Genomic DNA, 72,089 nt, shown 5'->3' on the forward strand with positions numbered 1-72,089 from the left:
TTGTAATCATGTTGATTTAATCATTCCATATTATGCATTAAAACAGATTTTACTCCATAAAGTATACAATTATTACTTGCCAATTAAAAATAACATTGTTTTAGTTAGGTGTGTTTTTTTTTTTTTGTCACTGTAACTAAAGTACCTAACAACAACTACTTACAGAAGTATTTATTTTGACTCATGGTTTCAGAGGTTTAGTCCATGATCAGCCAACTCCATAGCTCTCGGCACAATGTGAGGTACAGCGTCATGGTAGAAGGAACTTGGGACTTGACAGCAGGAAGGAGAGAGAGAGAGAGAGAGAGAGAGAGAGAGAGAGAGAGAGAAAGCTTCTCTCCCAGGGACAAAATATAAACCCCAAAGGCATGGTCCCAGTAACTTACTTCCTCCAGCCACACCTTAATCACTCCGCTGATTAGGTTACAACCCTCAAACAGTGATCATTTCTCATTTCACCTGTGAATGTCCATGTATTGTCTCACATATGCAATTTTGGAGTTCACCTCATATCTAACCATAACCAATATTAATTTTAAAAATCATAGTTTCATTTGATAAATGTTGTGTCTAGATGCTACCTCATAGAGCAACATATATTTCTTGTGTGAATAAATAATCTATTTTGTAACTTTAGACACAATTTTTGCCCTGCAATACCTCAATTTTATCCAGTGAAAACTGAGGGGAAAATTGTTTAATTCCTTTTCTCTTGTATTATTGTAGAAATATTGGAAAATTGCTACACAATGTTTTTAAAGACCAGGAAAGACACGGAAGAGTTCAGGTAGTCATTTATGTAGAGGGACATTTTTCTAAATGACAACAAGACTTTAAATACTTAAAAGAATTTAACAACTGTGCTATCACATTTGGCCAATAAATTTATAACAACTGTTGAATATTCAGGACAAGAAAAAGGTTGCATGAGAATTTCTTTTCATATTTACTCTCTTGGAATGAATGTTTGATAATTGGAGCATTTTGATTGAGGAGAATTAAAACAACATAAAAACATGCCAAAGCTAGACTCCCTAAGTTAGAGACTCCCTACTTTATAATAAAATAGGGAAACAGAAGAATGCTGTTGCCAAGAAATATGTATTTGGTATTTCAAATAATCAACTAGGAGGTTCTAAAACTGCCCATATAAATTGTCTTGCATTGTTTTGAGATTTTGATGTACTTATTTCTGTCTGTTGTTTCCTTCCTGTTCTCCTGCCCCTTCCTCTCTCTTTGAGAAAACCAGTTTCCTGCTAACTGTGGGCGTATTCCTGGAGAACAGACTCCTTTCTGTCTGAGGAGCTGCTCCTGGGAAGGCCCCTGTTTCTAATGAAGCATGTGATTTTCCTCATGTGGTCTTTGTGGTCACTGTCTCTTCATGGGAAGAAAATACTGGATTTGGGGCTGTGATATGGTTTTATGTCAGCTGCTAGGAGCAAGTGCAATCAATCCATTCCTACCAAGCATATTTATAAGTGAATCTGCCATAAAACATCATGTCTTTTTTAATCAAAATGGACAGTAATTTCTTTGAAGTATTCAATAAATGTAAAAAAATATAAAGAAAAAAGAAGAATTTGACTTGATTTTACAGAATTTGGATCCAAATGATACTGAAAATTTTAATGTAACTAATTTATGGGAAATTATTTTTAGTTTAATACACTGGATTTTTGTTATATTATAGTTCCCTTATTTAATGCAATGTTTACCTAAAATTATTTAAATAGTAATTAAAAACTTCAGTATGTGCCTAAAAACTTTCCATGAAACAATCATTTTCTTTAGCCAGGTGTGTAATCCTATAAAAGTGTGAAGGCCTGTAGTCCCAGGAGCTCAGGTGGCTGAAGCAGGAGGATCACAAATTCAAAGCCAGCCTCAGCAATTACCAAGGTACTAAATAATTTAATGAGATCCTCACTCAAAATTTAAAAATTTTTAAAAGGGTGTGACTCAATGGAAAAGCACCTCTGGGTTCAATTCCCCAGTACCAAAAATAAAATAATAAAATAAAATATTCTCTCCATTTTTTCTATCTTTTAATTTTTAAATATATAAAGCATTTAATACTCTATCTTCAACACTTACATGTATTTTGGTCTCACCTTGTAGTTTACTTGCACTGGTTCTTCTTCAGGGTAGTTCATTTCATCATGTGTTTTGATTTTATTGTTGTGAGTTCATGTTTCCTAGACATCAGTCTGTCAGTGTTAGGGAACAGACAGATGATGATGGTGGAAAGCTATCAGCCTGGAGAAGAGAACATAAACTACATCAGTACTTAGAACCAAGTAAAATTTTTGTTTGGCCAGGTGCCTCCCAACTAAAGACTCCTTACAAAACCTAGTTTATGGATCTAAGGTCACACCTTGAAAATATAGTTGGCATTCTTAAAAAGCTGGTCTCAATTTACTATTCAAAAATTCACTGGAGATATTTTTGATTTTTATTTTGTCCTTGATTCTCAATGGAGGCAAAGGCAAGAACAGAACCATCCCCACAAATACTCTGTAGGAGAAGTTATTTTTCTACATCGCTTTCAGGGATCTTGCCTTTTAGAGGTCCTAGTTTTAAGAAGAGGTCCCAGCCTTCTGGTTCAAGCCCAAATTATGAGTTAAAACATGGTCCACTTAATTTTATATTTTCTTAACAGTTATTATATGTATTTATGGCGTTAAATGTAATTCTTTGATATGTATACATTTGGGATGAATAAATCAAGTTAATTATCATATTACCTCATATACTTTATGTTTCATTTCTGTAGTATGAATCTTTGAAATTGACTCCCTTAGCAATTCTGAAATAAAAATGCTTCAAAACTTTGAGTGAGTGTCTCCTTGCTCAGGAGTTCTGTTAATCTCTGCATCATTTTATTCTGATATGTATTTATTATTTATCATCATTCAGTTACCATTTAATTCTTCCCACTCCCCATAGGGCATACCTTTTTGAAACACTTGGTGACTCTCCGTTGTGCGTTCAACCTTAGAACTGTGATCCTTCTTTATACCCCATGTACTTGTCTGTCTTTCACAGAGCTGAGGACAGGCTCTTTTATCATTTGGTCAACAAGCAGAGTGGGAGGATTCAGAGTGTTTCACCAACCAGTCATGGGGTTCTGTCCCTGATTTTCCCTGGAATCTTCCTGATCCTGGTATGTAGTACCCCTCCAGATTTTAGACTCTCAGGATCACACCTACTGAATTTCTTAGTTGTAGTTTTGGAGATGTAGTTTCATTTCCTGTCACTATATCTTCAGCCTTTCTGCATATGGCATGTGTTCATTTACTCAGTCAACAAATTTTTAAAAATTACAGAGCATTTGCTATCTTCTAATAAGTCAATATTATAATAAAATGGTATGAAGTGACCACAGTGGCACTCTCTTCTCACTTTTCTGTTGGAAAAGATGTCACCCAGAGCACGTCTCTTCCGGGAGCTCAGGTCCGTGACGCACTGAATGGGGCAAGAATCATCATCTCCAATCCCTGTGAATGGCGTGAACTTTGAATGGTGCACCTCCAATCCCTGAAGTGGCATGAGCTCTGGGCCAAAGCCCTGTTTCTCCTCATCCCACGTTGAGCCCATAAATATCAATACCCTGTTTGTGCTCTCTCTCTCTCTCTCACTCCCTCTCCCCTTCTCCCCATTCTCTCTCTCTCTCTCTCTCTCTCTCTCTCTCTCTCTCTCTCTCTCTCTCTCTCTCTCCACACACACACACACCTCTCTCTTGACATCCTTCTCCTCTGCAACTGTCTGATATGGTCCCACTAATAAAATCTCGGACAGGTAAACGGTTGTTTCGGCTTGTTGAGTTTACTGAGTTTTTCCCACCATTCCTAAATTGGTGCTGAAACCCGGGAGAGGGATCCCCATTGCTCAAGGAGGAACCCTGTTCCCAAACTCCAAGCCCAACTATTCCTGTCACAGTCCACTTCTCTGATCACCTGCCTGACATCTACCACCAACCTACGGATTGCTGAGTACCCCCATCCCATGAATGCCTGAACCCTAACTCACAAGAATGAGGGAATTTGTCATTGAGTGTCCGGAAATCCATCTGGGTGTTTTAGGGGGGGAATATACCCCACCCAGACCCATCAGGGTCACAGTGGACCCCGGGTGCTCTGCTAGGATACCCTGGGAATCAACCACCTGGGACATAGGATTAATTCTCCCTTTCTAACTCCTTCATCTCCCCCCACTCTTGGCTTTCGTGGACGGGTTAGCACAGTTGCTACAGTCCATCTCACCTGAGTTCTGACTCCGTTCCCCCAAGAACTCCGTTCCCCCTGAACTCCGTTCCAACAGTCTCTTTCTGACTTTTTCGTTCCACTTGAAAAACTCTCCTGATGTCAGGTTGCCTGCAGCCCCAGCCCTATTTGGGTCTCACAGATCTCACTCCCCTGTGACAACCAGGCAGTGCCCTTTGTCTATTTCCTTGCAGTGGTCGGCCATTTTTGGGATGCCCACTTGTCCCTCCATCCACTTTGGAGCTTCCAGGAAGCTCTTTACAGCCCAGCTTTTCTCTCTCTCTCCTTCTCTCTTACTCTTTCTCTGACTCCCATCTCACCCTTCCAGCATGGGAAATTTCTCATCTCTGTCTATTTCCTTGCAGTGCCTCTTACATAATTTGAATACTCTGAGCCTGGGCCCTGATATTAAACCAAAAAGGCTCATAAAATTCTGTACCCAGGATTGGCCTTCATACCCCCTAGACAACGAAAATGTTTAACCCACTTGTTGGTCTCTGGATCCCAATTTACTCTAGGATCATTTTAATTACTGTGAGCTATCAAAGAAGTGGAACAAGATTCCCTATGTGGAGGCTTTTTCCTTGCTTCGATCTCATCCAAATCTCTGCACCCAATGCAAGCCTCAACAGCTACTCCTTGCTCTCAAACCTCCTTCCTCCTCTTCTTCTTTACTCTCTGCCTCCACACCTTCTCCTCCTTCTTCCTCTTCTCTGCTCTCCGCCTCCACCTTTGACCCAGCTGAAGAACTGCTTCCATACCACTCTCCCCCACCCTCATCCCCACTTTCCCCACTTTCACCCCCTCCCACTTCCCCATCTTCTACATCGGTGGCTTCTTCTGCAGACACTCCCTCTCCTCTTCCTCCCGACACTTCCACACAAACTCCTCCCACTTCCATTTCTTCTTCCCGGTCCCTCCACCTCAGTTTAGTCCACCCGCCACCCATTCAGCTATCCATTCATGCACTAATACAGCACCTAACCCACAAGTCACCACATCTCATCACCCGACTCAAACTTCACATGCTATGGCCCCCCTTTGAGAAGTCACCCGGCTGGATGGGATTTTAAGGGTTTATGTTCCTTTTTCTATGCTTGACCTTTCTCAAGTAGAAAAAAAATTGGGATCTTACACTGCAAACTCTGTCTCTTATATTAAAGAGTTTCAATACTTAACTCAAGCCTATAGCCTCACCTTTCATGATCTCTATATGATTCTGTCCAATACTCTCCTCCCTGAGGAAAGGAGAGGGAGGAGGGCCTATGCAGACTAGGTTTATCAGACTGATGCCTACCATCCCCTAGGAGCCCAGGTGGTTCCAGACCAAGTCCCCCATTGGGATTATAATGACCCTCAAGACCTGGCACGCAGGGACCACCTTATTACCTGTCTCATAGCTGGCCTAAAGGTGGCAGCACAAAAGTCTATTAACTTTGATAAACTCCAGGAAGTCATCCACGAGAAGAATGAAAACCCCTCAGCCTTCCTAGACCGACTAAGAAAGGCTCTCCTTCAGTACACTAATTTGGACCCTGAATCCTTGGATGGGAGGAAACTTCTTATGACCCATTTTTTCTCACAAAGCTATCCCGACATCCAGGAAAAGCTAAAAAAAATTAGAGAGGGAACCCTTGACTCCTCAGACCAAGGTGTTGGCCATGGCCTTCAAGGTCTACCATAGCAGAGATGAAAGAGCAAAATGCCAAAAATTCCAGATGTTGGCTCAGGTGTCACAGGGCTCCTTCCAACCTATGGAAAGGGGGAGACAACAACTCCCACAATGAGGACCCCCTGGGCCCTGTTTTAAGTGTGGTAATGAAGGACATTGGGCTAAGGCTTGCCCTAACCCCAAGGCACCAGCCAGACCATGCCCCAGATCCTGGCCACTGGGGATCAGACTGCCCCAATTCTCGGAGGGGAGCTGAGGTCAGTCACCCCACCAGTGACTTGCTTGGACTAGCAGCAGAGGATTGACAGGGTTCTGGGTCTTCTGTCCCAACCTATTCAATCACCAAGCAGGAACCCAGGGTGGTTATCTGAGTGGATGGGCGTCCCATAAACTTTTTGGTAGACACTGGGGCCACATTCTTGGTTCTGAGAGAGTTTTGGGGAACTACCTATCCCTCCAAATCTCCTATTTTTGGGGTAGGGAGGGGGTCAAACCATCATCCCATGCAGAACTCCTCCCCTCACTTGCTCTTTATCTGAGTTCTCATTTTCACACCATTTTTTCGTTATGCCTCAGTGTCCAGTCCTCTTGCTGGGAACAGATAGATTATATATCTTGAAGGCTGGGAACGGATAGATTATGTATCTTGAAGGCCTCCATAACCTTACCCTTAGTGTCCTCCCCTACTCATATCTTCATCATGGCTTTACTCCCCAATGAAGAAGAGACTTTACCTCTTTGTGTCTGATGTGGAGACCCCAACAACCACCAGAACACACATTTTCCCCTCCCCTGTAAAATAGTAGATCCAATTGTATGGGACACTGAAACCCTGTCCTCTGCAAATTGCTCTCGCATGGAAGTGCATCTTAAAGACCCTAACCACTTCCCAAACCAGGCCCAATACCCACTGTCGATGGCCAGTCTTAAGGGCCTAAAGCCAATCATTCAGAGCTTACTAAGAAAAGGATTCCTCCATCCCACACACTCTCCATTCAATACCCCAATTTTATCAGTAAAAGAAACCCTAATGGAACATACCATTTGGTGAAGGACTTAAGGTTAATAAATTCTTCAAACAGGCCCATATGTCCCCTGGTTCCAAACCCTTAAACTATCCTTTCCTTTATTCCTACAAACTCCACCTGTTCCCACAATAAAAAAATTAAAAAAAAAAAAAGTCAAAAAAAAAAACAAAACTCCACCTGTTTTTCAGTTATTGATCTTAAAGATGCCTTCTTTTTGATTCCACTATCTGTCTCTTCCCAAGACTTAACCTGGACTGATCCAGAAACTAGACATTCCACATAGTTAACCTGGACTTTCCTGCCCCATGGATTTTGAGACAGCCCACATATTTTTGGACAAGTATTCGCTGGAGATCTTGAGGGTTTTTTTGCTCTATGCCCTGACTCAACCCTCCTACAATATGTTGATGACCTCCTCCTCTGTAGTCCCTCATTAGAAACCTCAAAGTCTGACACATCCACCCTCCTGAATTTCCTTGCTCAACAAGGATACAGGGTTTCTCTGCAAAAAGTGCAGCTCTCTCTCTCTCTCTCTCTCTCTCTCTCTCTCTCTCTCTCAGGTTGTTTACTTAGGGTTCCACATTTCCCAAGGGAAGAAAGCTATCACAACAAATAGAAAAGGCCTATTGAAAGCCTTCCAGTACCAAAAGCTAAGGAGGAGATTCTCTCATTCCTGGGTCTGGCAGGCTATTTTAGGGCATGGGTACCAAATTACTCATTACTTGTCAGACCACTATATGATCCAGCAAAAGGAAACAAGCAGCGGAGGATTGACAGGGCTCTGGGTCTTCTGTCCCAACCTATTCAATCACCAAGCAGGAACCCAGGGTGGTTATCTGAGTGGATGGGAATCCCATAAACTTTTTGGTAGACACCGGGGCCACATTCTTGGTTCTGAGAGAGTTTTGGGGAACATAAACATAATTTGAAAACCCTGAGCCTGGCCCCTGATGTTAAACCAAAAAGGCTCATAAAATTCTGTACCCAGGATTGGCTTACATACCCCCTAGACAATGAAAATGTTTAACCCACGTGTTGGTCTCTGGATCCCAATTTAGCACCACATTTCAGAACCCTCCAGAAGGTCCTCTTAAAAGCACTGGCTGTATACCTGCCAGATATTAATAGACCTTTTACTCTCTATGTCCATTAAAACAAAGGGCAAGGCTTGGGGGTGCTGGGACAAATGTATGGGCCCACCTTTGCTCTGGTGGCATACCTCTCAAAACAATTAGATCCAACTGTCTGGGGGATGAGCTCCTGGTCTCTGCACCCTAGCGGCCTCCTATGTTTTATTAAAAAGAATCACAAAAGCTTACCTTTGGAGCTCAAATCATTGTCACTTCTCCTTATCACCTCAAGGACTTGCTAATGTACAAAGGACTGCAAACCTTCCCTCCCTGTCAAATTCTCTCTCTCTCTCTCTGGTCTCTTTCCTCTATAACTCCCCCGTGTCCTTCCAAACCTGTGCCTCTCTCAACCCAGCAACTCTGTTACCCACTCAGGCTCAAGGTCAAACACAATCCCCAATACATAAATGCAGGGAAATTCTAGAAAACTTCCTCCCATGCCCAACTAATATCACTGGGGGAACCTCTAGACCAATCTGATTATGCCTGGTTCACTGATGGTAGCTCCTTTATGCATGAGGGGATCAGAAAAGCTGGATATGCTATAGTGTCCCTATAATGAGTAATAGAAGCCAATCCCGTGCCTGTAAATACCACCAACCAACAGGCTGAGCTGGTGGCTGCAATGTGAGCCTGCGAATTGGCAGTGGGAAAAAAATCTTACCCTTTATACTGGTTCCAAATATGTTTTCCACATTCTTTTATCTCATGCAGCAATTTGGAAGGAGAGAGGTCTCCTGAACTCAAAGGACATCTCTATATCCATCTCCACATACATCAACCAGCTACTACAAGCCTCCCAGCTTCCTAAAAAACTTGGAGTTGTCCATTGCATATCACACCAAAATGACTCCTCCCCCATCACACAGGGAAATTCAAAAGCAGATCAGGCCTTTTCAGACCCCAGCAGATCTCTCATTGCCACATGTTCTCCAACAATACCCAATAATAGAGACCCACCAAAATATGCCCTCTTTACTCATCTCCACTCCATTTTCCACACCAGTCCACAGACTCTCAAAGCCTTTCTCCACACTTTCTTTACTCTGACTCCCCAGAATAAAGAAGAGCTACAGCAAATCACAGCCTCATGCCAGGTATGCAAAAGAGTGAATCCCAATACATCTTTAAAACCCAGAAAATTCCCTTCTCATCAGGCTAGGGGCCATATTCCTGGAGCAGATTGGCAAATCAACTTTACCAACACGCCCAGAGTAAAAAACTTCAAATACACACTAGTTTTAATAGACACATTCTCGGGTTGGGTAGAGGCCTTCCCCACCTCAAATAAGCAGGCTACCACGGTGGCTAACATCCTCCTAACTGAAGTAAACCTCAGTTTTGGATGCCTGCTTCAATCCAATCCCCAAATGGGCCTGAATTTGTCTGTCAAGTAACCCAGAATGTGGCAAAGACATTGTCCATCCCATGGCACTTTCATTGTCCCTATCACCCCCAAGCCTCAAGTAAGGTTGAGCAAGCCAACCAAACAATGAAAGTCATCATAATGAAGCTATCTTTAGAGACTCACTTAGATTGGGTTAAACTCCTCCCTCTTGCCATACTATGCCTGAGGGCTTTACCAAAAAAGCCATCCCTTGCCTCCCCCTTTGAGATAATGTATGGTTGTCCTCTTCTCCCCCCTGGGAATTTCACCAAAGCCTTGGCCCCTCCCCGAACAATATGCTCTTCCCCTCCTCTTCCTTATATACTCTGAGCTATGGAAGCAACAAGGTTTGCTGTTTCTGGATCCAGAGAACTCAGCTGCCTCCTTTCTGCTCAAACCAGGAGAATGGGTCTACTTTTCTTACCTAGGGGAAAGATCCCCCCTAACCCCAAAATGGGAAGGGCCATTACAGGTAGTCCTGTGTACACCCAATGCTGCAAAACTCCAAAAGGAAGGAAAGAAACTAACCCCTGATTCATATTTCCAGGTTAAAACCGGCAGCAAGCCCTCCAGAGGACAATCTCACCACAGCTCCCATCCTTGCAGGACCCCCACAATCACCCAGATTTACCTGTGAGATATCCCCAGATAACCCTCTCAAGCTCTTTTTTTCACAGCCATGCACCACGCTCCCTTCCATTCCAGAGGAAAAGAATATACATAAGAATGGTTCTCCTGATAGGATCTAGGAACCCATGGCAACACAGTACACCCACATCCTTTTTAGACCTATGTCTATTGGCTTTATACCTGCTAACTCTCTTTCAAAGTGTAGTGCAGGGAAGGTTAAACCCTGTACTATCCTGTCCCACAAACTGTAGCCAAACTCCTCCTAAGAAGAATTTTAAATTCTTCAATGAAACCCCTCAAAAGACTGTTATCACGATGATCCCCAGGCCTCTGAACACAATAACAATAGATACTGGATGGCCATTGGGAAAAACCCAGGCCTGGTTCCTCCCACACCATGCCCAAGTGGCTGGACATTCAATAGAAAGAATTGCTGGAAGAGAACAATTGATATACCCAATTGGCTGCCTGATTTGTTTAAGGCAAAAATAGTCAAAGAACCTCTTCTCTCTCATAAACTTGTCAATATCTCTCTCAATCTGTTAAAGGCTACTAATAATACAAACTATGTACAGCAATGTTGGCTGTGTTTGCAGGCTAGAATTGAATCCCCAAAACTAATAGCAAACCCAATAAATAGTTTTCAGGCTGCACTCTAAGAGGCCTCTTCAATCCAAGACGCCACAACCAAACTCTCAGGTGTCCCTCTCTACCAGGCTGCTTCCTTAAGTTTTCAGTCATCAGGAAACATACCAGTAGGAGACTTATCTGAGAAGCAATGTCAACAAAAAACCTCTCTACCAAAAGGTAGTAAGGCCCACTGCCCACCAGTCTCCGAGGCATCACTCTTATGTGGGATGACTGTATACCTGTCTGCACCCTAAATGGGCAGGCACATGTACTCTTGTTTTCTTATTTCCCTATGTAGACATAGTTCCAGGAGATACAGAAATGCCAATCCCCCTCATGACACACATAAAACCCAAATGGGTGATCCAATTAATACCTCTCATTGGTACTTTAGGAATTACAGCAGGTTTGGCAATGGGTACAGTGGGTTTGGTTACCTCTCTCACATACTATGATCAATTGTCCAAATTATTCATAGATGACCTCCAACAGGTGACTGAGTTCATACTTACCCTCCAAAATCAATTAGATCTCCTGGCGGCAGTAGTCCTACAAAACCACTGAGGCTTAGATATACTTACAGTGGAGAAAGGAGGCCTCTGCCTGTTATTACAGGAAGAATGTTGTTTTTATGTTAATCAGTCAGGGATAGTGAAAGATAAGATTAAACAACTACAGGAACAACTAGAAAGAAGAAAGCTGCAATTGGCACAACAATTCTATTGGGACCTCTTCACAAACCCCATCATCCACTGGATTCTCCTGATACTGGGACCTCCAGTTGGGGTCTTTTTATTCTGTGCCTTCCTTCCTTGAATTTTAAAATTTCTTCAAGGACAAATTAACAAAATCTCTAACCAAATTTTCAATTAGCTCCTCCTCAGGGATTACCAGCTACTTGCCAATGAGCCAGATGACACTCACCTCCACACATCCCAAGAAACCTCGACCAAGTGCTGAAAGATGAAGATATCAAATGACAACTCCATCAAAGGTTCATCTCTACCCCACCATTCCAAAGAAATAAGCCCTTGGTTTTCAGCTTTATATGTTCTAATCTGCCTTCTCCTGGGCATAGGCCTTTTTCTACCAGCCCTATACACTGGACAACATGCCTGAAATTAATGCTGTTTCTTTTCATAGCTGCAGGGCACGTTCGTGGATTTCTCCCCTGAGGAAATCCATGCCTTTAGTGCATGGATATGGGGCCTCCTGGCCCTCCTTCTCCAACCAACTGATCTACCTCCCTCTCTCTAAATGATGCCCTTATTGCTTCTCAGCCTTTTGGCTAAGATCAAGTGTAGTATCTAAATGACGCCCCTACTCAGCAGGAAGTAGCCAGATCGAACTCGGTGCCCCCAAACCAAAATTAAAAAGGGAAGAATGTTGGTAAAGATGGCACTGGAGTGCTTCTCTTCCAGGAGTTCAGGTCCATGATGCATTGAATGGCGTGTGAACCATCACCTCCAATTTCTGTGAATGGCACGAACTTTGAATGGTGCACCTCCAATCCCTGAAGTGGCACGAGCTCTCAGCCAATGCCATGCTCCTCTTCATCTCGCATTGAGCCCATGAATATCAACACCCTGTTTGCACTCTCTCTTTCCCCTTCCTCTCTCTCTCTCTCTCTCTCTCTCTCTCTCGACTCCCTTCTCTTCTGTGACTGGCCATTAGAGTCCCACTAATAAAATCTCAGACAAGTAAATGGTTGTTTCAGCTTGTTGAGTTTATGGAGCTCTTTCTGCCATTTCTATAGTTTCATGCTGTTTGCTCACTTTCTGTCTCAATATTCTCATACTAATTTTAGGTTTTATTAGAACTTGAATTTTCTCAAAGACTAGACAAACCAGCAGCTTAGGTTTGGGCTCACATAAGTCAACAAGCTTGATTTGTATATGTCAGATGTGACAAGAGAAAAACTACTGTAAAACAATGCTATCTTAGTGGTGACTAATGCCTCATTTTCAGAAACAGGCCAGTGATTACATTTGTAAATATTTATTAACAATATCAGAACAATTTCTAAGTTTTCAATATAAATTTTATAAGATCCTGTACTCACAAGTATTCCCCGCCACAACTGTGCAGCAGGTCTGTGTAGAGGAAAGAGCCAGCATCCTGAGCAAGGTTCCAGCCACAGGGTCCAGCTCCACACTTTCTGGGGCACCCCAACCCCACACCCAGTTTCCTGATTGGTGCAGAGGTCTCCCTGCTCACACCGCCTCTCCTCTCCGATGAGGTGTGGAGGTGAAACCTGCAGATGCACCTACTCATCTGCCACTCTGCTCTCCTAGCCCCAAACACCTGAGGAGCCCCGCGGCTGTGGCTGCTCTAGGCCAGCACTCCCCATGTGCCATCGGAGCCCCTGGTAGTAATCCAGGGAAGTACAGGCAGGGACAGTGAATCCTTTTTTTAAAATTTTTATTGATTTTTTTTTGAATAAATGATAGCAGAATGCATTACAATTCTTATTACACATGTAGAGCACAATTTTTCATATCTCTGGTTGTATATAAAGTATGTTCACACAAATTCGTGTCTTCATGCATGTACTTTGGAATGAATGTCCATCACATTCCACCATCCTTCCTAACCTCCTGTTTCCTCCCTTCCCTTCTCATACCTCTGTCCTATCTAGAGTTCCTCTTTTCTTCCCATGCTCAGGGTCAGTGAATCTTAAACCTGGCTGGGCTGGTGATGCAAGGGAGGGAGTCTACAGACCCACTTTCCTGGCTAGTTTGTCCTGTGTTTCCCACTTTCAAGAAAAGAACCATTCCAGGGCTGGGCTGGTGCTCAGTGGTAGAGCACTTGCCTAATGCATGGGGTTCCATCCCCAGCACCACATTAAAAAATATACATACACTAAATAAAGGTAGTGTGTTCATCAACAACTAGGAAATATATATTAAAAAGAAGAACCATTCCATACACTTCAGTTTAAAGAGGCCAAGTATGATGAGTGAAGCTTGCTCATTAGCATTGTGTCCCACATAGTATATTGAGCATGGATGGTAGTAATATTTTTAGTTGAAAAGAAGTTAGGACAGAAATAAGTAATGAGGTTTGAAGAACATAATTACATATGACAAAAACTTGTACAGAAAAGTATTTTTGTCTTCTCAGTTTTTTTAATGATCCAGACTTGGAGAGGGGGGTAACCAGCCCACTTCAGTTGTAATGTCAGAATTTTATTATGTACACTCCTACTTGAAGACTTGAGAGTGATGGTCAGCAGATGTATTAAAAATCATAAACTGTCATCTGGAGATGAGGAATCAAAGAACAAACACCATCATAGTAGTGACCTTACTAAGTTAGGGGACTGAACACTTTCAAGTGATAAATGAAAGTTTTTTTGAGACTGTGGTATTGATTTCCACCAAAGTATTACTCCCCAAAGAGGCATTTTGAAAAACAAATATGTGATTTGAAGGGAAAGAAACTTGAAAAGAATGGTTTGTGATTAAAAAAAAAAATCCAGAATCTAGTACCCAAATGGCCCACGGGAAGAAGAATCAAGAATTTCAAGATCCATGATGCTTGAAATAAATTGCCAGTTTACTGACCTCCTCTAATTCCTGAAGAGGCTGTGAGAAGAAGCAAATGAAAGGGTAATGAACCGTACAACCTTGGGATCAATACTCTCCAAAAACTTGGTACAAAATTAAGACTAATGAACTCAAGCCTATGGGAAAATATTCTTTTCTTGCTGCATTCTACAGTGTTAAAGATTTTAACTTTTGTGTGTGTGTGTGTGTGTGTGTGTGTGTGTGTGTGCTCGTGATGGAACTTAGGAATGTTTTACCACCAAGCTACATTACAAGTCCTTTTTAAATTTTGAGATAGCATGTTGCTAAGTTGCTGAGGTTCTCACTGATTTGCTAAGGCTGGCCTGGGACTTCTAATCCTCCTGCCTTAGCCTCCTGAGTCACTGGGATTACAGATGTGTACTTTTGTGCCTAGCTAAGATCTTTAATCCTTAGAAAGTTCACACTTGCCTGAGATCAAAGCAGAAATTTTTGCAATCAAAATAATACCAACAGTAATAACAGGACTAGAGAATTTTCATAGCTTGCTAAAGTCACTGTGTTAATGCTAAAAGTGTTCAACATTTTGGCCAAAATATGCAAGTTTTGGTTCTTTTTATCTGTTTTCACTCATTCTCAGGGCTTCAGGGAATCAGGAAAGCTCCCCACCCAGCAATCAGCAGCAATAGAGACTCCAGCAAGCTCCCTGGTTGGTTTTGCTGTATAAGGACAATGCAAGAGGATGCCATTTAGAAAGCAGGAAATTATTATTAATAATATTACTCATATTATTACTATATTCATGTTATTAATATTATTTCATTCTAAGGGAATATTATTCACACTTGGGAAGGGAATTATGGTACCACCACATGGATGAACTTTAAAAATATAGTAAGTAACATAGCCAATCACATACACACAAATTATCAAATGATTTCACATTTGAGATTTACTGAAACCAAAGTCTAATCAAGTCCCTTATGAAAAATTACACACTATATATAACCTACATATACACTCCAGTATGCTTTAAATCATAGTATGCTTTAAATTATTTATAATACCTAATACAATGCAATGCTATGTAAATAGTAATAATATTGTACTGTTTAGAAAATAATACCAAGAAAAAATCTTCATGTTCAGCACACATTTACTTTCAATTTTTTAAAAAATCTGAGCTTTGTTGGATCCACAGATATGCAGCCTGGAAGAAGGGATATCCATGCTAACTTGTACATTTTTCTGTACAAAAACTTGTACAGAAAAGTATTTTTATCTTCTCAGTTGCTAACTGTTCTCCATATCTGATAAAATGATTATTTCTATCAACATAACTGTATTATAAAGCCAGAAATAAATAATATATTACTCAATTGATTTAAAAATGAGGTAATAATGCTACTTTTTTTTGAAGACTGTAAGATATTTTTACTCAATATTAATACAAAATCCTGAACGTAATAGTTGCACACAGAATGATTCTGGGAGGAAGAAGGCAAACATTGATACTTCCTCCAATAAATCCTTTTTTATTTTTTATTATGTTCACAATGAAATCACTAAATCAACTCTTGTAGAAATAGATAGTGTTAACATTTCTTGTTTGTGGCCCACTATAAGAAAGTGACAAGACAATTCCTTGGAAGGATGCAAACATCAATCCTAAAATGGCAATCCCTGGGAAGATGGCAAACATCAATCCTTTCCCAGTAAATGTTGAACCATGACACTAAGAAAAGACTACTGACTCCAATTTTAAATTAAATTAAAGCAAGCTTATATTTGTGTACACTGGAGCTGGCCAGGACTGTCTCTCCTGAAAACCCTGGGGTAGAGATCAATCCCCCAAGAAAAAGTTTTTATAGCACAAAAAGTTACAAAAGTGAGGTATCTTGGGAACTTACAGCTAACAAGATTTTGACAAGCATAATACAAAGGCAGATAGCAGGTTAATGATCTAAATGGCTTAACATTTCAAGGTAGGGAATAAATTCAGCTCCCAACATCAGAATTTATGAGGTGCCACTAAGTTTTTAGAAAGGGTTGTTATCTGATTAGGGTAAGCCAGGCATTGGTGAGTTCACGGCACAGGTGGGAATTCCAAGCAAGTTTAAAACATCAAAATATGGCCAGGCCAAATAGAAATCCTAGTTCTCTTACAGAAAACAGAAATAAAACTTTTGATAAGATGGTGTTAAACCATGATGCAAAGAAATGACAACTGACTCCAATTTAAATCAAATAAAAGCAAGCTTGTAATTCTGGCCGGCTGGGGCTGTCTCTCCTGAAACCTGCAGGAATAGAAGACAGCACTTCAGCTCTCTAGGAGCACAGTTTTATAGTGCAAAAATTTGCAAAAGGGGGGGGTGTCTTCAGAATTTATAGATAACAGGATTTTGACAAGCATAATACAAAACAGGTAGTAGGTTAATGGTCTAAATGGTTCAGCACTTAGGGAGTAAATTTAGATCCCAATATCAGAATTTATGAGGCATCACTAAGGATTCAGAAATGGTTGTTATCTGGTCAGGTAAAACCAGGCATGGGGGAGTTCAAGGCATGGGCAGCATTCCAAGCAAGTTTAGAAATTGCAGTAATTTATAGTAAAACAGATATTAACTTTTCATGCCTGTGTGGCAAGATGGCTCCCAATCTTAAGACAGTTAGGCTGGGTTTATTAATGGCTCCCAGTCTTAAGATGGAATTAGGCTGTGTTCATCATAAATTCTTTCCTAGTGACAATGAAGCCATAAATTAATCCTATCTCAGTGATAATATGATGATCCCCAAAGTAAAAGATAAGCACTGAATGAAAACTGAGCTTTGGACCCTCCATCCTTTTCCAGTAAAATCAAGTTTCAAATTTATACATCTTTTTTCCTGAATGCCCAAACTGACATGTTCTGTTAAAATCTCCAATGATTAAGTCAACTGCCAGTGTGTTCTATAAACACCCAAACCTTTCCAGTAACTGGTGGCCATTTTCTACCCTAAAAAATTAGCCCCTCCAATTCCTGACTGATTGACTTCACAGCTGAATAAATAGCATTGATGATCCAAGAGGTATGCTCCCATCTGCATCATTTGTGCATACAATGAATTATTGTCTCAAATTAATTCAGGTTGTTTTGTTAGAAGAACTATTTCTGGCCAGGTGCAGTGGCAAATGCCTGTAATCCCAGCAGCTTGGAAAACTGAGACAGGAGGTTTGAGAGTTCAAAGCCAGCCTCAGCAATGGTGAGGTGCTAAGCAATTCAGTAAGGCCCTATATCTAAATAAAAATAGGGCTGGGGATTTGGCTCAGTGGTTGAGTGCCCCTGGGTTCAATCCCCAGTATCCCCCACCTCAAAAGTAGTATTTCTGCAAAACGCTAAAAGAAAACAGTTATAAAGTTCTATAAGGACAATACAAAATAAAATTCACAAAACCAAAAACAATTTACATAATAGCTTTGAACCAAGAAGCATAATTTTTATAACATCACTAATACATCTTGGGTATCTATTTCACATCCACAAAGATTCATATATTTATTAACTCAATTACATACAAATTTTACTTTTAAATCATATAAACATTGTATAAAAAATTAAAACAAACCTCTTACAAACCTAAATACCTTTTACAATTTACCTAAGATTTACTTAAGCTTTTAATTCTATCCAGTTTACTTCGAGACCATAGTGATCTTTTTTGGGGGGGGCGAGAGGGAGACCAGGGATTGAAGTCAGGAGCACTCAACCACTGAGCCACTGGGCCACATCTCCTGCCCAATTTTGTATTTTATAAGAGATAGGGTCTCACTGAGATGCTTAGTGCCTCACCATTTCTGAGGTTGACTTTGAAATCTCTATCCTCTTGTCTCAGCCTCCAGAGCTTCTGGGGTTACAGGCGTGCACCACCATGCTGGCTCGAGATCACAATAATCTTTAGACCAAAAAACTCTTTTGAATACAACTTTGAATATGCTTAATTCTAGCTTCCTCAGAACCATTTCTTACATGGACAAAGATGAGAGGCAGAGCCTTAAGTCAGGTTTGGCTGGCCCCTTGACAAATCTTAAAAATGTGTTTTATTTCTTAATCTGATCCTTGCCCCATTTTTTCATATTATTCTACAAATTTCTCATGTACCATTTTCTGAGTCTATCTAAGTATCAGTTAACATAATGAAACATTACATCTGAAACATAATCAGAGAGGATAAGAGAGCTCTTAACTTTCTTTTTGTGGAAAAATTGGCAGAATGTTTTCATGTTCCACATTGTTAACCTTTGAAAAAATCTGGCTTTTCTTACTGCCTTTCAAAAATACAAATTCACATCCCAGTGTACACAGTAAGACAAAATTTTGTATATTACCTATTGACAACAGGTTACTTTATTGAGCTATAAAACATCAAGTGACATGAATAAACACCAACCAAATTTGTTATTTCTATAAAATAAGTTTTATTTTAAAAACTTAAGTTTTACTTAAAAAACTTTTTTACAAACCTAAAATTACCTAAACTTATCATTATCAAAATACCATCAACTTTAAGTGAATTCCCCACTGTCAATTGAACCCAGAAGCTCCTTTTAGGCCTTTTTCTGATATTAGGCATATTGCTATTCAATGTATTCAATGGAGGAGGCCATTTCCTTTCTTTTCTGTAGGCTTTCTTGAAGATCCTTTTGCAGAAGCTGCCAACAAAGCAGGTTTTTTTTTTCCTTTTCTTTTTGCAGTTATTTACCCTGCCAGGCTCTCCATGCATTTAGTTTTATGGGATATAGTTATAGCAAAAATTGCTTTGCCCCAGTGATGTATATCCCCTGGCCAAATAGTGTCCTTTCAGACCTTAAAAGGGGAGACTATTTCTATCCCTTGATCATAAGCTGACATTGCTGGAACTTACTGCCACATTCTTTCTGACCAGATGCCTCCACTTCCTACCCCCACCATGGGCAAAAGGGACTAGAAGGCAGGGCAGAGACCAGATTCTCTTTGCCCATTTTTTCTACAGTCCAGGCAGCTTTTCTGGGATTTCTTTCCCCCAGCTTAGGACTGGCATTCTTAAACCACTGTGAAATGATCTGCGGCTGCTGGGATCAGGATTTCTTCTGGTGTCCTGCTGTACTGCATATCAAAGGCAGTAATTTTGGGCACCTTCAACTTAGTTTCTGACTGTTTAGACTCCTTACCGTGCAACTGCATAAATGCCTGTATGTACAGAATCTCTTCTATATACTTTACACTTGACAGATCAACTTCAAGTGCAAGATTGTATAATAATTCAGAAAAAATATTCAAAGGCCAGATTATGTTACAGTAAACATCTTTCTCTTAGATAGGCTTAAACCTATAAGTGGCCCATTCAGCCAAGATTTGTCTTCTGGAGACTTCTGATAAGATCAATGCAACATGGCCCATGTCTTAAAGGGTCAGTAACAGAGACAAAAAATGAAGTCAGACAAGAGAGGATCACTGAAAACAGGGTTGGCAGAATAGAACCTTTAAAACAGACAGACCTGCACATACAAATTTCTTCCACTTACTTTACCTTTGACAGACCAACTTCAACTTCAAGATTGTGTAATACTCCAGAGAGCTATTCAAAAAGCCAGATAATTACAGTAGAATATTATCTTAGACAGGCTTATATCTATAGGTGACATTTTTTTCAACTCCCTTTAGTTTTGACAAACCAATTCCAGTTGCAAGATTGCACTAAAAAGAAACAGAGAGAGAAAAGAAGACAGCAGTGCCAAAATGATGGCTGACAGAATGGAACCTTTAAATTGACCAGCCAAGATCTTTCCCAAGAGACTATAGGATAGGATCAATGCAGTGTTGGCCATGTCTTAAAAGGGGTAGCAACAGGTACAAACAAAACAAAAACACAGACAGACAACCAGGGAGGGGAGAATTCCCAACGTCAATGCTGTCTAACAGATGATAACCTACAACAGAAATATCCCTAAGTTTTTTTTCTTAACAAGGCAAATTTTGTTTTTTCAAGTTATAAAAATATGAGCATGTCAAAAATAGTCAAGTCCATATAAGAGCAGTTCCAGCCATTTAAAAGTTATACAGATTTTGGGAGAAAGTAATTTACAACCATTCAATTCAGTTATTGCAAATTATATGCAGCTTTTATTTGTGACTGTTCTCCACAAGGAAAAGTATTTGGGCATATTGTTGCTGGTAGAGCTGTGGCTTAAAAAATTCAAAAAAAGGATAAGCTCACTTTGAGTAGAAAATAATGTGTAATTTTTTATCAGTACTAAAATAAGGTGTGGTTTAAATGTCAGTTCAACCCCTTTTACATATTTAATTCTATTTTGAGAGTATATCAGAAATATAGTGTGTAGCTTTGGGCAAGATTTAAATTTAAGTGATAAGAAACATTAACTTTGGTTGCAATGTTGAGACAAAGCAGGGGTATTTAGTGTTGACATTATAAATTGCAAATATTTTAAAACATTAACCAATAATGAGAGCTAAGTTTCTTTCTTTCCCTCTTATGTAGTCAAGACAAAATTAATCAATTTGTTCTTTTGAAGTTTATAATGAAGATCCATTTTTCTCTATTTTTATCTCAAAAATGGTGATGAGAAAGTCATGTAACAGAAACATTTTTTTAAAATAAATGTGCCCAATGCCATATGGAAGAACGAATTACAAGCTAAATAAAATTAAATTTAAATAATATATAATACAGTTGACAGTACAAAATATGGAGGAAGGAAATCACTCATTTTGGGGGTGGTTAATACATAGGAATATTTCAACTTAAAGTTCACTGGAAAACTTAAGGGTGACATAAAGAGATAACAATGGCTTTGTTTCCAACTTTCCTCAGACCCTGTTACAAGGTTAGACTTATAACTGACATTCAACCCATAATTTCTTGAATAAACAGAGATATATAATGGTGAGAAATATAAGGAGAAGTGTCAAGACCTTAAAAAATTATTCTTAGAACAAAAATGAGAATCATTACATTTGGCAAGAATAAATATTAACAGTAATTTAAATCTTAAAAATAGGTTATATTTTTAGGAGCTAGTAAACAAGTACAAAAAAATTACCATTTGGTCACCCCCTTTACTTTTGGCTTCACCTTGGATATTTCTACATTTTTCATTTCTCATTCTCCCATTGAAGCTATTAGTTCTTCTACCATTCACTACAAAAATTTCTAGACCTGGAGCTGCCAAGATATATGTTTTTAAGAAATTTTAATCCACCAAATACACCCCAAATTCAGGTGTCGATTGAAAACATTTTTTAATCTATCTAGTTATCAATTCACTTATAAAGTAACAACTCAAAATAAGAAAATATAATATGAAAAATCTATTAACTATTCTGCATGCAATTCTAACATGTCATAGTAGTTATGAACTGAAAAACTAAACTATATATTGCAATTACATTATCAGTGTTAACTGAAAATAGGCTTGTGCTTTACTAAAAAATTAACCTATTAACAACAACAACAACAAAATCTCACTTACTCCCAGAGATATATTTGTGCTGATACTCCACAGATACTACTACAAAAGGATTCCATTTTTGTGATTGGCTGGGTTCACAGTGAGTATGTTAGTACCAAGATCATATGTTACTATTACTTTAATAATGGCATTAGTGAATGTATATAAGGCATGTAAAAAACTAATATTAAAGCTCTTAAGGGCAATAAACTGGCAGCTGCCAGAAAAGGTGTTGTGAGGAATAAAAAAAATTGAAGAAACTTAATTTCAGCACAAACTGGTTTACAGTGTTTTTTCTAATTAAATGAACTAATTTACACAGACCTCTGCTTCAGGAACTAACAGAACAAATAATAGACCTTTTGCCTATTTAATGACTAGCCCAATCTTGAAAATGAAAGCAATCATTAGCAATCTCCCACACAGTGCTATTAGGAGTAGATTGAGCAATCATCAGAAATTTCTGATTGAAGTAATGTTGTTTGTTTCCATCAAACTTCATGGTTCCACTGATCACAACAAGAACTCTAGGCTGGGACTGGATAGCTTGCTTCTTCTTCTTTTGTCCATTGTCTCAAAGTAAATATTGACAAATTCCTCAGTAGCTCTACATGTCTGATCTACATAAGTTTTAAAATCTACTGACATGGTTCTAGGGGAGCCAGAATAAGTATGTTCCAAGAGTGGTGGTGTCACTACACTCTCATGTGTTTCTGCCTCACAATGCTGAAGAATAAGCAAATATTTAGAAAATGAGCAAAACCCACTAAACACAGAGAATTTTCAACCCATCCAATTTTCTCCCTGAAGTACCTTGGTCCATTGTAAAAGCACTCTGACCATCCTGAGGTTCTGACGCTGCACCCATGGTGCCAAAGAGAAACCAGATATTTGTGGGGACAATGTGAAACCAGATGATCCCATGAAGAGAAAACAGACATGTAGGATCAAGGGTCTTGGCATGCATAACAGGGGACTTACCAGTTGACTAAGGGTGTCACAAACTTATGGAGTTCAGTTTCATTTTTCTCAAAGTGGACCATGATGGAGCAATCTGCATCATTCAGGGAAGGAAGGTTGAAGTTCCCCAAAGCAGAAGGAGCTTCAGCAGCTGCTGGGATAATCTCTCAGTCCCTCCCTTTACTCACAGAAATAGCTCCTCTGTTTGACCTGACTTGCCTGTCTCCTTATTCTCCTATAATTGGCTCTCAACAAGTTCTCTAGCCACCCTGCATCCTCAGCATGGAAATAAGGTTCCTTAGAGAGCCAGATCTGACCAAGAAATGTAGAGCAGAGACTGTTCTCAGGCCTCACCAAGAATATAAAATTTGTTACTGAAAACTCAGTTCTTGTCCCTGATGCCAATCCAATAATGGGGACATGGTTTTGAGAAAAAGCAAAAAAGTTTATTTCTTTGCTATCAAAGGAGAAGCACAGGGGACTCCCGTCCAAGAGGCTGTAATTCTTGTATTTCTTTTTCTGGTAAGTGTTTGTTCAGTTTCTTTGTCCATTTATTAATTGAGTTATTTATGGTTTTTGGCATGAAGTTTTTCAAGTCTTTTATATATCCTGGAAATAAGTATTTTATCTAAGATGCAGGTGGCAAAAGACTTTCTCCCATTCTGTAGGCTCTCTCTTCATGTTCTTGATTATTTCTTTTGCTGTAAAGAAACATTTTAATTTGATGCCATCCCACAATAATGCTACTTTTAAGAAGTGAAGAACATTGAGATTTTTTTTATAAATGGTGATATTTGTGTTTCAGAATTCCAGATAATCTCAAAGCCATATTTTATTTCTCAAAACAATGAAGCACATGATATCATGAAAGACTCAACAAATTAAATGCACCCACTAACAAAATCTTCCAATCTTCAGCTCAACATTTGTAACCAGAAGTGCCACTGAGTTTCCTAAGGAAGTAATTGTTCAACTCTCTTATAGACGACTCTTCTTTCTGGAGAATAAGGATTTATAGAATTAATCTATAATTCTGTAATTAATGTGGGAACTTTAGTTGAAAGTAAGCACTCAGCTAGAAGGCAGGGTCTTAATACAGGGTAAACAACAGAGCTTGAAGCCGTGGACTGACCCCAATTTGTGGCTGGATTATAGGTCAGGAGAGCAAAGTCATCCTACACAGTTGAAGTGAGGCAGCTGCCAAAGACAAAGTTCCTACAGCAACACAAGTTTTCAGACCCTAGTCTGCAAGTAACAGATACAGAAAACATAATTTCACTTTCAATTTATTTGTAAGATGTGCTCATTTAATTTTCAGATTATAAAGAATCAAACAGGGCTAGGCTATGGCTCAGTGGCAGAGCACTTGCCTTGCACATGTGAGAGACTTGGTTCAATCCTCAGTACCACATAAAAATAAATAAACAAATAAAGATACTTTGTCCATATATAACTAAAAAAAAGATTTTTTTAAAAAGGATTCAAACAAAAAAAGACATGGTGCTCTTATGATTGCTTTCAGCTTCTAGAACCCTCCAAACTTGATTGACAGTGTAGGGATGATTTCAGAATATTCTTACTAATGCCATGGATAAAATCAATGCTAGGAATCAAAACACACGTCCAGGCACTTCCTAACAATATGTGATAAATAACCCTGCATACAATTCCCATGTCAGAACTCAAAGAAGTTGGATAGCATTTGAGAACAAAGGAGAAATAAAGACAAAATTTGCTGATTGATATGGAAGAGAGAACCAAATCAATTCTGGGGAAAACTGGAGGTTCCTATAGGCCTGTGGAAGGATATGTTCTGTGGAGTCCATCAAACCAGGGAACAACACAGTGGAGCTCAGTTTGACATCAAAGCTTTCTAAATCCCAGTGTCCACATTTTAATATGAATAAGCTCTTCTGTGTTTTATGAAAATAATTCATGAAAAGTGACCAGGGCCAGTAGCATAATAATATCAATCAATCAACAAGTACATGAAAAAATGCTCACCATCTCTAGCAGTCACAGAAATGCAAATCAAAACCACCCTAAGATACCATCTCACTCCAGTAAGATTGGCAGCCATTATGAAGTCAAACAACAACAAGTGCTGGCAAGGATGTGGGGAAAAGGGTACACTTGTACATTGCTGGTGGAACTGCAAATTGGTGCGGCCAATTTGGAAAGCAGTATGGAGATTCCTTGGAAAGCTGGGAATGGAACCACCATTTGACCCAGCTATTCCCCTTCTCGGACTATTCCCTAAAGACCTTAAAAGAGCGTACTATAGGGATACTGCTACATCGATGTTCATAGCAGCACAATTCACAATAGCTAGACTGTGGAACCAACCTAAATGCCCTTCAATAGATGAATGGATAAAAAAAATGTGGCATTTATACACAATGGAGTATTACTCTGCACTAAAAAATGACAAAATCATGGAATTTGCAGGGAAATGGATGGCATTAGAGCAGATTATGCTAAGTGAAGCTAGCCAATCCCTAAAAAACAAATGCCAAATGTCTTCTTTGATATAAGGAGAGCAACTAAGAACAGAGCAGGGAGGAAGAGCATGAGAAGAAGATTAACATTAAACAGGGACAAGAGGTGGGAGGGAAAGGGAGAGAGAAGGGAAATTGCATGGAAATGGAAGGAGACCCTCATTGTTATACAAAATTACATATAAGAGGAAGTGAGGGGAAAGGAAAAAAAAACAAGAGTGAGAAATGAATTACAGTAGATGGGGTAGAGAGAGAAGATGGGAGGGGAGGGGAGGGGAGGGGGAGAGTAGAGGATAGGAAAGGCAACAGAACACAACAGTATGTAAAAAACAGCAAATGTAAAACAGTGGATGTGTAACCGATGTGATTCTGCAATTTGTATACGGGGTAAAAATGGGAGTTCATAACCCACTTGAATCAAGTGTATGAAATATGATATGTCAAGATCTATGTAATGTTTTGAACAACTAATAATAAAAATTTAAAAATAAATAAAAAAGAATTAAATTTGTGTTTCATATTATGTCTAATAAAAAAGTACAAAAATTTCATAAGAATTCACTTGGAAATAAAATGCATTTGGGGTCACCAGGTTCTTTCTCAAGGGTTTAACCTGTCCCACCAGCATGTTTAAAATATGGTTTATATTATGTTTTCATGAGTGGGTGGGTAGAAATGTTAGTGTTTTCACTCTTATAGTTTCTGTCATTTCTTCTTTTAAGATTAAAGTCATATTTCTCCAGAGTAGTTTTGTGGGAATAAACAATCAAACAAAAGTGTGAAGCATTCCTATAAAACCTTATTAAATATTAAAGCACAAGAAACAAGATTCCCTTTAGGATTAAGGGATGGACATCTCTCAGAAGAAAATAAAATAGCCAAGCTAGCTTTAATTCTTATGAGGTTAACAGCCATAGTAGAAAATTTGGTGTTGAAAAGTGAACCAATCTTCAAGGATTTGGGGAGTAAGATAACATGCAAGGAAAAGAGATACTGGAAAGGCACATTATTTTGAGATTTTGTGGTTATTTAAAAGTGCCAGATAAGGCAGTCAAATCAGAGTCTGCTCTGGTTTGAAAATGATATTAGAGCCAGTATCAGATAAGGGCAAAGTTCAGGTGAGGAAGAGCAAATTCATGCATAAAATAGTAAAGTAACCACAGCTATATTTACTTCAGCATAGTGAAATACACATCTCTAAGTGGAGATTTAAGATGACAATCAGACATGTATTAATGAGCAAGATGAAATCCCACCTCTATATGTGAAGACATCAAGAAATGGAGTTCCAGGCTGGGGATGTGGCTCAAGCAGTAGCGCGCTCGCCTGGCATGCGTGCGGCCCGGGTTCGATCCTCGGCACCACATACAAACAAAGATGTTGTGTCCGCCGAAAACTAACAAATAAATATGAAAAAATTCTTAAAAAAAAAAAAAAAAAAAAAGAAATGGAGTTCCTACCTAATCCATAGATGCCATAAAAGCTGTGCATGTTTGTCCTTTGTTTGGGTCACTCTGAGGTTTTTGCCCACTAAATGTTGTCTCCCTTCTGGATCAAGCAAAAATTCCTAAATACAATCTTGCCTATGTCTAAATTCTTTTTAAGTTTGTTATTTATTTCTACCACTCCAGGTCCAAGAACCCAAGTTCAGTTAGGAAAAAAAAGATGAATTAAACATCACCTACCTTATAAACAAATTCCTTAAAAGCTATTTGATTTGGAATAAGGAAACTGTCAGAAAGTATTACAAGCTCTTGATTGGTGGTCTTTTAATAAAGTACATTTAAATTAATGTAATTTTTATCAGGAAAGAAAACTACCACTTTGATTTTTGCAATGTCTAGAGGCAGTTTCCTGGGAGGACCATTATACCATTATAGAGATTTAATAGGAACCCCAAGGCATTAAAAGGGCTTCTTCAAGAATGCATCTGGATGGTTTTTGGTTAAAGTCATGACTTTAACAATTATGGTTTGGTCAACATAGACCAAAATCAACAAAAATCAATAGCTTTTTTATGCACCAATAATGAACCCACTAAGAAAGAATTCAGGAAAACACATCCATTCACAATAGCTTAAAAACAAACAAACAAACAAAAAACCTAGGGATAAATATAATCAAAGAAGTAAAAGACTTATACAAAGAAAATTACAGAAATATGAAGAAAAGAAATTAAAGAAGATACTGCAAGATGAGAATATTTTCTATCTTCATGGATAGGCAGAGTTAATATTGTTAAAATAACCATATTACCAAAATTGATCTACAAATTTAATGAAATCCCCATCAACATACCAATGGCATTTCTCACAGAACCAGAAAAAAAATTAAAATTTATACATTAAAAAAAGTCTTAGAATAATTAAGCAATACTGTTCAGAAAGAGCACTGTGGAGAGGTAAACCAAATTGTAAATTATAATACAGAGTTATAGTGTCAAAAACAGTATGGTACTACCATAAAAACAGACATGTAAATCAATGGAACAAAACATAAAACAGAGCAAAAACCATCTGATTCATGAAAATTTGCCAAAAACATACAGTTGAGAAAAGACAGACTCTATAGTAAAAGGTGCTGGGAAAACTAGGAAGCAAAATGTGGAAGAATGAAATTAGATTGCTATTTCTTGCCCTATAAAGAAGTCAGCTCAGTGGCATAAATTCCTAGGAATTAGACCAGAAACTTTGCAGTTCCTAAAGGAAAACATACGGGCAACACTCTAACATTTAGATGCAGGAAACGACTTCCTCAATAGGACTCTTAAAACTCAGGAAATAATACCAAAAATTGATAAATGGAATGGCATAAAATGTAAAAGCTTATTTATAACAAAGGAAACAAAAGCATGAAGAGAGAGCCTACAGAATGGGAGAAATTATTTTCATCTACTCTTCCAACAGAGGATTAATATCTAAATTATATAAAGAACTCAAAAAACTCAACACACACACACACACACACAATAAATGGGCAAATAAACTGAACAGACACTTGTTGAAAAAGTACAAAAAGGCAAAAATTATAGAAGGGAATGTCATCATTTTTAGCCATTAGGGAAATGCAAATCAAAACTACATTGAGATTCAATATAACTCCAATTAGAATGGCAATCATCTAGAACACATATAACAATTAATTATGGTGAGAATTGAGGGGGGAGGAGTTTTTCAACACTGCTAGTGGGAATGTAAATTACTGCAACCTTTGTGGAAATCAGTACGGAGCTTCCTCAGAAAACTAAAAATAGAACTACCATAGCATCCAGGTACACCATCGCTCAGAATTTATCCAATAGAATTAAAGTGAGAAACAATTTCTCGCGGCTCGGCGCGCCCCGGCCCAACGCGCCGCGGCGGAGGCGAGCGGGAGGCGGGACGGGGCGGGGAGAGCGGCGGGGCCGGCGGGAGGACGCGCGGCGCGCCAGGCGGACGCCGCAGGTCCCTTGCCGCGCCGCGACCCCCGCGGCCGCGGCCGCCCCCCGCCGCCCGGGGCTCGCCGCGCCGCGCCGCGCCCGCGCGTCCTTAGCGGGGCCACCAAGCGATGCCCGCTGGGCGCCCCCGAAAGTTTGTCGGCTCCGCTGAAGGGCAGCGGCGCCCCCGCGCCCCCGTGCTTCGCTCCGGCCAGGAACCTTCACGTAAATGGGTCCAGTCATGCCTGCCAGTAAGAAGCCAGAAAGCTCAGGAATTAGTGTGTCCAGCGGACTGAGTCAGTGTTACCGGGGCAGTGGTTTCTCCAAGGCCCTTCAGGAAGACGATGCCCTCGACTTTTCTCTGCCTGACATCAGATTAGAAGAGGGGACCATGGGAGATGAAGAGCTGACCAACCTGAACTGGCTGCATGAGAGCAAGAACTTGCTGAAGAGCTTTGGGGAGTCGGTCCTCAGGAGTGTCAGCCCTGTCCAGGACCTGGACGACGACACCCCTCCATCCCCAGCCCACTCTGACATGCCCTATGATGCCAGGCAGAACCCCAACTGCAAGCCCCCCTACTCCTTTAGCTGCCTCATATTCATGGCCATGGAGGACTCTCCAACCAAGCGCCTGCCAGTGAAGGGTATCTACAACTGGATCTTGGAACATTTTCCGTGTTTTGCGAATGCACCTACTGGGTGGAAAAACTCAGTGAGACATAATTTGTCATTGAATAAGTGTTTTATGAAAGTGGACAAAGAGAGGAGTCAGAGTTTTGGGAAAGGGTCGTTATGGTGCATAGACCCAGAGTACAGACAAAATCTAATTCGGGCTTTGAAAAAGACACCTTACCACCCACCTCCCACCTCTCCTCAGGCATATCAAAGCCCATCAGGTCCACCCATCTGGCCGGGCAGTACCTTCTTCAAGAGAAACGGAGCCCTTCTGCAAGTTTCTCCAGGAGTGATACAAAATGGAGCGCGGGTTCTGAGCCGAGGGCTGTTTCCTGGCGTCCGGCCATTGCCAATCACTCCCGTTGGAATGACGGCAGCCATGAGGAACGGCATCACCAGTTGCCGGGTGCGGACTGAGAGTGAGCCATCCTGCGGCTCCCCTGTGGTCAGCGGAGACCCCAAGGAGGATCACAACTATAGCAGTGCCAAGTCCTCCAACGCCCGGAGCACCTCGTCCACCAGCGACTCCGTCTCCTCCTCCTCCTCCTCCTCCTCCTCGGCCGACGACCACTACGAGTTTGCCACCAAGGGGAGCCAGGAGGGCAGCGAGGGCAGCTTCCAGAGCCACGAGAGCCACAGCGAAACAGAGGAGGACGACAGGAAGCCCAGCCAGAAGGAGGCCAAGGATGCCCTGGGGGACAGCACAAGAAGCGCCAGCACTTAGCCAAGGCCAGGAAGGTCCCCAGCGACACGCTGCCCCTCAAAAAGAGACACACGGAAAAGCCCCCTGAGAGCGACGACGAGGAGATGAAAGAGGCAGCCGGGTCGCCCCTGCACTTGGCAGGGACTCGGTCCTGTTTGAATAACATCACCAATCGGACGGCAAAGGGGCAGAAGGAGCAGAAGGAAACCACAAAAAATTGAAAACAAGTCATTGATTTGTTTTGAACTTATGGCCATTTGGTTTCAGCATGTCAGGAGATTTCTAATGATTTGTGGCAATATCAGCAATTTTTTTTCTTTTGGTTTGATTTTCTTTCTTTTTTTTTTTTTTTTTTTAATTTGCCCCCCTCTCCTTTGTTTTGGACCCTTAAGAATTTTATTTTTAAAGGAGATTGAAGCCATAGAACTCATATTGACACTCAGCTGTTTTACAAAAGCTTTTCATTATCCGACGACAAAACCGAGAAAAAGCCAAAATTACCATTGCTTCCTGCAGCTTGTCAGAAACATGTGGCTTGAACCCACAGGGATGTCAACGTTAAGGCCACATTTGGAGTACACATTTGGCACCTAGAAGGCACGTGTGCAAAGTAATCGTCATTCAGGCCCAACCCTTAGGTTTAAAAAGAATGTCCTTCCATTTGGGTTCACTGAATGGAGAGACACATACAGTAATGGGAGAAAAGGAAGAACCCCGCGTCCCCTTAGACACAGACCCAGGCCTGTGCACCCAGCTTCCCATTGGGCAAGGAATGCCCGGGGCATTGCCAAACAGCAAGCACGGGCTCTGCCACCAGTCCTCTGTGCTCCGATCCTTGAGGCCTGGTGATGTCTTACAAGCTGAGCACCGAACTGTTGAGACACGTCAGGTGTCAGTGACCAAGAAGTGGGGTAAACTGTAGTCACATTGGTGATTACTCTGTTCTGTAGCTAAGAATATGTTCCAAAAGCCATAAGCCTGAAGGTTGGTCCTGCACGTGCATACACACACACACACACACACACACACCCCACACATATGAATGGGACTAAGAGAAAACTCATGAAAAAAAAAAAAAAAAAAAAACCAGGCCATATCTTCTAAACTGCCCAAGTGAAAAGCAATCAAGTCTGAAAATTGACATTAGCTGTTAAGGAAGGAAATAATGGTACAGATTCTTTTTCTGTCTATCAAAACCATTTGATTCAAGTGAAATTAAAAAAAAAAAAAAGCTACCAAACCTGCCAGTAGTAGTGTGGTATATAAAGGCACATTGATGGACACACTTCAAAAGTAAAACATGGCAAATAATAATAATAATAAGAAGAAGAAGTAACTCCTATACTGCCCTCAAAAAGGAGCCTGCAATTAATGTCAGTCAATATTCATCTTTGCAAAAAAATCTGATTTCCACATTCAGCCAGTGTAGCCAGCAGAAATTTCTGATCCACAATGCATGGATTCTTTTAAAGAAAAAAAGAAAAAAAATCATAAAAAACAAAACTTTTTTTTTTAATTCAAAAATAATAAAAGTTCTTGTAAGGTAAATAATGTATTTAGCATGAAGCATGAAGCATGAATTATTTTCATATAAATATAGAAAACAGAGAAAAGGCTATGCCTCTAATTTTTAAGCCCTTAGGCTTAGAGGTTCTTTGTTTTCCTCCCTTTTTTTTTCTTTATTTCTCTTCCTTTTTTCTTTTTCTTTCTTTTTTTCTGGGTTTTTGTTTTGTTTTGGTTTGGTTTTTTGAAGCAGGTGTTTAAGGTTTAATCATCTTCAGGGACAAGTTCTGACTGTTGGGGAACTTACTCTGCAATATAAAAATCTCTTCATGCTCTGGTAGGGCTTGGATGGTTGACTCTGCACTGCCTTGTCTGCACTCAGCCCGACCCCTCTGATTCTCTACTGGAGAGCATGTGCTTTCTCTTTGCCTGTACATGTTTAACATGACGCAATAATTCGAGGGCAAACTTCGTAGTGAGTGTGTATGATAGAATCAAGAGAATTATGGGATGCTTACTTGAGAAAACCATGACCTTGAGTTGGTTCTAGGAAAAAGGCAGTGAATATATGCAAATTCACCAGAAGGGGAAACATGCTAATGGGCCTTATTGGGTGAGGGTACGAGATAGAGTACACGTGAGGGAGGAAGTGACAGGAGGGTGAGAAAGGCCAGCCCCAGGTGTTTCATTGGGACAATGCCATTTCAAAGTAAGAGAGAGGGGGCCGGCCATCTCTACCACCTCAGCACACTAACAACCTGGAATTGGACCACCTAGATTGTGAGAGCTGAATTTTGACAACCAGACGATGTCACGCAGACCAGAAACTTATCTTTGCCTAAAATATATATATATATTATATATATATATAATATATATATTATATATATATATATATATATTATATATAATATATATATATATTTGTTTTTGTTTTTGAGATCCAAAGAAAAAAATCGGAAGAATATCATCTTCCATCCAAATGGAGGGAAGTGTTTAAAACAAAAGCACCTACTATCATGGCTCAGGATCTGGTGGTCGGGGACAGGGAGGGGACTAAGGGGATCTTGAATTTTTACACCAGGACACTTGTGAGCCAAAGTCAAGCCCATGGGCCATCACAGGCTACCGTCAGGAACTCCATCAGCCAGAATGCTCCCATCCCTGCCTTTCTCTGGGCTGCTGATGAGAGAACCTGGAAGACATGTCCATGTTGTGGCCCAGGCTCCTTCCCCTGCACTAAGCCTGAGTGCGTGCCCGTGATGTTCAGGATTAGGTGGGGACGCAGATCTATCTTTGCAGTGCTCCGTCCCCTCATTCTCCCCAAACATCAAACACCCTAAAAGCCATGCACAGCTATGGAACCTGAGCCACACTTCAATTTGTGTTGTCACCTGATTAAGCCCCAAAGGCCACCACCTCGATCCCCCAAACCCAAGACAATACAATTCAGACTTCTCTCTGGAAAGGCAGAGGTAAACATCAGCACTGTTTCTGGCAGGGGACTTCTTCCAAGGAAATCCCCACAGTGGGCTGTCTCCCCTCATTTCATTTTTCTAAGGGGGCAGATGCCTCTCTTAGAACATAATAAAATGCAATGTGTGTGATTTACTTTTCTGATCTCTTTTGAGAAATAGATAAATACAAGTGTGTTCTTAACTCCAGAACCACTCTTTTTGCATAAATACCTCATCGGGCAGCTAAGTGTTATTTTCCTGAGTCTCTCTCGGCACCTTCATTGGATCTTCTGGAAGACTTGTTGGGGAAACTTTAGCGAGGGTACTTTTTTCTATTTTTCTTCTGTTTTTGGAGGCATACACATTATGCATAACCAAAACAATGGCTCAATTGTGTTTAATTTTGTATTTTGATTGTTGAGGAAAAAAAATATCAATGTGTATGTGGCTGTTTGTAGTGAATTCACGAGGTTGTCCGTGTCCTTAACAAGCCAAGGGGCAGGAGGCACGCTCTCTTACCCCCTCCTCCAAGAGCAGTAGAGAATTTAAGCACAAGCCTATTTGTGAAAGAATATTTTGCTTAAATGTTATTCACTTTAGTCTTGGAATTCCTTCCCAAATGTCAGATGTTCTTTTAGCTTCCAAACTAGCATATGTATCCATTAGTCTGACCCATGGCCTGAGCACTATCCTGGGGTGTGGTGGTGCTCTTTCATTTCTCTTGCCGGGAGAAGTGGCGGTTTGTGTGTCATTCCAGTATCTCACATACTCACGGGGCGGGGGGAGGGGGAGATGGGGAACTATAGCAATATTTCAAGATGCTTTGGAGAACAACCTTGAACCCATCAGCACCGTGACATCTGCAAGTGCTTGCTATTGGCCCTCGGACACATTTAAGAGAAAGAGATCGTAGCTCTTTTTTCTTAAATGATATGCACATAGACAGTTATTCTTATCCTACTGTAATTGTCTTCTCTATCTAGTACTATGTGGAAAGGGTTTGCATCATAGGTTTTTTCCCCAGCCTTACAATATACCACAAGCTCCTACTTCCCCCACCCCAGTCAGTATAGTTCTTTGGCAAGGCTGTCTATCTGAAACTCAAAATGAACCAAACCCGCCCTTAGATGGTGGTTTGAGAAAACTATAGCCAAGACAACTGTCATGGGTTTCAGTCTCGTATCTCAGTGTTTGAGAAGGACTGTGTCAGAGGCCTTTCCCAGGAATGGATTTTTCTCCCAAGAGGCAGTCCGCATGTCTAGTGCTTGCTGGACACAGTGGTCACGACCACGAGGCATTCTGGAAGAGACCATTATGTTGAATGGTGCCCCTCCCTGGGGGACAGCGTCAGGCAGTGGACTCCAGTGAAAAACGTGTGCAGATGGCTGTTGGGCCCATCTCAGAGTCCAGCACACCAGGTCTGCCCAGCGACAATTGCAGGTGATCAGCCTCAATGCCTCCACTCTCCAGGGGCCTCTGGTGCAAGGGCTCTGACAGGAACCGGAGATCTGTGCAAGCGATGGACATGGGAGGGTTTTCCACTTGGGATCGGGTTCAGTTTGATGTGATTTCTCTTTCCCTTTCAACTGTATTCAGGTTGGGACTGGTTTCTTTCTGGTGGATCACAGCTGCCCAGATGTTGCAATTTATTTTTATGTTTCTATGGAGAAGTCTTTTTCTTTTCATCTTCAGAATTTTTGAAATTTTTTTTGCCACCAAAAGAAAACATCAGAACTCTGTGTCCCCTCTCGATTGTGACTTACCAGTGTTGACAGTTAAGTCTTTAGTGTTGTAGCTCCCGGCCCACCAATACTATATCAGACACTTATGCCCATGGTGCAGCACTGTGATCTAATTTAAATAATACTTTTTTTATTATTTATACTACTATATATAATATACATCAACACTTTTGCTATATAACCTAAGTGATAAACCCCTTTTAGTTACCTGCCAAACTCTGGACTTTGGTTTATATTGCAGTTAACACAGTTACAAAGTTGTAATGGCATCTCTCTCTCTCTCTTTCTCTCTCTCTCTCTTCCTCTGTGTAACGGAATATGTAAATCAAAAGTGTGTACATTGTGTGGTGTTCCTGTTTCCTGGAATCTCATGAGGATTTACACACGGCTTTCAGTGTTCTGTATAGACCTGCCTCCCTTTGTGAACTCCTCTGTGACCTCTGGTCTTGGCGGCTAACTCCATGTATCTTCTCTCCTGCTGGTTACTCTTGAATTAAGCACAGACTCCTCCTCAGCTCGGTTGCTTTATCATGAATAATGTATGTGACCTTGGCATTCTTCCACAGTTCAGCAAACAAGTGACCAAAAAAAATTAAGGAAGGAAAACACCATTTTTAAAATGATCCATCTTTTAACGGCCGAAAAACCGATGTGTCTATGGTGTTGCATCTCTGTTGTGCTTCTGAAATCAGACCGGTGTGAAAGATCCTTTCTGACTTCCTCTGAGATGCTCACAAGTACCCTTCCTGTTGTTTTGTTAGTGTTGAAGTTTAAGACTATTTATTTGGAATATATACAGCAGTGTTTTTCCACTGTATTTCATTTGCAAAAGCGGAGAATTGCCTTCTCTACCTTTTTGCAAATTGTTGATATTCCATATTGGATTCTCACAGACTTAGATATGGTGAATCTGTCAAACTTAGAAATTGTATTTTATCCTTCCTTTCATGACTGTGGCCTGAGTTCCCCACGCCCCCTTTTTTAGAAGAAACGTAACACACTTTCAGTTCTTGGAAACGTCACTGTTTCTTGATGTGTATGTTGAGGCCATTCAAGCTCACAGCTGATTCAGTAACCAGTTCCATCGCGTCATTCACGCTCACTACTTAACACTGCCATGGTGAAAACGTGGAGGGAAAAAGTGTCCATGTGTGTCTGGGAAGCATATGCCCTTGTACATTTTTTTTTATACTCTGATTCTGTAACATTTATGAGTTTTGTTTTTGTTTTACAGGAAAAAAAAGTGATAAAGCAATCAGAAGACCAAGAGGTTTACGATTGACACTTAGGGTCACCTGACCTTAGCTGGCCAACGGACCTACATGGCCAAATTAATTTACAAAAGTAATAATTTTTCAGAAGCCAACTTTTTTTCTGTATTTTCTGTCTGAAAACTGCCAATATCATGAATAGAAAGGGAGAACTGTAAAGGAGAAAGTAATTGATGTTCAGTTGTGTTTGTGTCAACCTAAAGAAGCAGTGTGGAGACAGGCGCAGTCAGCCGAACTCTAGGGACATGGTGGTGTTGCTTTGGAGGCGTATCATACTCGCATTTTGCATTCTTCATATGTAATCATATTGCCAAAGACAATCTATTTCATCATTTATTGTAAATAACACTTTTCCCCAGACCTACCATAAAGTTTCTGTGATGTATTGTCTTCCAGTTGCAATAAAAATTACTGAGTTGCATCAATTGATAAAAAAAAATAGAATTAAAGTGAGCACACTGCCGCAGTCCGGCTGCAGCAAACTAACCGGGGGGTGACGAACAACTCGTGTACGTTGATACAGCAGGAGTGGAAGCCGTTTATTGCAGGACAGGAGCGGTATTTATACATTCCACACAGCTTATCTAATTAGCATAAACTAGATACATCAGTCAACCAATAAGAAATCTCCACACATAATGGCTCGCTGGGGTTACTTCACAAACCACTCCCTCTGGCATTTTGCCAGGCGCCATCCAGACTTGTTTACAGACTCTTAACAGCACACTTGAAATATATATGCATACCCATATTCATTTCAGCACAATTCAAAACAGTGACGTTATGGAATCAGTCTAGGAACCCATAAACAGGTGAATAGATAAAGAAAATGGGGCATATGTATATACAATGAAATTTTACTCAGTCAAGACTAAGAATAAAATTATGTAATTTGCAGGAATCTGATGGAACTGATGATCATGTTAAGTGCAATAGACCATACTCAGAAGCCAAGTGTTGAATGTGTTCTGTCTATAAGAATTTAGGAAGTAGAAGCAGAATATAGGAAGTAGAATATAGGAAGAAAAGAAGATGACATGAAGTAGTAGGGTGACTATCAGGGAAAGGCAAGGAGACAAAGGGAGGTAAGAAGGAGGGTAAGAGCGTAGATACAGTCAAAGCATGTTGAATGCATGTATGGAAATTTCACATTGAAACCAATTATTTTTTGCAATTTACATGTGTTAATAATTGTGTATTGAAATAGTTTAAATACTTAAGGTCTGTCTGGAAAGAACTTGTTGATTTGCCAGTGCCTGAGCAATTGCCCTGAAAGGACAGCTGCTTTCCCAGAGGAGCAAACTCTTTCCTTGTTAAATTCGTTGCAGAGTCTTCATTGGTTTCCAATTTGCCTTCAGGACGAGTATTCCCTAGAATAAAAAGTTATTCTTTTTGACAGAAGACACACATGTCCCAATTTTATTATTTATTATTTATTTTATATTTCTTGTCCTTGTTCTTCATTGACAGCATGTTCTAGGTAAACAGGTTTTATTTACAGTTCCCCTTTTTCTAAAAAAAGTTTATTAAGTTGAGTGTTGACTAACTTGAGAATTAAAAACTCCTGGGGGCTCAGTCTGATGACGGCCCTAAGATTTTATGGCTTTTACTTCTTGAAGGCCTGCCAGCTTCTTGAAGTGAAGCTCTAAAATCTTGAGTTTTTGCCAAAGGGAGGGGAAAAGTAACATTTTAAAGTAAGCCAAGAGCATTCTACACACACACAAAAAGATCATCCTACAAGGGAAAAGACTTCACCAAAGCCTTATCCAACTTGGTGAAAGGAAAATTTTCCACCTTTAGCCTTCCATATCCATCTTGTCTCACCTAAGAAGGGCATTAAAACTAAGAAACACCTGACTGATACAGCCCAGAGGCCCAGGACTACTAAACTACAGACCCAGAAGATTCCAGATGCATCTCTTCTTCCAACACTACCTGAATAAGACTACTCTATAATAATGGTGGATTACACCTGGAAGAACTTCAAGACTAGGATTTCATGTATGAGGTCATTCCAGTGAAACCCAAAACAACAGAGGAGATAGACAAGACAGCAGAGGAGATTTTATCCTTTCAGAGGTATAGCTAATGCAAACAGCAAGCATAACCTAACTGCTAATAAAACCTCACACCAACATCTTATTTAGTCATCCTCTTTTATCCACAGTAGATACTCCCAAGATCAACAGTGGATAGCAGAAACCACAAGAAGTACCAAACCCTAATATATATATGCTATTTTTTCTCTACATATATGTTCATTGTGAACTTTAGCTTATACATTAAGCACAGTAAAAGATTAATAACAATAAGTAACAATAAATTAGAACAACTAAAACTATACTGCAATAAAAATTATGCTAGTCTCTTTCAAAATATCTTAGAGTACTATACTCATACTTCTTATGATGATTATGACGTGAGATGATGCCAAACCTATGTGATGAGATGCTATTGGTGAATTATGTAGGCACTGTAATACAGCATTAGGCTACCTGACAGTACATTAGAAGGAGCATCTTAAGTTTTGAGTGATTATCAAACCTTCATGGTGTTGGGTGTGTAGTGTATATGGTGTGTATATGCTGGCCCCATGGATGATTCACATCCTAAGTAGGGCAGAGCAAGATGGTATGAAATTTCATTACACTACTTAGAACAGTACACAATTCAAAATTTATGAATTGTTTATTTCTAGAATTGTACAGTTAGTATTTTCAGACCATACTTGACCACTGGTAAATAAAACTACAGAAAGTAAAATCATGGATAAAGGGAAAACACTCTTCCTTAGTTTCAGAATCCATAATGTCTGACGTCCAAAGAAAAATGACAAGAAATGCTAAAAGACAAGAAAAAACACAATTTGGAGAGTTAAAGCCGCATGAAAATAAGAATCAGATAAGGTGGAGTTGTGGGAATTACAAGACAAGGAATTTAAAATAATTACTATAGCAAAGATCTACTAGAAATAGTGACAAAAATGCAACAATAGAGGGGTAATGCAAGCAGAAACATGAATATCCTAATAAAGACTGAGAAATGATGGAAATAAAAATACTACAGGAAAATAAGAATGTATTTGATTAGTTTATCAGTAAATTGGACATAGTCCAGGACAAGAAAAATAATCTTGAAAAGAGGTGAATAGAAGCATCTCAATCTAAATTGCAAAGAGGAAAAAAACTTAAAAAAACAAGAATTTTCAAGATCTTTGTGACAATGTCAAAATGTATAACATGCTCAAAGGGAATTCTAGAAGTTAAAGAAAAAATGAAAAGGAACAGAGAGGGGTTGGGATTGTGGCTTAGTGGTGGAGCACTTGTCTCACATGCGTGAGGCCCTGGGTTCGATTCTCACCACCATATAAAAATAAATAAACAAAAATCAAGGTATTGTGTCCAACTACTTTGAAAAAATAAATATTTTTTAAAAAGGAACAGAGAAAATTTAAAACAATATTGACTGACGAGTTTTCTGGCATTAATGACAGACACCAAACCACAAATTATGAAAACCAGAAAAATCAAAAAAAATCTACACAGTAGGCAACTGCAGAAAACTAAAGACAATTTAAAAAAATGTTAAAATCCAGAGAAGGGGAACAAAACTTTATAATGAACCCAGGATGAGACTTGTATTAAACTTCTTGTCCAACCAAGAAGGTGGAGTGACAATTTACAATACCCAAACTGTGGAACCAACCTAGATGCCCTTCAACACATGAATGAATAAAGAACACATGATAAAGATACACAATGGAATATTATTCAGCCTTAAAGAAGAATGAAATTATGGCATTTGCAGGTTAGCTGATTGGGCTAGAGAATATCACACTAAGCAAAATAAGACAATCCCCCAATATCAAAGACCAAATGTTTTCTCTGATATGTGGATTACATTCACAATAAGGAGATGGAGGCTAGGGAAGAATAGGGGCACTTTGCATTAGACAGAGGGAAGTGAAGGGAGGGAAGAGGGTATGGGTATAGGAATGATAGTATAATAAAGCAGACATTATTACTCTATGTGCATATATGATTATACATCCAGTGTGATTCTACATTGGGTACAACAAAAAGAGTGAGAAGTTGTACTCCATTGATGTATGATGTGACAAAATGCATTCTGCTGTCATGTGTAACTAATTAGAACAAAATTTAAAAGGCCATAAAAAAGAACAAAAAAGGGAAAATAAAAGAAAGGTAAAGTGAAATATCTAAAATGTAAAAAATATCAATCAATATAATTATGAATATATTAAAAATAACCTTTAAAAATGAAGGACAAATATTCATTGAAACACAATTTAATAAAATTTGTTAGAAATAGTTTTACATTCTGTTAGAGTCTGTAAACAAGTCAGGATGGTGCCTGGTATTTTGCTAGGGGGAGTGGTTTGTGAGGTGGTGCCAGCGAGCCATTAAGTGTGGAGATTTCTTATTGGTTGACTGCTGTATCTAGTTTATGTTAATTAAGATAAGCTGTGTGGAATGTATAAATACCTCTGTTGTCCTACAATAAACAGCTCCCACTCCTGCTGTATCAATGTACACAAGTTGTTCGTCACTCCCCCCCCCCCCCGCCCCGGTTATTTTGCTGCAGCCGGACTGCGGCAACATTCAAATTAATATTATCAAAACAACCATACTTCCGAAAGCACTATACAGATTTAATGCAACTCCAATCAAAATTCCAATGGCATTCCTCATAGAAATTGAAAAAGCAATCATGAAATTCATCTGGAAAAATGAGAGACCCAGAATAGCTAAAGCAATCCTTAGCAATAAGAGTAAAGCGGGTGGCATCACTATACCAGACCTTAAACTACAGAAAAATAGTAACAAAAACAGCATAGTATTGGCACCAAAACAGACTGGTAGACCAATTGTACAGAATAGAGGACACAGAGACTAACCCACAAAATTACAATTATCATATATTGTATATAGGTGCCAAGAACATATATTGCAGAAAAGATAGCCTCTTCAACAAATGGTACTGGGAAAACTGGAAATCCATATGCAACAAAATGAAATTAAACCCCTATCTCTCACCATGCATAAAACTCAACTCAAAATGGATCAAGGACTTAGGAATACAACCAGAGACCCTGCGTCTAATAGAAGAAAAAATATGCCCTAATCTCCATCATGTGGGATTAGGCCCCAACTTCCTTAATAAGACTCCTGTGGCACAAGAATTTAAATCAAGAATGAATAAATAGGATGGACTCAAACCAAAAAGTTTCTTCTCAGCAAAAGAAGAAATCTGCCAGGTGAATAGAGAGCCTACATCTTGGGAGCAAATTTTTACCCCTCGCACATCATATAGAATACTAATGTTTAGGATATATAAAGAACTCAAAAAGTTAAACACCAAAAAAAAAAGGAAAAACAAATAACCCAATCAATAAATGTGCCAAGGACCTGAACAGACCCTTCGTAGATGATGATGTACAATGAACCAACAAATATATGAAAAAAAACTCCAGTCAGAATGGCAGCCATTATGAAGACAAACAACAATAAGTGTTGGTGAGGATGTGGGAGAAAAGGTACACTCATACATTGCTGGTGGGACTGCAACTGGGCAGCCACTATGGAAAGCAGTTTGGAGATTCCTTGGAAAATTGGGAATGGAATTACCATTTGACCCAGCTATCCCTCTCCTTGGTCTATACCCAAAGGACTTAAAAACAGGAACACAGCCATTTCAATGTTCATAGTGGCACAATTCACAATAGCTGCTTTGTGGAACCAACCTAGATGCCCTTCAATAGATGAATGGATAAAAAAATGTGGCATATATACATAATATAATTTTACTCAGCAATAAAAGAGAATAAAATCATGGCATTTGCAGGTAAATGGATGGAGTTAGAGAAGATAGATTGAGATAGAAGATAGAAGATCACTTAGATTGGCTAAGTGAAGTTAGCCAATCTGAAAAAAAAAAAACAAATTCTGAATGTTTTCTTTGATATAAGAAGGCTGATTCATAGTGGGATAGAAAGAGGGAGCATGAGAGGAATAGATGAACTCTAGATAGGGCAGAGGGGTTGTAGGGGAAATGGGGTTAGAAATGATGGTGGAATGTAATGATCATTAACATCCAAAGTGCATGTATGAAGACACCAATTGGTGTAAATATAGTTTGTATACAATCTGAGATGTGAAAATGGTGTTCTATATGTGTAATAAGAATTATAATGCAGTCTTCTGTCATATATAAATAAAAAATAATTAATTAATTAAAAAAGAGTGCCAAATAAAAAAGAAAGGAAAAAGAAATAGTTCTACCTTGCAAGAAATTTTAAAGGAGATTTTCTGAAGGAAGATAATAAGTAAGAAACTTGGATCTATATAAAGAAGGAATTATTTTTCTATTTACATTAGACAAATAATAAATGAAGATAAAATAAAATCTTCATTTTATTATTCTATCTAGTCAAATAGAAAAATATTAATTAAATTGTATTGGGCAATAATAATACAAGGACAGGTGAAATGAATGACAGCAATGTTATAAATTGCAGGAAAAAGAAACTGGGAATAAACGGTTACAATGTAACTGCACAAACCATGAAGACATATAATGGTATTTGAAAGTGGATTTTGAATAGGGGTGTGTGTGTGTGTGTGTGTTTGCACATACCATGCTAACACTGCTATTTATAATTATGCATCTAACAGCAAGGCATCAGAATGTGTAAGAAAAAAACTAACAGAATTTCAAGCAAAAATAGGGGAGTTTATTATTGTACTTGGCAAACTCAACACACATCATGAATAATTGACAAAACTAGCATTGAACAAAATAGTACCATATTGTTATGGTTTGTATATGAGGTGTCCCCCCAAAGCTCATGTATGAGACAATGTAAGAATTTTCAGATGTGAATTGATTAGATTATGTGAGCTTTAAACTAATTTGTAGATTAATCTGCTGATAAGAGTTAACTTGTCAGTAACTGAAGGCAGGAAGGGTGTGGCAGGAGGAAGCTCATTGGAGGCATGACTTTGGGATTTATATTAGACTACATTTTGACAAAGAATTTGTCTATAGTTTGTCTATGTCCTGAGACTTTCTGGAAGGCTGAATTTAAAGGCAATGGACTAATTAATCTGATGGAGGAAATTTCAAGGCAGCACAGCATTCAAACAAAGCCATATATATTGCTTGTGGCTTTTAGCTAAGTTTAGTAGGATAATCAGGAGCAGAAAGCAGAGAAGAAACAGGTGAAAAACTTGCAGTGTAGCCAGAAATGTGCAAGTGAAACTGGAGCTAAGTAAGTTGTGGTTTTCAGAGACACTACAGCCACTAAAGAGAAACTGAGTACTTTAACCAGAAACAATAAGAAAGGTGACTTGAGGTCATCTCAGGAATTTGTAAGACCACATATATCTCAGGCTCAAAAATGTAAAAGTAAAAATTTCTTTAAGAAGAAGCCATGTTGTGCTGGGGTTATGGCACAGTGGTAGAGTGCTCACCTAGAATGTGTGAGGCCCTGAGTTTGATCCTCAGCACCACATATAAATAAATAAAATAAAGCTATTGTGTCCACCTTCAACTAAATATATATGAAGCAATGTTGTTGCAAATGAACTACTGCTGAACATTCGGTCCTACAATTATGCATGAAGACTGTGGGTCCTAAAATTGATAATTTGTTTATTGGAAGGAGCTGGGGAGCCTCCAAAGCTTCAGTCTGCTTTGTTCTTGCATAGCACGTCTTTTATAGGACAGTGTGAAGTTAAATCTTAACTATGCAATAACATACTGGAAACAACTAACTTGTTTGCTAGTACTAAGAAAAGATTTTACCCAGTGAAAAAACAGGATATGTTCTCATAAAATGCCAGGGAACAATCACCTAAAGTATGTATTAGGTAGTACAGTGGGGTCTTATTTTTCTCCTTCATCAGGGACATTGTGCCCAACAAGAATTAGCCTACCATGAGGAGTCATTTCTGTCCTGTCACATTCAGCATTCCAGATTCCTTCCTTGGCTTTGGCTAATACATAGGATCTCTGCATTTGGATTCTTCAGGGTACACTCTCCATGGCTTCAGGATGGCACACCAACACCTGCTTATACAGGGGTCTAGGAAATTTTTTCACTGTGCTAAGCTGCCCAGGCACTTAGAGGATGCTTCAACCATGGCCCAGAAGTCTTGACTACTGCTTAAGATGGTGGCAGACCTTGGTGTCAACCACATGGTGTTGGTTCTGCAGGTTTGCAGGATGCTGGAAAGGGAGTCATGGAAGATTCCATTGAGATTTCAAAGGAAGGTCTGAGAGGTCAGGCAAAGTGTAGATAAATCCCTGCAGGCAGCCCCTGCGAGGATGATGCATGAAGATATGTGAAGGGAGCCAGAGCTCAAATGAGACCCCTAAGATTAAGAGATGACAGTAATGTGGGATTATCTACAAAGGAAAGCTGCAGAATCAAGGAGAGGCAAGCCAGAGACCATGTGAACTGCAACCAACAATGCCATAAAGATGGAGCTGTGCAGGGTCTCTTTGCACAGAACATCAGGGTGCCATGTGCTTCAGATAGTGGATATAGAACTACAGAACTTGTTTGCCAGCTGGATTTCATTCTTGCTTTCTTTGGTCCCATCCATGCTTTGCACAACTAGAATACATATCACTTGGTCTTGATATAGAATTGCTATTATATATCGCTACATGCTGTTTGCTAAAACTTTGTTGAGGATTATTTTTTATATATGTTCATGAAAGATATTGGTCAGTACATTTTTTTCTGTTTATGTCTTTATCTTATTGACATTATAGTCCCATGGTGTAATTTAGAAAATGTTCTCTATTCATTTATTTTCTGAGAGAGATTATAAATAATTATTATCATTTCTTTCTTAAATTTTTGGTAGAATTTACAGTGAAATTTTTTTGTGCCTGGTGCTTTCTTCATTGGAAGGCCGTTTATTATTCACCTGTTCCCATCCCAGATATAGACTTACTCAAGATGATCTATTTCTTCTTTTGTGAATGCTATAGACTGAGTTGTATCCCTTTAAAATGTATTAGTTGGAACATAATCTCCTATGTGATGGTGTTCAGAGGTGGGGCCTTTGAAAGAAGGTTATGTCCTGAGGGTGGAGCCTCATTAATGGGATTAGTGCTTTGATTAAAGAGGCCACAGGGTCTTCCCCTCTTCTGCCATGTAAGAACACAGTGAGGAGATATCCTTCTATATTCCAGGAGGTAGATCCCCAAGAGACACTGAAATTGCTGACATCTTGAATTAATTTTGAACCTCTTCATCTCCAGAAGTATGAGAAATAAGTTTCTGTGTCAATTCAAAATCATATCAAGCCACTCGGTTTATGGTATTCTGTTAGAGCAGCATGAATATATTAAGACACTGAGTTTTGGTGGTTTGGATCTTTTAAGGAATCAGTTCATTTTCAAATTGTAAGCATGCATAGTTTTCCTAATATTCTTTTGTTAATCATTTCATGTTCATGACATCAGTGGTGATGAACTTGTTTTATTTCTGATATTAGTAATTTTTAAAATTTTTTATGTCTGTCTCCTCACTTCTCTTCTTTGCTCCTGCTCTACTTCTGATTTCTCTCTTTCCTGACCCTTTCTCTCTCCCATTACCTTGGTTTAGGTTTTATCAATTTTATAGATCTTTTTTAAAAAATGGCTTTGGATTTTGTTGACTTTTTTGATATTGATTTAAAAAAAACTTCCTTGATTTTTGTTCTAATTTTATATATTTTCTTGCTTTATTTAGGCTCTTTCTCTATTTTTCTAAGATGGATACTTAAATTATTGATGTTACAGCTTTCTTATTTGAATATATGTATCCTGTGCTAAAATCTTCCTTCTAAGTACTGCTTTCTCTGCGCCCTTGGTTGGCTGGCTCCATTTCTTGGACCTGAGGTGAGGCAGAATATCATGGTAGAGGGCTTAGTGAAGAAGAGCTGTTCAGTTCAGGGCAGCAGGAAGCAGAGAAAGAGAGGGAGAGTATGAGCTGTGGAGAAGATAAATTTCAGGCCAAGTTCCAAGTGACCTACTTGCTCCAATTAGGTGTCATCTCCTAGAAGTTCATTCAGCTATCACTGGATTAATCCCCTGATGAGGTCAAAGCACTCATGATTCAGTTATTGCCTAAAAACTCCACCTCTGAACCTTGATGCATGGGTGACCATGCTTTCAGCACATGAGCCCTGTGGGGGACAGTCCAGATTCCAACCCTAACATTGACACAATCCTTTATCCTTTCAATAAATATTAACTGAACCTGTATCTTAGTCTAATTTTTATTACATTACTAACATTGTTTTGAATTGAGAACTCATATATATTTATGGTATGCCATGTGATTTTATACACACACACACACACACACAGAATGTAGAATTATTCAAAAGTTAAGCTCATTAATATTATCTATCTAGTTCACTGCTGATCTATTATATTTTTGTGGTGAAACATTTTAAACTTACTTTTAGTTATTTTGAAATATATAATAAGGGTCTCATTTCATTATTCTGCATATGCTATCCATTTTCTCAACACCATTTGTTAAAATGGCTGTCTTTTCTCCAATGTATATTTTTGATATCTTGTCAAGGGTCAGATGATTCTAGATGTGTGGATTTATCTCAGTGTCTTCCATGATATTCCACTGGTGGATGTGTCTGTTTTGAGGTTAGTATCTGGTAACAATCATTTTGCTCTTTTCTTCTATGAGTTAAACTTGTAGACATAAATTTAAACATGAAACTCTAAGACATTTATAAAATAACATGAGAAAACATCTAGGTATCCTTGCATTTTACAGTATCTTTTTAATTCAATACCAAAATATAATCCATGGAAGAAAATACTGGTAAATTGGGACTTTGACAAAATTTAAAACTTTAAAAACCTGAGAGACTGAGTAGTAGGAATGCATGAGTTCAGGAGTTTAAGACAAGCCTGTCAACAAAATGAGATCCTATCACAAATAATGCATGAATCAATCAATGAATCAATAACTTATGGTCTGAAAAAGAAATTGTTAAGATAATGAAGAAACAAACCACAGACTGGAAGTATATATTTGCAAAATAAATATCTCATTTTTTGTCATGTCCAATTTTATTTCCTGTGCATTGTTTGCATTTAATTATGATTTTGCATTTAAAACAGTAAATTTCCCTCACTACCTGTCACCAAAGCAGTTATTTTTCTCCTACCAGATCCCCTGAGGAGTATAGGCCAACTGCTTTTCAGCCAGCCCCTGTGGGCAGCAAACCTTCTCAGAGATGGAGAACCTTCAAGACACCAGGATTAGAACTGGGGTCTACACTTGGTGGCTCCTACTTTGACTCATTGGCACCAGAGCACTGCCCTTAAGGGGGACACTAACTACATTTCAGGATGAGGAGAGAGACAAATCCTAAATGAGTCCACATAGACTAAACCCAGGCCTTGAGTTCAACATGGTGAACCTCCGCTTTTAACACTCCACCAACTGTACCATGCTGGGCCCAGTCCTGAGAAGGATCCCATCTGCATCAGGGCTGTCCTTCCATGCTTGACTCCTAATAACAGGGGGATCGGGGCCTAACAAAACAGCAGCCTCTACTGCCCCTGATGAGTGTCAGGGAAGCTGCCTTCCTCCAGGGACAGCCCTTATCCACATGATGACCCAGCCTCTCATGGCACTGACCTACCTCCTGAGCCTTCCCATGACAAACCCCATTTCTTGCCTCTTCCTTGAGAAGGGGGACACTGGGGCACTCCTACCTTGGAGGGTTTCTGGCCTCTTGGTCTCCAATCTACAATGTCATTGGGCCCTTGGTTTGGGAGGCAGCTGGGGAGGGTGACTATGGACAGCACCATGCATGAGTCAGGAGAAACTGAGGTACAGACTGCTGGCCCTGGGGTTGACAGTCTGTCCAGGACCAAAGTCCAAGGACAATTCATCCCAGTATCTAATTATCAGCCACTTGGTGAGAGTAAGCCAGGGACACTCCTGGGCATGCATGGACTGAGGCCTGAGAGGAGGCCCTGCCAGTTGCAGAAGTCACCCTGCCATGACTCAGTGGTGATGTCATACTTTGGAGAAGTTAAAAAAAAGGCAAGAACCATCAAATGGAAGGCTGAGTAACAGCTGGGCTGAGTCATGGCAGGCAGAGGCCTCTGGCACATGGTCAGTGGCTGGGGGTAGGTGATTGTAAGGTGGGAAGAGGGGAAATAGGTCTACCTGCCATGCTCCCTTGGACTTCTGGAGGCAGCTGGCAGACCATCCAAAGAACATGGGCTCTTCAGGTCTGGTGTTACAGGTCTACACACCTGGAGCTGCCTGGAAGCTGACCAGAACCTAGATTCACAGCACAGCTTGGCAATAAGTAACCCTGAGTGACCTGGGCAAGTGACTCAGGCTTTCTTAGCCTCAGTCTCCTGTCTGTCTAAGGCAACAAGGGCTGGTCCTATAAGAGGCTGAGAGCCCAGGACTCCAAGTCCAGCACACTAGGACTGAGTACAGGCTACCCTGCCATGTTCTCTGCCACCAAGGAGAAGCCCTACTGGCCAGGGTGGGTACTACTCTAGAGCAGGGACTCTGGGGGTACCATGGGGCCTTCCTTCCAGCCTCAGACCCTCCCAACCAAAACAAGGCTTTGGTGACTGGGCTATTTCCTTGATGACATTGCACACATCCTCCTGCCTTGGGGCCCAGTAATTCTGAAGGGTTCTGGGTCCAGTGGACTGGGCTTTGCAGGCAGCCAAGGCAGGCAGGATCTCCTATTTCAGTCAGCTTCCTGGCCAGCAGCCTGGCCAGACCCCTCATTGTGTGGCTCCTACTGCATCCTAGGAGGCTGAGGAAAGCTGACTAAGGGTCTTGCTCTACATGGGGACCTCAATAACAGCCTTTCCAAGCTCTGTGGGAGCTTCAGTCTCTGATTGCAGGGTGGAGGCCCTTCCTGCACACCCTGAGGGGAGTCTGGTAGGGTGGGATGGGGCCCCATCACCTCCTGGCCAGAGGACACTGCAGATGGCAGGCATCTGTGTGTTGAGGAAACCCCTATCCTGCCGAGCTCAGGGATCAAGAAATGAAGGCATCTGAAGACACCAAACACTCTCCTTCAGGTTCTGAAGAACTAAGAGGGAAGAGACTTGCCTAAGACCACCTGGCCAGGCATGATAGAGGCAAGCCAATCCTGTCCTGCAGGGTCCTGTACCCTCTCTGAGGTTAGACTCAGGCTACCTGTGTCCAGGATCTGGCTCCTGGGCCCCACCCCAACCTTGGAGCCCATGTGATCCCAGCACTCTCCCTCAGATGTGTTCCCTGCTCCCCCAGCTAGCAGGTGCCTGCTTCTCCCACCCCATACTCCCTGCAGGAGGAGGTTCCTATAGCATCCCTTCCCTCATGCACATTTAGCTCACTGGAAGCCATCTGCCCCAAGATGGTAGCAGCAGATGCCTCATTGAACAGTGGTGCCTGACATGTGGTCAGCCCAGCACCTGCAGCAGATATGAACACTGCCAGCCAGGGCCAGGGCCAGGGGCAGAGCCACCCCAAACATTCTGTTGGGACAGAAGTACCTTGTCCAGGGTGAAGCTGAGCAGGCCAGAACACATAGATGGCCCAACAGGGCTGGAATAAGGGTGTTGGTGAACCTGGAGTCAGAGCTGTCCTGGCAGTAGCCCCTCACTCCAGTTGCCTGGAGGGAGTTGATGGGGACCCTCTCTAGCAGGCTGCGCCCCTGAGGGATAAGACTCTGCCCTTTGGCCCCTGGGGAAAAGCCCATAGTGTTGGGGTACTAGTTCCAGGCCTTAGACCTACCCCTGCCAAGAAGGAGCAGGTGGACCCCTCAGTCATTCCTCATGAGGCTGCCACTGCACAGAGAGCAAGCTCAGGCAAATGGAAGGGCATCCAGAGCTTTCTAGTGTCTCAGAGGCTCAGAAACTCAGCTGAAGCCAAGGGAAAGCCCCACCCCCAGCTCTCCCCCTAGACAGCCTGAGTATCCTAGCCTTTCCTATCCTGGATCCCATCTCCATCTCCTCTGACTTCCTATCACTGCAGGGGCAGGTGGTCATACTGGGTCAGGGGACCATGAACCTGCACCTCCTGGGAGGTGGTGTCCATAGATCTCAAACCCACTGGTCATCTAGGATGCACATGGCCAGTTGATGAAGAAGCCTGTTTCCAGGCAGCAAGCTCCAGACCTGGGTAGGGAGGAAAGGCTGCTGAGGACCCCGGGACCCTGGCCTTTGGCTCAGCTCTGTCCTCTCCAGTCCCAGGAGTAGGGCTTTTTGGTGGTTGATCCTCAGCTGGGCACTGGAGAGGGAGCCCATCATGGAATAGGGGCCTGGTGGGGAAAGCACTGGTGGGCAGCATTACCCTAATCACTGATATGGGGCCAGGCTACCCCCAATAAAAACAGAAGACACTGGCCCAGAATTCTCAGGGCTTTGGTTCAATGTGAGATAGAATATCTTTGTTGTAGAAAGAACCTGAACATTTTAGGGCCTATTTGCTGGGCTGCTTAGCCTCTGGTGCATCTATGGTCACTAGCTCAGCATTCCTTTGGTGTGAGAGGAGGGGAGAAGATGGAGCCTGCTGCCAGCTGAGCACTTGCCTGAGCCAGGATGGCCAGCCCAGTTCCTTAGGATCCCATCAACTAACACCCAGTTATCTTCTGAGATCCAGAACCCACTGCAAGCCCCTCAGCCTGCCCATGTGCCCCCTTCCCTCCTCCTGCACTCCTGCACTCCTACAGTGCTGCATGCAAACACACACAGTACCTCTGCTCCCTAGCAACTTACATTTGTTCTGCTTCAGCAGGGCTCGAATGAGGACATGCTTCACTCTCTCAGTTAGCAGCTTCCTTGGACCACTCCACCCCTGTGCAGGTACCATATGTCAGTGTCATGAATAGACATAAGGCTGGGGGCTGGGAATTGGAAGCTCCCAATCACTCACTGAGTAGACCAGGGTGGGGTCATCTACTGCACCAGAGGGGGTGCTGGGGCTCCACCATGGGCAAAGCCATGGGTAGGGCATGTGAGAATGTGGTCACTGGTCCTCATCTGGGGGACATGTCCCAGGCACCCAGAGCACATGAGTGTTGCTGGCCAGAGAGGCAAGAGCTGAGCCTGTTACTTGGTCTCTGCCCACCTGCCTGAACATATGTCCATCCTCAGCACTGCCATGTCCCCTATTATTCCCTCTTTCAGCCACAACTCATTTGGGCAGGTGACTAAGGAATGAATGAGGTAGCAGACTGGCTCGAGTAGAGGGAGCAGTGCGGCTCTGCCCTCCTTCTTGGCCCTGCTGGAGGCTGATCCCAGATCCAATTGATGCTCCAGTTGATTGGCTCTCTCTCCCTATGAGCATGATGGGTCCTGCCTGAAATTTCCCTAGATAGTTAATTGATATCCAAGTAATTTGTCCTGGAGACCTCATTATATGCTAAGTGGTTTGCATAAGCCTTTAGCATTTGTGTCCCAGAAATGAGATTGGCAAGTTAATAATGTGCCCCTAATCACACTGTTCCCTGTTGGCATTGGAAAAGAATTACCAGGAGATGGGACAGGGTGCTGGTGGGAGGATATGGTGCCTTACTAGGGCTTTGAATAAAGCTTCATGAGTCCCTAGAGCTTCTACACTTCTGCAAAAGTCCCCAGCCTCAGTTTCCCCACCTGATGCTTTTCCTCTTGCAACAGAGCTTTGATTTTACACTGAGAAACCCCATCTCCATGGTTGGGTGGAGGCCGGCTCTTCCCCTGGCTCTGGACACCCCAAGCCACAGTGACATGCTCAGGGAAAGGCCTATGCAGCCAAGTTGCACCACCTATGGCTTTAGCTGGAGCCATTCAGCTAGAGCATCCACATGCAGGGGGTCACTAGATGCTGTTGGGCTGCAGAGCCTCTGGTGCATCTATGGTCACTGGCTCAGCATTCCTTTGGTGTGAGAGGAGGGGAGATGTTGGAGCCTGCTGCCAGCTGAGCTCTTGCCTGGGCCAGGATAGCCAGCCCAGTTCCTTAGGACCCCATCAAGGAAGGAGGAAATCTGGAGTTTCTGCTGAGCCCCCATGGGGCAGGGCTGGTGGAGAGCTAGGAGGCAGCCAGGCCCTGGAGTGGCTCACCCTGGAGTCAACGCTCAGGACTTACTTTTGCTTCAGGTAGTTTCTGTCACACGTGACCTGGAGTTCTGATCACACACAGGATGACTTGGCTTGTACACCTGCACACTCTTGCTCCAGGATTCACCCACATGAGAGCCTGTGAGGAGTCCCCAGGGAGGATGACAGCCTGATCAAATGCTAGGCCTGGAGCAGAATGTCCTTGAGGATGGCTCCACTCTGTGTTCAGGGGTCTGCTGCCCATGCTGGGGGCCATGGACAGGGGAAGCTAACAGTAGCTGATAAGCAGTGAAGCTGCAGGACGTTCCCCAGCACCTCTCAACCCAGGCAGACAGCCCAGCCCAGTGGTGCCATTGTTTGGACCTTGAGTGTCCCTGAGAGGCCCATGTGTTAGGATTGGTCCCCAGCCCATGGCCCTATCCAGAGGTGGTGCAACCTGTAGAAGGTGGGCCTAGTGGGCAGTCCTAGGTTGCTAGGGGTGTGCTCTCCAGGGAAGAGTGGACCCCTGGTCTCTTCCTGTTTTCTTCCTGGCTGCCATGAAGTGAGCAGCTTCATTCCTGCCATGATGTGCTGCCCTGCCACAGGCCCAAAAGTAATAAGACCAAGTGACCCAGAACTGAAACCTCTGGAAACATGAACCTTCCCTCTTTTTAAGGTGATTTTCTCAGTTATTTTACCATAAGAACAGAAAACTGGCTAGCACAGGTGGGCTCAACCCACATAGAACTGTGGGCCCAGAGTAGGAGCCAGCAGGCCCTCCAGGCAGCTGGGTATCAACATGCGACAGTGCAGTTCATATCCAGGCTGTTGACAGACACCTGAAGTCATGTGTCCATGTGCTTTAGGAACTCATGGAAGTTAAGAAAACAGCTCCACTTCCAGGTCTTCCTGCTGGAAGATCAGGCCTGGAGTGCTGGCTCTGAGGCAGATCATGGTGGGGTGGCACTCTTACCACTCAGGATAAAACCAGAGAGATGTTCAAAATATAGGGCTGTGTGAGATGTGGGAAGGAGGGGATGCCACCCAGAAGCTGATGGAAGAACTTACCAGGCTGGAGTGGAGAGAAGTCCCTGCTGGTGCAGCAGGTGTGAAGGTGACCAAGACGTATGGATGCCTGAGGACAAATGGCTCTGTGTTGCTTATCTTTTGCTGTGAACAAGTTATCCCAGAACAAAGTTTACTATTGCACAGTTTTGGGGGGACAGGAATCTGGAAGCAGAATGGTGGAGGACTCTGTCTCTGGGTTTCATGGGGTTGCTTGCAGTCAAGAGGATGGCCGGGGCACAGTCCTCCCAAGTCTTGATGGGGATTGAAAGACCACTTCCAAAACAGTACCCTAGCATGGCTAGTGGCAGGATGCTTACAATCCTAGCCAAGTGGACCCATTCACAGAGTGGCTCATGGTGGGGCAGGGGACCTCCCTCAAAGCAAATGACAAGAGGGAGAGAAGAAGTCAGAGAGGAAGAGGGAGAGGTAGGTAGAGAAAGACAGGGAGAAGGAGAGAGAAAGAGGGAGAGAAAGAGAATGGAAGAAAGTAAAAGAGGAGAGGGAGAGAGAGAAAAGCAGAGAGGAAGAGGAAAGTGGGGAGAGAGAGAAAGAGAGGGAGAAATATAGACAGGGAGAGAATGAGGAGGGAGATAAAGAGGAGAGAGAGATAGACAGGGAGAGAGAAAGTTGGAGCGAGATGGGGGGGGAGAGAGAGAGAGAGAGAGAGAGAGAGAGAGAGAGAGAGAGAGAGAGAAATGATCACCACCAAGACAAGAGATACAGTGTGCTGTGTAACCTAAACCTGGAGCCAGGGAGAGAGCCATGGCTTCTGCCGTCCTCTGTTGGTCATATAGACCCATCCTGTGTCATGCAGTAGGACAGGGACACAAGTTCCTGGAGGGCAGATCACTGGGCCATCTTGGAGGCTGGCTATCACAGGATCCAGGAAAAAATAAGCACATAGATGGCCTGATATTTTCAGTACCAAAAAAAGATTCATATTCCCTGGCAGGGTTTGGGGATAAATAAGTAATGGACACATAGAGAATAACACCCCCAATGAGTCAATTATTAAGTAAAAAAATAAAAGAAGAAGTACAGAGATTAATTACAACACATTACTCAGCAGTGACCAATGTATGCAAAAAACATCTTTTACACACTGAATCCTGATTCATGAGAATGGGAGGAATCAGACATGTGTGTGCATCTGGCCTCCATGAGAGAACAAACTTTGACTCTCTACAGAGAAATGTTGATGGGTAATTTCTAAATCTGAAAAGAAAAGGAAAAAGCAGAAGCAACATTGCTATTGAGAAGTAAATATTAAAAGAACCAGTCTAAATACCAGGAGGAGGATGGAGAAAGTAGGGAGCTACAGAAGAGGAGACGGGTTCCATCCCAAGCACTACAGAACTATCTGATCATCCAAACTGTGCACATTTATCACTTTGTTTAGAACAAAACACAAAGGAAATTTAAATCACCAAAAACAAAACCCAAAGCACCCAAGCTGCCTTCCATGCCCAGCTCCCTGCAGCCTGGGCAGGAGCGCAGACAGCCAGGCCTTTTCCTGGGTCTGGGCTTCCCAGTGTCCTCCTTCCCCTCCTGCAGGTGCCCTTGGTCTCTCTGCTCTGTCCTGGCCCTCAGCTTGCTCCCCAGGCCTGCCACTACCTAGGGTGCCCTCTGCAAGGTGGGGAGGAGCCTAAGAAAGGGAGGAAGCCAGCTAGGCAAGCAGGACCTCACCACCAGCCCACACTGGCCTCTGGTGTCAGAAGCTGAGGGGCTTGGTCCCCTGGCTGGGAGGCAGGGAGCAGGCTGTGCCATCCTTCCACACTCCTCACCCACCACCCACCTGCCACTCACCCACATGCCAGTGCAGCCACCTCTGCTGTCATTAGTAATTGACAAAACTCCACCAGGTGCCTGGCCAGGGGAGTGCAGTGGGAACCGCTGGGCTGCTTGGGTTGCTGCTGGTGCAGGTGGGCCAGGTCCATGAGCCCCCATCCCACATAGGCCCCTGGTGGTGCCCCAAGTTCCTCACCTTTCTGAGGGACCAGAGACTGGGCTTCCTCGGGCAAGAGAGGGGTGTCTGCAGCTGGGCACTGTATCTGGTGGGGAAAGTACAGACACCCCCCTCTTGCCCCCCAAACGCACAGCTTATTCTGAAGACACTGATCCTACCATCCCACTGATGGGGGAAGAGGCACAGAGAGGTGAAGTGACTTATCCCAGCACACAGAGCAGAAGCCTGAATTAGAACTTGTACACAGCTGTCTCCACCAGGGCCAGGAGCTCCAGGCAAAGCCCTTCAGGCGCTTTTCTGAGGAGGCAGTAGAACAACCCCCTGGGGGAGTGTGCTAGGGATCTAAGGGGCAGATTGGCTCCCTGCAGCCTGATCTGGCCTTGAGGCCCTGCAGGTTTGGATCCAGGAGGCCCATGGCTCTAGTGAGATGTTGAGGAAGGGGCCAAGGGGCCAAGCTTGACCCTCTCAAGCAGCCCAGTGTCTGGGGGTGGGGTAGACAGAAGCTGGCCTTGGGCAGATCATACAGGCCACTCCAGCTCTGGATAGAGCTCCTGAGGTCATAGAAGAGCCCTGAGGGGTTCTAGGTGAAACCCAGAAGCCAGCCAATCCACTGCTGGAAGTCACCCCCTCCCAGTTCCTAGGCAGTTGGGGGGCTGGGAAGAAGCACAGAGGCCAGCAGGAGAACTGGAAAGTCTATTTGGATCTGACTGGAATTAATAAGAGTTTCAATAATATTCCTAGCCCCTAAAACCACTTTGCTCATGGTGACCTATAAGGCTCTGCAGCAAAGAGCTTAGACCCCTGAGTGCTGCTCCCACAGCACCAGGGGAACAGTCTACCCTACAGTCCCTACCTGTGGCCTGGTGGCTAGACAGTCAACACCTGTGGCCTCTGTGAGCCCTGCTTCTTCAAACAGCCTTCCTCACTGTTGGTCACCATGTTTCAGGCCTGAGCCAGTCCTTATATTCTTTCCCTCCTGGAGTCTTTTCAGTCCCAGGGAAGGTGGGACAGGAATTGTTCCCACCTGATGTCTGAGTTTTGCCCAGTTTATTAGAGAGAGGCCATCAGATCCCAGCCAGCTATTCTCAGCTTCAACCCTGTGCTTCCAATTTCCCTGACCCATGGTCCTGATGGAGGTCTGTCCAAATCTGGAAGAAGTTAGAAGCGCAACTGGTGGTGCCACCTGCAAGCTTTCCAGTCTGGGCTTCCATGAGAGTGCCAGTGTGTTTGTTTGTGTGTGTGTGTGTGTGCGTGTGAAGTTTGTGTGGGGTGTGATGGGCAGTTGGACAGGGCTGTGCCTCCTGGGGACCCTGATAGCCTGGGGCACTCTGGCAGGGGTTTTGGGCACCAGCTCAAGCCCACCCCAGCAGGTGGGTGGAATGAGGTGGCAGTTTTCCCACCCAGGGGGAGACAGTCAGGAATCTGGACACTGCTAGTGTCTTTTGCAACTAGTTGCTCCCTGATCATGTCCCCTGGAACCCCTATACCTCCCCACCTGGCTCTGCCCCATCTGATGCCAACTTAGGTGCCTTCTCTCCTTAAGGGACAAGCAAGTGTTTCCCATCCTCAATGGGAAGTGGTCTCAAAGCTTGGGTGAGAATGCCACCCTTTCTCTAGCTCTCCATGTGTGCAATGCCTGCCCAAGCCTATGGCAGTCATGTGTCCCCTGGAGAGCTTTGCTCAGGTCTGCATGAGGAAGTGACATAAAATTTTAGGGGGAGAGCTCTGGGTGCTTCCACTATGGCCCTGTTCTCTTCACACCCTTGAGAGGATTCCAATGGGGGACCTGGATATGGGGGTGACCCACGCTCAGGTGCTCAGTGCACAGGTGCAACCCTCTGCCCACCATCTTGTTCCTGGGCCCAGCCTGGGACTAAACTCCTGCTCATCCACTCTTCACTTACTGGGAATTTCCTGCATGTCCAAGAGACTTCATATGTATTTGTACATATAATGCCCACCAAACCTGCTGGGGAAAACATGTTCTAAGTGAGAGCTGGTGGTCAGTTTTCTCAGAAGCTGCTGTAAACCCACCCCAAGGGGGTCCTCAACACTCAACGCACACTGGCTTGAGTGAGGGGCCTGGCAGCTGGGCTGCATCTAGTCAGGATATGTTGGGCTATCCCTTGGGCTCAGAAGGAACCCATCATTGAGCATGTGGCTGAGTCTCTTTCCCTGCTGCCTTTCTGTTTGGTCCACAGCCCAGCTGCACTAGTAATGTAACAGGTTGCTGAGAGACCCAAGGAAATACCCACAGATGGCATGCAAGATATTGGTGTACTTTTTCTTTTGGTACCAGGAATTGGACACAGAGATGTTTCATCACTGAACCACATCCCCAAACCTTTTTTTCTATTTTATTTAGAGATAGGGTCTTGCTAAGTTGCTGAGGCTGGCTTTAACTCACAATCATCCTGCTTCGGCCTCCTGAGCTGCTGGGATCATAGGTGTGTGCCACCATGACCAGTGACATTGGTGTATTTAAAGCTGCTCATGGAGAAGGCCCAGGGTAGCAGATTGGACAGGCAGTGGCCACCCCAGTATACCTACTGCAACTCCATCCCTTTTCATACCTTGTCCAATGGAAGCTGGCTAACAAGAAGAAATTGTCATCTCCATGGTGCCCAGGGAGAAGGATTTACTGGTCACGCCACAGCAGTGACATCATTAGAGTCCTTCATCTGCTTTGATTCTTTCATGACCAGTATCCAAAGAAGAAACTGTCCTAGTTTGTGTGCAAAAAAGCAGCTCCTACTGATAATACTGGTCTGCCTTATATACCCTGTGTGAGAGTCAGTGTTCCTCAGGATGCCATTTACCTGGACATTCTGGTCTGGGCTTAATGTGGCTTGGGAATAGACTGGGGCACTTCAGGGACATGGTTTTTCACTGTCCTCCATTTCTTTAAAGATGACACACCTCCCTCCTTTTCTCCATTGTTGGCTACCTTCTTCCATCTTGATCTGGAACTAGGGAAATGGGGCCCAGAGGATCTGGCAGCCACCTACCCTCTGCCAACTCCACTCTGGGAGGCAAACTGGTATATGAAGGACTGGGAATGAGGCAGGTCACAGCTGGGCCACTCATTGTGTCCTTCCTCTAAATTGCCACTTCATGCTCACAGCAAGAGAGGAAGTGGCCAGCTAGGACAGGGAACAAGTTGCCTTCCCACAGTGGAGATGGGGCTTGAGGCTGTTCCTCTGGGTGAGGGTGGCAGGAGTGTCCCTGGCTCTCTGGCAGTGGGCATGGGGCCTCACCTGCTTTCCTGTTTGTTATCCTCTGAACCCCTGGCAGCCCATGCCTTGGCCTCATTCCAAGCTGAGGATAGACTTACGATTGCTGAAGCATAGCCATACCAGCGTGGACCCCCTCTGTGGCTGACTGTGGCTGGTGGGGCACCAGTTAAAAATGAACCCTCAAAGAAAAGACAGAGCAAGTGGAGGCAGGTTTATATTAAAAGGAGTAGACTGAGTAGGAGAGCTATGATGTTTGCACAGCTTTGGGTCCACTGGGCACATGAACCTGAATCATCTTCACATGTTCTAGGAGGGCAATTGCAGACACTTTCTGGTCTGGAACTGGCCCTGGGAAGGTCTGTCCTATTGGGGCACTGTGGCCACATCCACCAGACAGTGCTGCATAGGATAGGCTGCCACTGGCCATACTAGGTGTTCCAATGGGCATGTCCAGGATCCTCCTCCATGTTCTAATGGGCCTCTGCTTGTGGTTGGGTGGGTGAGGTCCTCATAGGTGCTGTCCTGAGTCTGGAGTGGGATGTCAGCAATCCAAGTGCTCACAGCACTCAGTTTTCTCCATCTGCCTGTCCCTGATTCTCCTGGGAGCCTCTAAGCCTGTCCGGGGGCCTCTGCTGGGGTCCTTAGGAGCCTACAGGCTCTCCCAGGCCTCTTTTGGGTCATGCCATAGGACTCTGTGCCTTCTGGTTCCTGGTAATGACATGGAGAAAGGGATACCATCAAATGCCAGAGCCAGCCTAGAAGACACTGTGTGGTCCTTGGATGGCCTGAGGATGTGCCTGGCCAGAGCTTGACAGGGCCACCTTGCACTTATATTGGCCAGCTCCATCTGTGAAGCTGGGCAGTCCCAGTGGCCCATCTCTCAGTTCTTAAAGCAGCTTAATAAGGCCTAGGAACAGTCAGCAGGAAATGAGAATAGAGAGGAAATGAGCAGAGGGTGCACAGCCCTTGAATGACTTGTGCTGTCCAGGCCTGGGTACCACACCAGCATGGACCTCCACTGTGGCCCACTATGGCTGGCTAAGAACAAGTTAAAAATGAACCCTGAAAGAAAAGACAGAGTCAGGTTTGTATTCAAAGGAGTGGACTGAGCAGGAGAGCTGTGGTGTTCACACAGCTTCCTTCAGGAGTAAGAAGTGCCGGAAATAGGGCCTGGAACCCAGGCTGCCACTGCAGCCTGCACTGCTGCTTATTAACACACTGGGCCTGAACTTCCTCAGCTATAAGATCCAATACCTCCCTCCTGGTGAGGCTGCCATCAGGCTTTGCTAGCCCATCTACAGTCCTCACAACAGGCCTGCTTTGTGACACCTGGTACCAGATGAGGAAAAGAGGGCCAGGCTGCATGGGACGGAGCTAGTTGTGAAGAGCTACCAGAGGCCATGTCATTTCTGTGGAACCCAGGCCAGGGTCCCTCGAAGGTAAAGTGGACCAAGAGAAGAAGATGGAATAACCCTGCTGGGAGGCAAGCCTTGGGTCAGTTATTTCCAGAGAGTTCCTACCAATCCAGGAGTCTATCTCACTCTCCTCCCCTTTCAGAGACCTCTCCTGTATTTCTGGCCAATTCAGAGCCACAACACTGCAGCAGAAAGAGGCTGGCCACTGAAAGCAGCCACCTGTGAGTGGCCTGAGCTTCCCTGGTGCTCACCTCTCCTGCCTTGGTGCAGATGGCCTGAAGTGACAGAGTTCTGCAAAAGTGTTCTCAAGAGCTGATGTCAGCCTGAAGGAGACAGAGCTCAGTAAGATGTGATGGGCGATTCTGAGCCAGATTCTGGACACACCCTTCCTGCCCAACAGTCTGGGAAGCCCTCACACCTCAGGCCCAGCTTTCCAGATATTAGGAACAGCAGCCACTGGTGTGTGCGTGACAAAGATGCCAAGAACCTCAGTGTTGAGGCTCTGAAACAGAGGAAGAGGGTCCTAGGGTCCTCTCCACATGAGCAGCTCTGCCTGGCTTTTCTGAAGACTTCACTCACTGTGGCTGGTGGGGCACTAGTTAAAAATGAACCCTCAAACCACTGCTCTGTGACCCCAACTGAGCTGACAAATGGTGAGAAGTATAGGAGCATGTGCTGGACCCCACCTGTTGCAAGGGCTCTGGGATCTGGAACCTGCAGCAGCATCAGGTTAGGTGCATGGCTGTCTCTAGGCTCATCTTGTGGCCCACAGAGATGTAAAAAGGCTTGGTGCTATGACTGTGTCTCTTCAGGGCCTATAGCATGAAAAGTAGGTCAGGGAGGTATGGGACACATGCCCTTGGGTCCAGGCCAGCCACAGGGGCTAAAGGCTCTGATGAAGTCCTGGGTGGCAGCAGGGAACTCTTGGACTCCTGGCCCTTAGGCTCCTTCCCAGTGCCTGTCCCCAGGAACAGTGGGCAAGTGCTGACAGCAGAGGGTCTGAGGTGCATGTGTGCGAGTGCATGCACTGCCTCTGACCTGGAAGAGTAGGGTGAAGGTCCAGGACAGTCACCATTCCCAAGATAGTCCGAGAGTCTCCTGAGAGAGGGAATGCATCTCCTCCAGTCCACAGAAGCTGAATCTAGAAAATGGGGAGAAAACTTTCAAAAAACATATTTTCTTGGTGAAGGGCTGATGTGAGCCTCTTCCTCTTAAAAACCCAGTCACTAGCCAGGAAAGAAAAGGGCTCTATCTTGGATGGATGCTGTATCTAAGCAAAGCCATCTGCTAAGATAGCCCTGAGTGTGCCTAAGGCCCCCATCTGACCTCACAACAGGGGCTTTGGGATGGTCAGCAGCTCACCAGGGAACACAGCACTGGTAAGTAGAGGAGTGGGCTAGGGCACACAGGACCACTGGGCAATAGGCTGTGGCCAGGAATGAGCTTCTACCTTCCTTCTGCTTCCTCTCCTACTAGGAAATTGGGCATGTGTGGGTCACCTCCATACTTTCCTTTGGAGGGGAGATGGTGGGCCCAGAGTGGGTCACATTGGCCTGGGTAGAGTCTGGACCTCCACACCCTCCACTGATGTTTATAGAGTGAGTGCACCACATAGGTGCCTGAGCTGGAGGAAAGGACAGATGGGGTCTCTGCTCTTGGAATTTGCTGCCCAATGGAAGAGCCAGAGTGTTAATGTCACCTCCCCAGTTCAGACTGCAGGGCCAGAGGAGGGAGATGCAGGGGTGAGAAAGGGTGTGGGTGCAGTCACAGGCAGGAGCAGCAATCCAAAGCACAGGCAGCCCCATGAGCAGGGTCTGGAGGCTGAGCTACGTGAGCACTCCAGGGGGACAGGCAGCTGGGATGGCATGGGGGTGACTGGAGAACATAACCTACAGTAACCTACAGAGGTGGAGTTGGAAGAGGATAATCACAACAGGGGGAGGAGTCCAGGAGCCCCAGGGGTTGCAAGCTAAAGGCTTGGATGCACCACCCAGGGCCTCATGGAGGGAGGCACCCAGAGAATACCAGGTGTGCTTTACTCCAGGCCAGGATCCAGGGACACAGGGGTATGCAGGAGGTAGCTGACCCATCCTTCCCATCCCCAGGGCCATTCCAGGCACATGCTGGATGAACCCAGGCTGTCCAGGCCTCTTTACCTTCCTCTTGTGCAGGTATTTTTCTCCAGCTCATCTACCTGCAGGAGTTTCTTGGCCACTTCAATGCAGAACAGTTCTGTGAGAACGCCGAAGTAATAGGCCACCTCAAAGGTTGGCAGTGGGCAGAGGAGGGTGAACTGGGGCAGTGAGGTTGGCCAGCAGTAAGCTATGCTGCCTGCAGATGGGCACAGGTTGAGGGATGAACAGAATCTCACCATCTGCAGAGGAGCAGAGCACTCAGAGACCAGACTCCAAGACCCTCTCTGCCCTGACTTCATTGGTGAGGATGGTGCAGAGGAAGCCTTCTGCCTTTACAGGTCCAGTAGCCCAATTAGCAGGCTCACAACACTTCACCCTGTTCTTCCTTTCATTTTATGGCAATTTCCCTCTTCCTCTCCCCTTTGCTGCTGCCCTCAGTCCTATGCATTTGTTTCCATGGCCTGGGTGCCCAGGCCCAGGAGCAGCCTGCTGGTCCCAGGACTAGCATCCAGGTCAACATGAGTTTACCCTTTGGCTTTGGGGCCATGGGGTCCAAGGGTAGTGGCCAGGATGACCATCAACCTCAGCACCTTCCTGGGACAAGGTCCCGGCATCCACAGGAAATGGCACTCCTGTCTGATTATGGACAGAGGCCTGACTGTCCAGCTCAGGGATGTTGGTGAGGGTGGGGCCGTGAGCTCAAGCCTTGTGACTCTTCACAGTGGCCAGGTTGGCCCTGGACCATGTAGGCTGGCAGTGTAGGGCTGCTGTGGAGAAGAGAGGGTAAGCAGTAAAGGTGGCATAAAAGGGGGGCTCTTCTCTGGGTGGGGGATCTGCCCTGTGTCTCATGGCCTGATGGTGAAAACGAGTCCAGAAAGGAGCCATCAAAGCCCTGCTGGCAGCAGGTGCTCTTGCCATGGGGTTGGAAGTGCCCTCTCTGGTCCTTCTCAGCTCCCACCCTGACCTCTTTTGGGAACAAGATTACCTTGGTGGTGGAGCACCAAATTTCCACCCATAAGGAGGACCTACAGAGCCACAGGGGAGTCAGTCAGCTAAGCTGATCCTCACTCCTCAGTATGGGCTGTCCTTGGGGCAGCAGGAAGAGGAACTGCCACAGGGGTTCAGCTTTTTAGAAAATTCTCTTCTTTTCTGGTTATGGGTGTTGGTGACTCACAGGGGCTTCCCCCTTTGACTATGCAGAAGCAGAGGGGGCACTTTTCTGCCCTAAGATGAGGCACTTGCCTGGGGCATGAGGCCTGGCTCCTTCTCTGTAGCCATTGCACCAAATCCACCAGGAAGGGCAACTCTTGAAAGGCCATGAGGCTACCCATTCAGCTCTCTTCATACACCACCTGCCACCAGGCATGCAGGCCAGCAGGTGCCTGAGGCCACCTGCTTCCTGCCTCCATTTTCTCTGCCCTGTTGCTCACTGCCATCAACCAACCTCCCATCTCTGCCCCACCCATGGCTTCCTTCTCTGCCTCACCCATGGGTGGGTCATGCAAGGCAAAAGATTTGAAGGAAGTGACAAGATAACCTTCCCCAAAAATGGTGTTGGGGATTGAGTATGATCTCAGTTCAAAGGTGCCCACCTGGGACCTGGTGTGTGTGAGGATCCCCAACCCCTTTCCTTAGGAGCTCTTCTAAAGGTGGTGGTTAGCCCCACCCCTGCTTGCCCCTTCCCTCCTGGCCTTCTTGTAAGTCAACACTGACTCCTCCACCACCTGCACAGGCCACCGGAGGCTCAAAGACAAGGCACAGGAAGGCACTAGCATGAAGGCAACATCATGTGGACACTGAGAGAGATGGGGAAAGCCGGGTCTCCTGGAGGCTGTGACAGTGAGGTAACCACACTGGCTTTATGAAGAGACCTCTATCATTTATAAAGGTGGGCATGACCTCAGAGCTAGGAAATCTGAGAGAATAGGGGTTTCCAGGGACAGAGCACTTAGAGACACTGAGGGAGGAAGGGAGTGCATATTTGTGTGGAGCCACAAGAACAGCAGATGAATTGACTCTGAAGAGTTTGCACATGTTGCTAGGAGGTGTAGATGTGGAGGACAGAGAGTCCAGATGGCCCGGGCTTTCTGGAATAACTGGGAACAACCCAGAGAGCTTTTAAAGTTCAGCTCCTTTTCTTAGGACTTCTCTGGCAAAGAGACTGTTTCAAACCCAAAAGACCCTGCCCCACAGTGGAAGAGGGTGGCTGGTTATAACTGTAGAGCATATAGGTCAACCTCTGCTCTAGAGCATATAGGTCAACCTCTGCCTTGAGCACATGAGGGTGGGGATCTTAACTCTGTCTTTTCATTAGTCTCAATGGCTGGAGCTACTTTGCAGCCTGGTCTGTTTCATTCCCCACAGTGACATCTGTAATAGGCTTCTCTTATGTCATGGGCATGGGAAATGAGAGGGGCTTTCCTTTCTTGCTCTCTGTTTTTTGGAGCTTATGTGGAGAAATTCTAAGCAGTTACCATCATCCTATGGGGACCCAGGATGCCCCTTGTGTCCCTGTGGAAAATCATCTGTAGGCTTCGGCAGTCAGCCTGTTTGGGTTCACTACGAATCAGTTTCTCTGGTCTACCATTAGAGTGGACCCTCCCCACTTTGGGTCATTTGCAGCTAAGTTTCTTGCCAATTTACTGATGAAAAGGCTAAGAGATAAGTCAGTCTCCAGGCTAACAGAGAAGTCAGTTCTCTTAGGTGTTTTTTTCAGTTGCCAATCCAGCCTCCAGGGAGTGATATACCTAGCCAAATTCTCTCTTTAGATCAGGATCAAGCTTGTCACAGTTACAAAGGATTCATTTCTGTTTTCTGAAAAAAAATATTAGGATATCTATATAAACTTGCCATAATTTGATGTTGTAAAGCTGCTTGGAATGCCTGCTCATGCCTTGAACTCACCCATGCCTGGTTTTCCCTGACCAGATAACAACCCTCTCTGAAATTTAATGGTGTCTCATAAATCTTGGCTTTCCCTGGCCAGATAATGACCCTCTCTGAAGCTCTAATGGCCTTCCTTCATAAATTCTGATGTCAGGGCCAGTAAAAAATATGAACTAGCCTTTGTGTTATGCTTGTCATAATTTTGTTATCTGTAAGATCCTCGAACATCCTTCTGTGTAACTTTCTGGGCTATAAAGCTGGGCTTCTAGAAAGCTTAGCTGCTGTCCCTGGCTCCCATGATTGTTGGGAGAGGCAGGACAGCTGGTTGAAATAATAAGCTTGCTTTACTTTGATTTTAATTGGTGTCAGTGGTCTTTTCTTGTGTCGTGGTCTAACAAGGGGACTCCTGTCCCAGAGCCAGTGATTCTGCATGATGCAGGGACCTTGTCCCAGGAGGGCTGAGGTTGATGGTCATCCTGGCCACTGCTCTTGGACCCTATGGGGCCAAAGCCAAAGGGTAAATTCACGCTGACCTGGATGCTAGTGGTGGGACCAGCAGGCTGCTCCTGGGCATGGGCACCCAGGCCATGGGAACATATGCATAGGCCTGAGGGCAACAGCAAAGTGGAGAGAGAAAGAAGGAAATTGCCATAAAATGAAAGGAAGAACAGGGTGACATAGTGTGACTGTGCTAATTAGGCTGCTGGGCCTGCCCCAACCTCACCCATGAAGTCAGGGCACAGAGGGTCTTGGAGTCTGGGCCCTGAGTGCTCTGCTGGTCTGCAGATGGTGAGACTTTGTTCATCCCTCATCCTGGGCTCACCTCCAGGCTGCATGGCTTACTGCTGCCCAACCCCACTGCCCCAGTTCACCCTCCTCTGCCCACTGCCAAGCTTTGGGGTGGCCTGCTACATTGGTGTCCTCACAAAGCTGCCCTGCACTGGAGTGGCCAAGAAACTCCTGCAGGTAGACATGCTGGAGAAGAGTGCCCTGCAAAAGGAGAAGGTAAGGAGACCTGGACAGCCTGGGCTCGGCCAGCAGCTGCCTGGAATGGTCCTGGGAGGAAGGACAGGTCAGCTACCTCCCAGACACCTCTGTGTCCCTGGATCCTGGCCTGGAGTAAAGCACATCTGGTGTTCTCTGGGTGCCTCTCTCCATGTATCCCTGGGTGGTGCATCCCAGCCTGTGGCTTGCAACCCCTGGGGCCCCTGACTCCTCCCTGTGCTGTGATTGCCTCTTTCATCTCCACCTCTGTGCTGCTGCTGCACTCATGTAGATTATCGTAGGTTATGTCCCCCAGTCACCCCCATGCCATCCCAGGTGTCAGGCTTTGGACCACTGCTCCTGCCTGTGACTGCATCCATACCCTTTCTCACCCCTGCATCTCCCTCCTCTGGCCCCACAGCATGAACTGGGGAGGTGACATTAACACTTGGCTCTTCTATTGCACAGCACATTCTGAGAGCAAAGACCCCATCTGTCCTTTCCTCCGGCAGAGGCACCTGTGTGGAGCACTCACTTCATAAACATCTGTGGAGGACATGGGAGTCCAGACCCTTCCCAGGTCAATGAGGCCCATCCTCTCCCCTTCAGAGGAAAGTGTGGAGGTGACCCACACATGTCCAAGTTCCAGTAGGGAGGAAGCAGAAAGAAGCTAGTAGCTGAGTCCAGGTCACAGCCTGCTGCCAGGGTGGTCCTGTGTGCCCTGGCCCACTCCTCTACTTACCAGTGCTGTGGTCCCAAGTGAGCTGCTGCCCATCTCAAAGCCCCTGTTGTCAGGTCAGATGGGAGCCTTGGGCACACTCAGGGCTGTCTGAGCAGATGGCTTTGCTTAGGTACAGTATCATCCAGGATAGGACCCTTCCCTTTCCTGGCTTGTGACTGGGTTTTAAAGAGGAAGGGGCTTGCCTCAGCCCTTCACCAAGAAAATACAGTTTTTACAAGTTTTCTCCCCATTTTCCAGAATCAGCTCCTGCAGGCTGAGGGAGATGCATCTTCTGACAGGAGGTTCTGGAACTGTCCTGGGAATGATGACTGGCCTGGTTCTTCACTCTACTCTGCCAGGTCAGAGGCACTGCATGCACTTGCACGCATGCACCTCAGACCCTCTGATGCCAACACACACTCACCCTGCCCAGGAACAGGCACCAGGAAGGAGCCTAAGGGCTGGTAGTCCAAGAACTCCCTGCTACAACCAAGGACCTCATCAGAGCCTCCCTGTGGCTGGTCTGGATCTAGGGGCATGTGTTCCTGCAGCTCTGACCTCCTTTCCATGCTGTAGGCCCTGAAGAGCCATAGCCACAGCAACAAGTCTCTCTACATCTCCACGGGCCACAAGATGAAACTGGAGGCAGCTGTGTGCCTGATCCAATGCTGCTACAGGTTCTGGATCCCAGAGTCCTTGTGCCAGGCAGGGTCCAGCACATCTCCTCTACTTCTCACCATTTGTCAGCTGAGCTGGTGTCACAGAGCAGTGGTTTAAGGACAAGATGGCTCTAGGCTGAGGGTAAGTCCATGAGCCCCTTGCTGGGGAACCTTGTGTGGACATATTGGGCCCTGGAGGCAGGAGGGTAGACAGAAGGATGCAGAGTTCCTAGGATTCTACCTGAGATTTCCTGCCTGTGCCTCAGAAGCTACTTAGCCTAACACTCAGCTTCTCCCTTACTTGAGCCTCCGGCACCTGGGTACCAGGTTGTCTGGAGGATCATTTTATGTCAGCTCTAATGGCAGAGTGCTCCACCAGTCCCCAGTCAGGAGCAGCCCTCAGCTGGAGACCCTTGCAGAAACACTGGGGGCGAGTGCTGAGGAAGACCCATGCTGGCATCAGGAACTCCAGGGTGTTGCTATGCCAGGTACCCAGCACCTAAACTGGTGCTCAGGTCAGGGGATCAGCACTCTGGTGAGCCAGTTGGCTCAGCTGTGTTAGAACTCAGCCTGCAGCTGAGCACACAATGCTCACAGCTCACCTTCACATTCATGATGAGAGGACACCAGTCACATACTAGTATGTGTTCCACAGAAGCTGTAAGGTGAAAATCCATGAGAAGCCATCCTCAGGAAGAGAGAAATCCTGGCTCAGGAACAGTATTTGCAGAAGCCCCAGGGCAGGTAGGAGTTTGATGTGCTCAGGCAGCTCAGCCAGAGCAGGGAGCTGTAAACCAGGAGCCAGTTTGTGTCTTAAGCTTTCAGATTGCAGATATAACTGCAGAGACTCAGAGTCAGTGTGTGGGGCTTCAGATCTGCCTTCTTCAGGCAGCAGCTCCCTGTGTGCTACCAGGACCTTGGGCCTTTGGGAGGAGCTAGGGGCATGGTCTGTACCCGAGGCCCTACCTTCCTCAGCCCAGCCCTGGAGACTGCTGAGGGGTTGGGCAGAAGGTCCAGAAGCCTCCCTGCTGTCTGATGTTTCCTGCTTTCCTATAGCCTGTGCTGGGCTGATGAAGGTAGTCACCCAGCAGAGGGGCCACAGGCTACCCACACTTGAGTGGGTCTCAGTCCTGCCTTGGCCTGGTTGCAGGTGTGCAGAATGGCCTCCAGGTGGCAGCAGCAGCCTGCATACCACCAGGCCCAGGCTTCTGGGGCAGATGTGCCAAGAGGTGGTGGATGAGTAGGCTTGTGGGTGTCCACCAGCAAGAGCCTTGCTCTCTCCCCATCCAGGCTGTTGCTGGAGTCTTAAGCACATGGGATGCCAAACCTGAGTGTGTCGTCAGCCCTAAGAGGACTTTCCTCTTCCATTCTTTCCCAGTGGCATAATGAGAAAAAAAAAAAAAAAAAAAACAAGGAGATTCTCTCAGAGCCCCAGAACTTTAGGCTGTGCTCTCCCAGACCTGCTGGGCAGGCCTCTGTCCTCTTCTTAGCTTACCACAGAGCGGCCTCCTGTTCTTGCAGGTGAGGGGTCAGCCACATGAGATGTCCTTTGACCACCTAGAAATCGGCAGGGTCATGTGCCTTGAGCTGAAGAAGAGCCCACCAAGTCCTGGACCCACACTTCAGAGACAAGCCACCTGCTGGAATGGGTGAGTGTCCTACAGGCTCGACATTTTCTTCCTGGGCCCGCTGGCCTCTCAGCCCTCCTAGATAGTGTGAGAGAGGGTCTTGGAGTTGGGTCTCCCTCCCATTTCTCTGGTGGGCCCCTGGTCATAGATGCTGCTCCTCTGCCAGTGCCAGGTGCAAATGCTCCTGCCACGCTGGGCTGCTGCCTGCCAGACACTCACCACCCACCCCAGCTACTTTCTCACTAACTGAAGCAGGAGCCATCTGGGGATTAGCTGCTCCTGCCCATGAGTCACGAGGCCCCAGAGGTCAACTAAACCAATCTGAGCCAGGATCGGGAGACTTCTTGAGGCCAGGGTCCCACTTGGGACTCTGCCCTGTTTCATATTCCTCCCCACCTGGGTTGTCCCAATCTCCACCTGCAACCCACAAGCCTCTTTCACTGTGGTAAAAGGTAACCTTGCTGAACTTTCTAGAGATGGCAGGAGGCACAAGCAACACTAGTTGGAAGGTCAGACTAGCTCTGCTGGGAGTCCTTCAAAGAGAGTGAAGTCCCCAGTAAAGCCAGGCAGAGCTGCGCATGTGGGGAGGACCCTAGGACCCTCTTCCTTCATGTCAGGACCTTAACACTGAGATTCTTGGCATCCCTGTCACCCGCACACCAGTGGTGGCTGTTCCTAATATTTAGAAGTCTGGGCCTGAGGAGGACTTTCTGTGGGAGGTGTGAGGGCCTCCCCAGGCTGTGGGGCAGGTAGAGTTTGTCCAGAGTCTGGCTCAGAACCAGTCAGTACATGTCACCGAGTTCTGTCTCCTCTAGGCTAACATCCACTCTCAAGAACATTTGCAGGACTCTGGGACACTCCAGGCCATCTGTACCAAGGCAAGAGAGGTGAGCACCAGGGGACGTTTAAGATGCCCATAGGTGGCTGCTTCCAGAGGCCCAGCCTCGCCCTGCTGCAGTGTTGTGGCTCATGACTGGCAGGGAACACAGGAGAGGTCCTGAAGTGGGAGGAGAGTGAGATGGACTCCTGGATTGGTGGGAACTCTCTAGAAACATCTGGCCCAAGTCCTGTCCCCCAGCAGGGCTACTCCAGCTTCTCATGGCCTATTTTATCTTCAAGGGACCCCAGCCTAGGTTCCACAGAAAGGGCATGGCCTCTGGAGACCCTTCACAGCCATCACATGCATGCTGGCCCTCTTTTCCTCACCTGTGAGGCAGCACAGTAGTTCTTGTCCTAGGTGTCACAAAGCAGGCCTGTTTAGTGACTGTCAATGGGTTAGCAAAGCCTGATGGCAGTTTTACCAGGAGGCAGGTATTGGGTCGCACCGTATGATTGAGGAAGGGGAGGCCCAGGGTGTTGATAAGCAGCAGTGCGGGCCACAGTGGCAGCCTGGGGTCTAGACCCTGTTTCTGGCACTCCTCACTCCCTGAGGGAAGACTGTCTAGGGCCGGATGGTACAAGTCATTCAAGACCTGTGTATCCTCTGTGCTCATTTCCCCTCTGCCCTCATTTCCTGGTGACTGTTCCTCGGCCTTATTAAGCTGCTTGGAGAGCTGCGAGATGGGCCCCTGAGACTGCCCAGATTCACAGTCAGGTCTGGCCAACCCAAGTGCAGGGTGGGCCTATCAAGCTCTAGCCAGACCCATCCTCAGGCCTTCCAGGGACCTCATAAGGTCTCCTGGGCTGGCTCTGGCATTTGATGGTAGCCCTTTCTCCATGCCATTACCAAGAGCCAGAAGGCACAGGGTCTAAAAGCATGCCCCCAAAGAGGCCTAGGAGAGCCTACTGACCCTTAAGGACCACAGCAAAGGCCCCAGGATAGACTTGGAGGCTCCTAGGAGCAATAGGGCTAGGGCAAGAGTAAACTCTGTGCCATGAACACTTGGGCTGCTGGCTTTCTATCCCAGCTGAGGACCTCACCCACCCAACCTCAGGTAGAGGCCCATTGGAACATAGAGGAGGACCCTGGACATGCCCATTGAAACACCCAAAATGGCCAGTGGCAGGCCATCTTCTCCAGAATTGGTTGGTGGGTGTGGCCACATTGTCTCAATAATACAGACCTTCCAAAGGCCAGCTCCAGGACCAGAAAGTGCCTGCAATCTCCCTCCTAGAGCACATGAAGAGGATTCGGGTTCACGTGCACCACGGACCCAAAGCTGTGTGAACACCACAGCTCTCTTGCTCAGTCCACTCCTTTGAATATAAACCTGCCTCCACCTACTCTGTCTTTTTTTCCAGGGTTCATTGTTAACTGGTGCCCCACCAACCATAGTGGGCCACAGAGGGGGTTCATGCTGGTGTGGCCATGTTTCAGCACCCACAAGTCTGTCCTCATCCAAGAATGAGGCCAAGGGTAGGAATAGGCAGCTAGGGTTCAGAGGATGCCAAAAGGGAAGGCAGTTGAGGTCCCATGCTCACTGCCAGAGAGCCAGGGATACTCCTGCCACCCTCACCCAGAGACACAGCCTCAAGCCTCGTCTCCACTGTGGGAAGGCAGCCCTTCCCCCACCCCATCTAGCCACTTCCTCTCTTGGCATGGGCTTGAAGAGGCAACTGAGAGGAAGGGCACAGTGGGTGACCCACCTGCAGCCTGTCTCATCCCCCATCTTTGTTTTCCCCTCAGACTCCAGGCTCCCAGAGTGGACTTGACAGAGGGTAGGCGGGGCTGGCTGCCAGACCTGTGGGCCCTGTTTCCCCAGTTCCAGATCAAGATGGAAGAATGTGGCCAACAATGGAGAAGAGGAGGGAGGTGTGCTGTCCTTAAAGAAATAGAGAATGGTGAGAAACCGTGTCCCTGAAATGTCCTGGTCTATTCCCAAGCCACATTAAGCCCAGACCATAATGTCCAGGTAAATGCCATCCCAAGGGACACTGACTGTCACACATGGTAAATAGGGCAGACTAGTATTATCAGTAGGATCTGCTTTCTTGCACACACACCAGGACAGCTGCTTCTTTGGATGCTAGTCATGCAGGAATCAAAGCAGATGAAGCACTCTAATGACATCACTCCTGTGACCTGACCACAAACCCCTCTCCCTGGGTGACTGGCCTGGTGTTGGCACCAGGGAGATGACAAGTTCCTCTTGTCCAGCCACCTGCCACTGGACAAAGTGTGGAAAGGGATGGAATCCCAGGAGGGGTGGGTGCTGCCTGTCCTGCCTTCTGCCCTGAGCCTTCCCCAAGAGCAGCTTTCAATACACTGATATCCCTGGGCACAGTGGCACATACCTATAAGGCTCAGGAGGCTGAGGCAGAAGGATTGTGAATTCAAAGACAGCCTCAGCAAACTTAATCAGGCCTTAGCTCTAAATAAAATA

At 44.2% G+C, this 72,089-nt stretch overlaps 1 protein-coding gene, 1 non-coding gene and 2 pseudogenes across 2 annotated transcripts; 2 read left to right on the top strand and 2 right to left on the bottom strand.

Annotated features, from left to right (window-relative positions):
- Nucleotides 1–12,004: 12,004 nt before the first annotated feature.
- Nucleotides 12,005–12,202, top strand: LOC124076914 (U2 spliceosomal RNA). Its single transcript, XR_006846489.1, has one exon. It is a non-coding gene; the product is annotated as a U2 spliceosomal RNA (small nuclear RNA).
- Nucleotides 12,203–22,119: 9,917 nt separating this feature from the next.
- On the bottom strand, nucleotides 22,120–22,397 carry LOC124076909 (NTF2-related export protein 2-like; annotated as a pseudogene).
- Nucleotides 22,398–28,759: 6,362 nt separating this feature from the next.
- On the top strand, nucleotides 28,760–30,309 carry LOC124076912 (forkhead box protein N3-like). The gene is given in 2 exon segments (XM_046420976.2): nucleotides 28,760–29,995; nucleotides 29,998–30,309. Coding segments are annotated over 2 exon segments (1,368 nt in total). The 5' UTR covers nucleotides 28,760–28,851; the 3' UTR covers nucleotides 30,222–30,309.
- A 29,856-nt stretch (nucleotides 30,310–60,165) lies between these two features.
- Nucleotides 60,166–63,207, bottom strand: LOC124076910 (endonuclease V-like; annotated as a pseudogene).
- Between the last annotated feature and the right edge of the window lie 8,882 nt (nucleotides 63,208–72,089).

This window comes from Marmota monax, unplaced genomic scaffold, assembly GCF_021218885.2.
Source record: "Marmota monax isolate L192 unplaced genomic scaffold, Marmota_monax_Labrador192_F-V1.1 WCK01_AAM20220418_F8-fsc00497, whole genome shotgun sequence".
Lineage (NCBI taxonomy): Eukaryota > Metazoa > Chordata > Mammalia > Rodentia > Sciuridae > Marmota > Marmota monax.